At 48.9% G+C, this 69742-nt stretch overlaps 5 protein-coding genes across 5 annotated transcripts; 1 reads left to right on the top strand and 4 right to left on the bottom strand.

Moving 5' to 3' along the window:
• The first annotated feature begins 7188 nt into the window (after positions 1 to 7188).
• RPS19BP1 (ribosomal protein S19 binding protein 1) lies at positions 7189 to 9651 on the top strand. The gene is made up of 4 exons (XM_082499474.1): positions 7189 to 7278; positions 7370 to 7510; positions 7816 to 7913; positions 8887 to 9651. Exons 1-4 carry the CDS (start codon positions 7230 to 7232, stop codon positions 9019 to 9021), a joined length of 423 nt encoding a protein of 140 aa, XP_082355600.1. The 5' UTR covers positions 7189 to 7229; the 3' UTR covers positions 9022 to 9651.
• Positions 9652 to 18971: 9320 nt separating this feature from the next.
• ATF4 (activating transcription factor 4) lies at positions 18972 to 22144 on the bottom strand. Its single transcript, XM_082498592.1, has 3 exons — positions 21954 to 22144; positions 20471 to 20785; positions 18972 to 19906 (listed from the first exon to the last, which is right to left on the bottom strand). The coding sequence occupies exons 2-3, from the start codon at positions 20685 to 20687 to the stop codon at positions 19056 to 19058; spliced, it is 1068 nt and encodes a 355-aa protein (XP_082354718.1). The 5' UTR covers positions 20688 to 20785; positions 21954 to 22144; the 3' UTR covers positions 18972 to 19055.
• A 13234-nt stretch (positions 22145 to 35378) lies between these two features.
• Positions 35379 to 41313, bottom strand: MIEF1 (mitochondrial elongation factor 1; the record flags this gene model as incomplete). Its single annotated transcript, XM_082496702.1, has 5 exons — positions 41198 to 41313; positions 39884 to 40032; positions 39547 to 39727; positions 37300 to 37562; positions 35379 to 36185 (listed from the first exon to the last, which is right to left on the bottom strand). The coding sequence occupies exons 2-5, from the start codon at positions 40025 to 40027 to the stop codon at positions 35379 to 35381; spliced, it is 1395 nt and encodes a 464-aa protein (XP_082352828.1). The 5' UTR covers positions 40028 to 40032; positions 41198 to 41313.
• Positions 41314 to 41332: 19 nt separating this feature from the next.
• On the bottom strand, positions 41333 to 42018 carry MIURF (mitochondrial elongation factor 1 upstream open reading frame). Its single transcript, XM_082496709.1, has 2 exons — positions 41923 to 42018; positions 41333 to 41617 (listed from the first exon to the last, which is right to left on the bottom strand). The coding sequence occupies exon 2, from the start codon at positions 41589 to 41591 to the stop codon at positions 41379 to 41381; it is 213 nt and encodes a 70-aa protein (XP_082352835.1). The 5' UTR covers positions 41592 to 41617; positions 41923 to 42018; the 3' UTR covers positions 41333 to 41378.
• A 13644-nt stretch (positions 42019 to 55662) lies between these two features.
• MGAT3 (beta-1,4-mannosyl-glycoprotein 4-beta-N-acetylglucosaminyltransferase) lies at positions 55663 to 57304 on the bottom strand (the record flags this gene model as incomplete). The annotated part of the gene is made up of 1 exon (XM_082496480.1): positions 55663 to 57304. The coding sequence occupies one exon, from the start codon at positions 57302 to 57304 to the stop codon at positions 55796 to 55798; it is 1509 nt and encodes a 502-aa protein (XP_082352606.1). The 3' UTR covers positions 55663 to 55795.
• Positions 57305 to 69742: the final 12438 nt, after the last annotated feature.

The following is a 69742-nucleotide window of genomic DNA, read 5'->3' on the forward strand; positions in this document are numbered from 1 at the left end:
AGGGAAGAAAAAGAACCCTAAAGTCAACAGGTAACAGTCCAGCTGCTTGAAGCTGATTGGAAAGGAAAGCAAAGCTCCTGGTAAGCTTGGAGGCTCAGATGCTGATAACTGAGGTCCATCTCTCATCAAGGCCATGACTAACTGTAAGCTTCCGAAGTAACATGAAAAGATATCCTGGAAGACTCTTCAAGGTCTTCCACCAAACAGCTCGTCACTCCTGGAAGCTGTGCTGATCCAGCACTGCCAGTGACACAAACCCACAAAAAAATTAACAAGTCGGATCCCCAAAAAGCAAGATACGGGCCCAAAGCTCTCAAGTTTTTCAATAACCCCCAGTATATACATAGGGCAGTAGGTGCTGTCCACGCTTTACTCCCTTTCCTGCAATGCATTTCATTCAGACTGACAGTCTATAAAGCAAACTTGTGCTCGCTCCTGTCCCTGTATCAGTCCTGCCTTCGCCTCCTGCCTGTGTCCGCCACCTGTTACCCCTGTTCTCCGGCATTTACCAGTTCATGGTCCACAGCTCCCCTACATTTTGTTCACTCAGGCCCATCCCTGTTCCACAAAAGGATCTTTATCCTCTTTCCCCAGGTTTTTAAGGAACAGAAAAGCAGCCACAGCAGCAAAGCTTTTGGCCTTCTAGACTGGGGGAAACAGTGGCAGTAAGCTCTGCCGCTTTCTCCCAGAGCTGATGCTGCAGGAATGATGTAGGGTGGGGAGGGCAGGAGGAAGACCCAGGAACCATTTTCATGACTCACAGAAGGAACAGAGAAAAGTCAGTCACCCTGAACCCTGGGATCCTTCTACTACTTCTTCTGTCTCATGACACTTAAGGATAGTGGTAGGAAACGGAGAGGGAAATCGTTGCTCTCCAGCTGCAGACCCATTTGCCTGCTCCACTCTAGGAGCCATGCAAGAGCTGCAGATGCCCCTCTGAAGAGATTTTTCCCTTCAGGCAAAGATAGAAAGTATGAGGATACTGGAAGTTCAGGCATTTTTGTGAGTCTGGATGCAAACCCCCAATATTTACAACCACAAAAAGCTTGTGACAACAACTCTGTATTATGTGCAAAATATTACTAGCAAAATGCTTTCTTCTGGTATTCTAAGTCCTGAATAAAGACTTGTTTGGTTTTTTTTCCAAATGTAACATTTATGTTCTTAAAAATATTACCCCTCTCTACAAAGCGGGCTCTTACAGCAAAAATACTGATACTTGCTCTCTTCCCATTTGGAGCAAAAAAAAAACAAGTGGAAAACAAGTATACGTTTTGGGCTGAGCCTCCACATTGTCATTCAGAAGATCCAGTTTGAGCATTCATCCTGTCTCAGCTACTTTGCGACTTGCTTAATCTTTGTGCCTCCTTATCTCACCTGTACAGGAGGACAATAACTCTTGTCTTGTTCAGGGCCGGAGTTCATTGCTTACTACAGCATCTAGTACGGTGGGAAGCCGATTTAATCTTAACTTGTGCCAACACTATCTGTAGAAGCTGTGCAAGGCAGAGACAGCTTCTTGGTGACCTGGAACAGGCTGAAAAGTGCATGGAAGAGGTAGGTATCTGCACTGGATTAAAAAAAAAAAAAAATCAGAATAAAAGACTTTCTGTCAGTCTAAAGTAACTAGACACTTACCCCTGCAAGTGTATGAATCAAAGCGTTGCCCAGCCTTTGTTCAAATTCAGTAGGCCAGAAAGTCAAATTGCTTTTCAAAGGCATGTCACCCAGTCAAAGGACAAAGGTTCCTATGTACTTGAGGTACAGGGCAGGCAGTGATCCATGGCTCTTTGTAGGAACAGTGACCACAACACAAGCAGCTTCAAGTTGGCAAAACCAGCTAAATATTAATGACAGCAGCTTTGAATACTGCCCATCAAGGGAAAATACAGAATACGGGATGTGGTGAAACTGGGCAGATGTCTAAAGCAAAACACATTCCATAATCCGCATGTGAATAAATATGCAGAAGTGAAAATCTGTTATAAACCAGCTTGAAAATCGGTCTGATTCATTTTGGAAGAGAAAATAAGATATATATGTCAGTGTGGACAATACCAAGTGTTCAAACATCAGGATCCCATTTCCCAAAATCATAAGACTGTTTTTAAAAAAAGCCCTGAACTAACTAAATAAATGTGATTTTGTATTTTACTTCTAATGCTGCCCTCATCTTCCGTTTTCTTATATTCTTCAAAATATTCCTTCAGACCAAGACTCCCACGTAACCCCCTGAATCCAGAAGCTGGAACATGAAGCAAGAGCAAACAAACAGCTATTATGAACCGCCACAGACAGCAATATGATTAACCATGAATATCAATAACATCTTTGTTAGCATGTGGTACAGAATAATTAGGTGGAATAGACCGAATGTACAATAATCTCAGACATCTTCCAAAGCCTAGAATTATTATTCTAGGAGAATAATTCTAGGAGAAGAATAGTCACTCTAAGATGAACCAGAAACTTTATCAACATATTCAAACAGGGAAAATTTCCATTTTTCAATGCCAAAAGAAAGCAAGCAGAAAGTGAACTGATAATATTCACATATGGAAGTTACTTAAAACTTAAACTGATCTGTATTCTGGGTTATTTGTAATTGAAAAGCCAGCTAGCTCATGGGTACCCACTGAGGCGTGAGATTTAAAGAAAGCTATAAAACATGAACATTAGCGTCAGAAAGCTTTCTAAGATAGCTTAACTCTCAGAAACAAAGACATTCTCAATCTGAAATGCAGCGTCTGTGGTTTTTGCCATCCAAAGTTAGATTATTCAGGCTCTAAGACAGCAATTTATTTGGATGTTATACATTTAAATGAACACTATTTGACATTCATTCTGTCCCCAAAGTGCTTCAAAGAGCTAACTGCACTGATTTTTGAAGGATTACAAAGTGATGAAGTTTTCTTGGATGAAATTTTAATTTGAGCAGAGGCCTTAAAACAGTACAATGAAATACTGATAATTTTTTTACTGGCACAGACACAAAGTCCCCTAACATGAAATTTTTAGTAGTACATACTAGTCTGGAAAATGCTATTTGTATGGTCTGCTCAGCTGCTTTCAACAGTGACTCAGGTAAAAAAAAGTGATAGTTAAATGGATATATCATGATGAAATAAGGAGCATAGCATCACTGTGAGAGCAATAAAGCCACAGAAGCTCCTGCAAAGAGAAATACAGCATTTTATATGCCATGCTCAGCATAAAACAGATTTATCAAAGACAGGGTAGTTGACTTAATCTAAGGTCAGCAGAGGCTATTTTATGGTTTATGACATGTAGGAGAAGAGATGATGTGTTCCAAATCACAAATTCTCTCTATATATACAGATTTAAAGTAAAATATGTACATGTAGATGAAAAGAAGGTTATCGGGAGTGGTTGACATGGATCCACCAAGGGGAAATCATGCTTGATAGCCTTCTATGATGTCATAACTGGCTTGGTAGATGAGGGGAGAGCAGTGGACGTTGTCTGCCTTGACTTCAGCAAGGCTTTTGACACTGTCTCCCATAACATCCTCATAGGTAAGATCAGGGAGTGTGGGTTAGATGAGTTGACAGTGAGGTGGATTGAGACCTGGCTGAATGGCAGAGCTCAGAGGGTTGTGATCAGCAGTGCAGAGTCCAGTTGGACACCTGTAACTAGCAGTGTTCCCTAGGGGTCAGTACTGGGTCCAGTCTTGTTCAACATATTCATCAACAACCTCGATGAGGGGACAGAGCGTACTCTCAGCAAGTTTGCTGATGACACAAAACTGGGGGGGGTGGCTAACACACCAGAAGGCCGTGCTGCCATTGAGACCTGGGCAGGCTGGAGAGTTGGGCGGAGAGGAACTCAATGCAGTTCAACAAGGGCAAGTGTAGGGCCCTGCACTTGGGACGGAATAACCCCATGCATGAGTACAGGTCAGAGGCTGAGCTGCTGTAAAGCAGCTCTTCAGAGAGGGACCTGGGAGTCCTGGTGGACAAGTTGACCGTGAGCCAGCAATGTGTCCTTGTGGCCAAGAAGGCCAATGGTATCCTGCGGTGCATTAAAAAGAGCGTTGCCAGCAGGTCAAGGGAGGTCATCTTCTCCCTGTACTCTGCCCTGGTGAGGCCACGTCTGGAGTATTATGTCCAGTTCTGGGCTCTCCAGTTCAAGAAAGACAAGGAACTACTGGAGGGAGTCCAGCAGAGGGCTACGAAAACGATCAAGGGACTGGAGCATCTCTCTTATGAGGAGAGGCTAATACACCCAGGTCTGTTTAGCGTGAAGGGAAGACTGAGAGGGGATCTCATCAATGCTTATAAATATCTAAAGGGTGGGTGTCAAGAGGATGGGGCCAGACTCTTTTCAGTTGTGCCCAACAACAGGACAAGGGGCAACGGGCACAAACTGGAACACAGGAAATTCTGTCTGAACATAACAAAAAGCTTCTTTACTTTGAGGATGACAAAGCACTGAAACAGGCTCTCCAGAGAGGTTGTAGAGTCTCCTTCTTCGGAGATCTTCAAAACCCGTCTGGATGCATTCCTGTCCAACCTGCTCTGGGTGAACCTGCTTTGGCGGGGGGATGGACTAGATGATCTCCAGAGGTCCCTTCCAATCCCCACCATTCTGTGATCCTGTGCCACACAGACAAAATCCAGTTCATATTAAGAGATGATCGTACATTCCTAGTGTGGCAATAAACTGATCTTGTTTAGCACTGCAGAGAAAAGATGTAATGATGTAAGCATAATGCGCTATTAAAGTCAAAGAGCAAGGGAAGACCCTGCACCTGTGTCTGCAGGAGTATGACAGGTATTAGTTGTACCAAACTCACCTGGACAGAGACATGACAGACGCTATTATCACCACGTCTGGCAAGACCAAGACAGCTGAAGCCAGAATGCAGTTAGGAGAAACATTAATGATCATGCCCTGAGAAAAGCTGCCAGATCCTGTTAAAATGAGCTAAAGAAATACAATGTATTAACAATAGGCACACGATTTCACAAAGTGTTAAAAAATCCAGGGCCCGTGTTGGACCGTGACCTTTGGTAACAGATCCAAACCTGGGGAATGCATCACACCACGAAGCCGCATCCATTTAACTTCTTCGTGCACTAACTAGCTCCAAGAGCCTGACCAGGCTCTGAGGCAGGAGACCGTGAATGCGGTTAAAGCAAGTGCCTTGCCTTCCCTCTTCAGTAAAGTGACCCCTCTGTGCTCGTTAAATTTCATTCTGCGGGTAATTGCTGACTAAAATCATAACGCATCTGCACTCAACCTTGCTGGTCAAAGGAGGCGTTGCCTGTATTACGGTTTCTTGCTACTGAAGGTATTTAATAAGAAGGGAGTCAGATCTTTTGAGAGACCTCCATAATTGAGAGCTTTATTAATTGGCACAACAGAAATAGAAATAGGATAGTATTGGTAATGGTTTACTTTTGAGGTAGAAAAGGGCATTTATTTTCCATCAACAGGATAATAAATCAGTGTAGCTTGTACCACACTAATTTGTTAAACGTGTTTTGCAGTGTTGGTAACGAAGATGTTTTTGCATGAGATGCCTTCATGAGACATTTATGAGGTTACACTATTTTGACACTAAGCATATGTAACAATGTATTAGGTGAGCCTAATAAAGTTAAATGATGCAAATGTAGTGTTTAACCAGTAGAATAAGCTATCTTGAATGTACTATGCAATGTGTAACCATGAACAGCTTACAAAGAGCCTGTAAATTGTATTTTAGGGGCTAAAAGAAAGTGTTTGACTGATGAGGTATTTTTGGAGACGCTTTCCCCATGGTAAGATCACTGGCAGCTATCATTTATCTCACTCTGACCAAGATAAAGATAATCTGCGTATACGAGTAATAACAAATCTTCTGCTGACTAAAATGCTCTCTAGTGCTCTCTTCAATTTCAGCAACAGGCTCTTAACTCATTGCTTGTTCAGTTTCTGCTTTGCAAAACTACAATAACCTCCTTGTGACTTCATTAGCTTTCAGACAACTGGAGGGACAAACCTGGCAGGGAACTAAGAGCTGAGCAAGCTCTATCTTCCATGAGCTACTAACAGAAAACAAGAAAATGAAGAAGTACTCTGCATTACACACCCAGTGACTGTCCCTCCAAATCAATCAAAAAAATAGTTCAGATTACTGTAAAAGGAAAACTAAGAGTGAGAAGCAACATGCTGAACAAGCAGTAAATGGTTAACATTCACCAGCCCTGAAGCCAGGAATGAGCACTGAGTAGCTCCTGTCCAGAAAAATGTATTAGCACCATTGTACCAGCAGATACTGACACAGGATGCTGGGAACCATCCAGGGAGGGATTCGGAAGAGAACAAACAATAAAAAGACAGGCATTGAGGTGACATCTGCAGAGGCAGGAGAATAATTTCCAGACGATGAATGTCTTTTAATGAACCGAGGTTTAACTGTTATCAGTCCCCACTAGAGATCATTACTATGAGAAACAATGAGAGCAGCTTGTATCGCTTTCTCCCTGCAGGACATGTCTGAGGGAGAATAAACCTCTCTCCTCCTTCTCCAGTGTCAGCTTGTTACTGCCAGCACTGGCTATAATTGAATAAGCTTTATTCAGACGGTAGCTAAATTTAGCAGGTATTAGCATCAAGTCTCTAGAGGGGCAAAAACGGGGGAGAAAAGCTTTAAATAAATAGACTAAAGTAACACTGAATAATAGATGAAATTTATGGCGGAGTGAACCCCTGCGCCAGAGGAATCTCGCACGGTGTTAAAACCGGATTTTGGGGCCTCGCCGAGACAAAACATAACACCGCTGCCACCATCCCCTTTCCTCCTGGCCTGTTATTATTATGATCCCTGCAATGGCGGTGCCCCCTCAGAGCCCTGGCCCCATTGCAGTGGCTCCATGAGGGTGTAACACAGAGGGCCAGCGTGCCGGCTGCCAGACCATGTGCCGCAGAGGCAGGAGAAAGGGGCGATAAGGAAAGGCCACCATCACGAACGCGCCGCACCCGCTGTGGGCGACGCTAGCTCAGGAAGCCTCTGAGGCGATCCCCACTCAACATGGCTCCCACAACATGGCGCCACAGCCTTTCCCGCCCAAACTCCCCCCCCCTCCCCCCAGCAGCCGCAGCTCCCTCTGCGCTTGCGCGCCAGGCCGCGCACAGCGCCGGAAGTGTGGCGCTGCGGAGACGGAAGTGGCGTCACGGGCGGGCAGAAGTGTGGCGACGAGACGGAAGTGGGTTACGTGGTCATGTCGGCCTCCCTGTTGCGGCGCGGTCTGGAGCTGCTGGAGGCGCCGGGTGGGCCCGCGGGGACCGGGGGCTGTAGGGGTGGGGAGAGGGTTATTCCCGGCGTAGGGCTTGAGTAACTCCGTCTTTCTTGCCGCTGCAGGCCAAGGAAATGCCCCGCCGGGACTCCAGCAGGAGCAGGAAGGCCCCAGGGCGGCGGGCGCTGCGAGGCGGAGGAAGGCGGCGCCGCAGCCCGGGAAGAACAAGGCCACGGTCAAAGGCAGAGTCGTGAAGTCGGCGATAGGTGAGTCCCGGCTCCGAGGAGGGCGGGGGGAAGAAGCTTTGCCGCCCTCCACAACCCTCGCACCGGGTCCCCTCGTGGTGTCCCGCAGACCACTCCCCGGCTGCTTGTGTTCATCCCTTCCCGTCCTCCTGAGTGCCCTTCTGGTATCCCCTGCTTAAACACAGCCTGATCTGTGGAAGCACCCCTATCCCTGAGCTGCAGCAGTGTATCTTTCTCCCGGGTCCTGGCTGATCCCCTTGTGTCTCTCCTTGCATGCTGCCTGGATGAGCATCTGATGTGTTTTGTCCTGCTCTGCTCTGACCTAGAGGAGTATCACAAGAAGAAGCCCGTGAATCACTTGACAGCAAACTTGAAGTACATGTTGAAGGGACGATTTGTTGCAAACAAAGCCATCACAGAACAAGTAAGACTGTCACTTCTTCCTCTGGGGGTCTGCTTCTGCTGAGGAACGTGGGTGAATGGGAATCATCCCCAGGTCTTCCAGCCAAGATCCTGTGCAAAGGAGTTAAGTTTATGTCTGGAAGTGACCTCGAGGAATTTCTGTGTGCACTTGCAAAGCAACTTACTAAGCTTTAAACTCTTGTTGATATATTGCCCCCTATGAATGTTCTCTGATACTAGTTAAAATCTACTAACAACTGTTTGCTTTGCTTAATTACCAAAGATACCTCGTAGCTTCAGCTGGCAAAGAAACCCTGTTCAGACCTTCTCCTTACTGTTTGATTTGTCCTTCTCTGTAGCTGAAGGCTGTTTAGCAAGGAGCCAGATGTGCTGCTGGCTCATGTAATAGGAATTTCATAGCATCTTGAATGGTGTTTCTCATAACCTGAGAATTTAACCAGTGGTCTTCCCCAAAACATAGTCCCATGTCATGATTTGAAGAGGAGAGTAGCTGATACTGCTAAAATCTTGATCTATTTTTGAGATATGAGCTTTTAACTTACATAAGCAAACCAAGTAGTTTAGGCAGTGTTTCTTAGCCTGGAGGTTGTGAAAGGAGGTGATGGTGTATTAGAAAATGCTGTGGGAATCCCACCAACTTGGTGGGTTTTCAGGTGGTCTTGTGGAGAGACAGGATAAAATAAGGTCACAGTTTCAGAAATGTCTGAGTTGAAATCAGTGTTTCTATCTCTGTGACGGTTACCAGAGAGTAGTTTTCGTATTTGACTCCAAATAGTAGGTTGGTATTTGCTGTTGTCCCAGTGACCTCCTTTGGTTAACAGCAGTGATTGCCTCTCACTTTTCTTTGGAGGCATTCCAGTATGTAGCAGGGTACCAGCAGAGTAGTGGGAGTGCTGCAGGTGAGCTTGAAAATCACCATTTTGTGGCTTGGTCTGGATTACCATGACTGTTTTTTCCTTTTTTGTTGTCTGAAGGTTCTTGCTCAGAACAGAGGCAGGAAGTCCAAAGATCAGCCTCCAAAGAAGGTAGTAAAGAAGAAATCTGAGGGCACTGTCTTTACTGAGGAAGATTTCCGTAGATTTGAAAGAGAATACTTTGGGAGACCATAAACAACGTGACAGGGATTCTCACAGCTCCAGCCTTTCTGCAGCTGAGTGTTCTGGACGCAGGACTGGCCGTTTCCTCGGCGTGTTTGAGATGGCACACGGGAGGTGTGCCTCTATCAGCAGGTGATTTAATGTCACACTTCAGAGTAACTCTGCATCTGTGCAGAACTCGTTACTGGCCAGCTGGAGCCATGGAGGTTCTTTTGGCTCTGAGATGCACTGACCTTACAATTATCTCCCTCCAGCCAGCATGTCTTGCATTCTTGATGTAGAAGGGTGGACCAAGCCAAATAGAAGTCTTGTTCCCCTTCCTCAGGATGTAAGGCTTCTGCTACCTGTGTTATTTGGCAGGGAGCATTTAAAGTACTGTATCTGAATGGAGAAATGTTTTAGACCAGCAGTAATGAATCACTGGAAAGGAAGGATGCTTTGAAAGACTGTTCACCCGGAATAGCCCTGCAGTTTTTGTTCTTATTACAGCCTCTGTCAGGTTTTTCAGTCACTGCAAAAACTTTTTGTATGTTGTTTGATTAAATAATTGTGGCAGACGCTGCCTCTCTTTGCCTTTGTAATAGCAATTATTATGACAGGCTGTGATTAGTGAAGACAAACCATGTCACTGTTCTGATCCAAGCATCCTGGTCTTCAGGATGACTCAGTTGTATGAATTCATGCTGACATGTGTATTTAGTCTTCTCTCTGACATGCTCAGGCCTTCAAAGAGTGCAGGTTGGAATGGAGATGACTCCTCTGTTCTGCCTGCTCACGCTCTCCCCTCTCCAAGGAAGAGGCTTTGTGTGGAGAAAGTTGTCCTTTGGATGCTTACACCTAAACCTCCCACTCGGGTTCAGCCACGCCAGGAGGGCACCGTGGCTGGGCGCTGCCAGCTCCTGTAGCCAGGAGGGGTTGTGACCCAGATGTTAGCCTCAGCATGAAGATAAAACCTTCTAAGCCAGCAGTTGTGGTGCTGGGTTGAAGGGAATTTTTTTTTCCTATCAGACTCCTGCTAAATTCCTGGCTGCAACCAATAGAGGGCCCAGCAGGTGGGAGTGTTGTTTCAGACACGGCCTCTAAACCACTGTATGTGTTCTGGGGAGCTCCTGCTACTGCCCTTTCCTGCCCCTTACCTAAGAAGATGGGAAGTGTGTTCCCTTTGGAAAACAAGGGGGTAAGGAGAAGGATTAATGCCAAGCTTTGGTTAAACTCAGGAGCTGATTGCAAGGGGCATGGCTGACCTGAGCTGCTTAGATGTCGGCGCTGATGGGAATTTGGTATCCTTTTCCTGCCCTCTGATGACTATTCCTGGTGCCATCCTCTTTAAATCTGTGCTTCCTCTGTTGTGTTTCTTTCCCTCTTGTCTGCATGGGAGGGAAGGTCACCCAGATGTATGAGGTCCAGACAGGGGAAATAGTGAACATACTGAAGTGTGTGTACTGGAAATTGTGTAATAGCACGGGGGAAGGGATTTCTTGTAATAGGATCAAGTTCAACTATCTGCAGCCAAAAAATGGTAAATATAGAACAGTTCAAAGACCAATTCCCTTCTTTTTCAGTTTGTTCTTACTCCTGAAATTGAGGGAAAAAAAAAAAAAGAGAGAATGACTGTTTGCTTCTTAAAAGAATGGAAACACTATTGTTTGAAAAAGTAGTTGAGCAAACAGTGTATGCAGCACATGCTTCCTTAAAACTTCTGTGCTCTGTGCCTGCTGCAGTGTGTGTGAGCTGGTCTAACACACGCAGCTCTGTGTGGAGGTGTTGTGGAGACAATTAACAATGTGAAGAAGCTGGCTGTGCCACAACTTGAGTTTTGAAAGAGGTAGATTTCCGGTGTGTTATTTTGTTTCAAGCCCTCATCTTCAATATTTGGCAGTTCCTTTACAGAAGTCCTTCATGTCACCCCCTGCGCCTCCTCTACCAGTTCCTCCTACGCACCCTTGTTTCTGTGGTTGTTCACCTTCTGGGCCCTTCTTCTGCAGGGTAAGGAAAGCAAAACCATCCTTTGTTGCCCTGGAAAGGATCACTAGGGTAATGTGGTTCACCCTCTTTGTACAAAACCCAGCTTGTTTGCTTGCAAATATAAGCAAACAGGAAAACTGTTCTCTCAAAGTTAATGAGGAACTTTAAAGTGGGGCCCAGAGCAGTTTTCCCCAAGGATAATAACACCCAGATCTGTGGAGTTTTAAAGTTGGATGGCAGCTCTCATTACTGGCTGGAAAGACTGTTAGGGCCAACACAGGTAATGAACCATGCTTCTTGTGGCTGTATGCAATGAGGGTAAAGCTACCTGACTGGATTTTGACATCTGAAAACAAACTTGGTTATACAGCCAACAGTATCCTTAAATAAATTAAACACTATTTTGCGTGAGGAAGGAAAAGCAAGCAGAAGTGAACGTGTGGCTCCAGATAAACCATCTTCTGCAAGGGCAAAAAGATGCATGTTCTAGCCTTGATTTTCCCCCCTCTCTAGCAGAGCGGGAGCTCCTATGAAAGGACAGCAGTGCCACCTGCACGCTGGGTAGGTAAGGACAGGAGTTGGTGCCCGAGGGCAATGTCTTCAAGCTAGGGGGGTAAATAAACCAGCCTGTTGCACGTCCCTGGTGGTAAGCTAAAGCTAAGCACCTTCTTACACTCCCAACTGTCTATGTTATGGTTTAGTCATGCCTAGAGCATCCCAGCTCCTTGGCTCTGCTGGGACCCCAGAAGGTGGCTATCTTCAAGCAACTTGTACCACCTCTCTGTTCCTCGCAGCCAGACTTTGCTGCTCCACAAAAGAGAGAAGAGTGGGTTAGGGAAGGAGCAGCTGCCATAGTTGCTGTTCCTAGTTGGCCTCCAACCTCTGGTTCCCACGCTGGAAGCTGCAGCCTGCAACCCTCAGACCTCCAGGATGGCATTTCTCTCCTGCGCCGCTGCGAGCAGCGTCACAGAGAGGTGTCCTGCTGCTGCGGGGTGAGGGCCACGTGCTGGCTGAGCTCATTGGGCTGCTGGCTCTCTTCCCAGCTCTGCGACACTGGCTGAGCATCCTGCAGCAAAAAGCAGAGGTAGCCGAGCTAGGGAAGAAGGAGGAGGGTGCCATCTTACAGTGCATCCCCACCCACACACAGCAGGGAGTCAGAAAGGGAGGCGGCAGCAGCGGCTTTAATATAAATGCAAATCAAAGCTCTGGAGTGTCATTAATGTGGTAGAACCTTTCCAGGGAAACTGTTGAGAGGACGCAGAATAGTTCCCAGATGCTCCGTGTTGAGCTAGCTTATTGTGAATAAGATCCATCAGGCCAGTTAATGGCCTATTGCTCCCTCGTTATGTGAATGGAAAGCAAACAGGAAAATTTATTCTTAGGGGTACAAGCTAAGATAAGCCCACGCAGCCTCTGCTGTGTCAGCCAGTCTTTACGTCTTTAGTGTAGAGAGCAGCAACAGCTAATGTCAGTGTTACATGTGTGTCGGGAGAGGGGAGAGCTGCAAATGTAAACCAAGAAAACATGTTTGCTCAGGACGCTAACCAACTTCTTGCCTCTGAAATGACATAGCAGTAACAAACCTGGCTGCTAATGAACAAAGACAAACTGTAAAACCTGCGCAGGCAAACAAGACTTGAAATGCCGAAAAAGCCGTGGTGGGGAACCAGTAGGGGAGGGTCCTCAAAGCCTTTGGGAATCTCAGTCTCCAGTTTCTTTTTCATGACTGATTTCCAGTTCGGTCTTGCTGATGACCAACACAGCATCAGCACCTACAACACTGATGGGCTCCTGAATGCTTTGGGTAAGGGACTGGTTATTGCAGAAAGCCCACACAGCAGCAGTGCCCTGAATAACTCTCAGAAGAAAGGTTACAGCAAAAGGAAGCTTCTCATTTTGAGAGAAGACGACCCATCAATTCAATTAAAAACGAGGAGTGCAAAAGAAGGCAGGCTGCCTAATGCCTGCGTACAGCTCAAAACGTGGAGCTCCAGCCAAGCCAGGCTGAAGGGTTAGTAGGTTTGAGATGGATTAAAGGTTTGCATGTCTATCCATAGTTACATTAAATAGGATTAACAGTGCCAACCACTAACTGGTGGGGGCAGGGGAAATAAAAAGCACGGAGGCTGCTCTGCAGCTGTCTACAGGGTTACGTGCACCTTTTTCTGAACAAATTAGCCGTTGGCAGGGCTAACCAGTAATCTAGCCAAGCTGGTCTGTCCTGAGCTGCACCGTTTGCGTGCCAGCAAGATCATTTATCTCCTTTAATGGGAGGCAAAGACTAGGTCTCTTTCTCCGGCTGTCTGCACGCCGCAATGGAGATGCAGAGGAGTTACAGACCTGGGAGAGTCTCTGCCCGATATAAATTAAGCTGACGCGTCTGCCGCGCTTGGAACTCGCTCCCTGCCACTTTTTAAAAGGGTGTGTACGTGTAAAAGAGAGGAAAAGAACAGCTGAAGGAGAAATGAGAGGCGGCTAGCCATTACTTGGAGAACATGCACCTATGTAATAGGGAAATTGGAGCTTGTGGGTAGAGCCAGCTTCATTCGGTGGCTTGTGACACTGCATGAGCGTGCTGAAAATAATGCAAAGGCGGCATACCTGGGATACCTGAGCAGCCAAAATAGTATTGCCTGGGTCGGGGGACTGAGCTCCTCTGTTAATTCACGAGGGCCAACTTGTGGGCCTGAAGCATTTCAGTGGGAAAGTCAGCAAAGACGAGCATTTTTGGCCCAGCAAGGGGTGCTCGTGGTAAGACCCCAAGACTGCATTTGCACTGGAAATTAAGTGTAACGGGAGTATTTGTGCTGGGCTGTGAATACAGCAGGAGGACGGAGGAAGGTAGGTTGTCTCCAGAAGCTACGTGAACCGTATTAAGAAAAAATGAGTATGCACAAGATGGAAATTATGCATTATAGGAAGGACAATATAGATCCTGTTGTTTCTGAAGGCCTCAGCCTATGGAAAGATAAAACTAGTGCTATCCTGGCCAGAAACGTATAGATTTCCCACCTCAAAAAAAGGCTTTCTGAATTAGAAACAGGTTTAGTAAGCGGAGAAGAAGGGTGGCTGCAGTGAGGGCTGAGAAAGCAAGGGACATCTTAAGACAGAGAAAGTTATATGGACACACGAAGAACAGAAGTTGAACCATACCTAAAAAAAAAAGTGAGGCGATACTTAAGGAGGCTGTGGGAAACACTGGTGAGACAAGGAATGTATTTTTTCAAGAGGCACGTGACTCCTCTCTGGGGACAACATGGCTTTGGAGCGAGGGGAGAGGGGGCTGTGACCGGACTACCGCTGTGTGAAATTGTTTCCATCAGAATAACCCACATTTTCTTTCTACTGGTCCAGCTCGGCAGCACTGGGGGGAGCACGCATCTCCCAGAGGACAGCCTGTCCTTGCAGCTATTTCTGGGCTTTCTGCCAGGGCAAAAGCGATTTGGAAGATTTTTATCATGGCTCTTTCTTCATTCCCCAAAGCTGCAGCTGGGGATTTATTTTTGTAGGCGTGCTGCAAAGGTGCATCTGGTTCTCCACGCGGGCAGGCGAAGAAGTCATCCGGCAGTGGTGGTTTCCTCTCTTCGTTCGCAAAGAGAAGTGCAAGCACCCGGGTCTCTCTAAAGGCGGGGCGAGGAGGAAGGCAGTTATAAATATCGTGATAACAGCAGAAACGAGCTCGTGAGAAGGAGCCGCGTATTGTCAGAGCGGCTTTGCGAGCCGCTTGGGGGTTGTTTGGTTACGTGTGCGAATGTTGCGCTCCCGTTTACCATGATGTACAACACCGGCTAAGGGATGGGCAGCCCCGGGGATCTGTGAAGTCCACTTCACCGCCCTTAATTCAGAGGAAAAATGACCCGAGACAGAAATCCTGTCAGCTGCGCCAGGTTCAGATTCAAATAGCTTTTATATAGCGTGGACTGGGGGAATTCTGCTCTTTCCAAGTAGGCAGAAGAAGTGGGCTCCTCCGGGGGATAGGCGAAGCTTTGCATTTCACGTGCCGCAATCGATTTCTGGACATGGTACCACGCTGTACGCAAGCCGCAAGGATTCAACGGCAACGCATTTGTTTGGAGCGGCTGCGAGGAAAAAAAAAAGAAATAAAATAAAGGTGACAGCTCCTGCAGTTTGCAAGATGTTAAAAACAGTCACCAGGCAGGAGGCTACCAGGCTGCTTCTCCCGCGGGTCTGGGGTCGGTAAGGCGACGGTGCTCTCGGCGTTCCTTGCCTCCTGCGTGCCGCAGGCTGGACAAGCCGCTGGGCTGCAGAGCGCAGCGGCGCACTGCTGGGCTGCGCCGAACGCAAACCCGGAGGGGAAAAAGGCTCAACGAAAAAACGCAGAGGAAGAGTCAGCCCTTAATCTCCAGCCAGCGTAAAATCTTAACTCAGCTTCTAAGTATGGAAACACGGCGTCATTCCAAGCAGGCGTTGCATAAGGTTGCCATGTTGGCTGCCTCTGCGCAGCTGCCAGCTCAGAGCCCCGGCGAAGGGTAACGACACCAACCGCCCTGTTAAGGGCAGGTTTCTGGTTCTCCTGCGAGGACACCTATAAAACACAAACGTGGACGCAGGGCAGAGAGCAAAGCAGCACGGCCGCGTCACGCGCTCCTTGCCTCCTCTTCCAGCTCTGATCTTCCTTCCCTGGAGTGAGCGTCAATTGGAGCTACATATTCTCCGGAGAGCTGTAGAAACCAGAATCATGTATTTACTGGCCAGCACGGACGCTGCCTCGTCTGCCTGCAGAGCGTGGGCTCAAGGAAAGGAATTATTTTAGTCAGGGGTGGCTCAGAGGCGGCCCCGCCATGGGGTGGGCTGGGGGGATACATGTACTGACGTCTCTTCCAGGCTTTGGGTGAGCTGAGTAAGGGCTGCAAAATATACACCCGCTGCCCCCGCAGCCCAGGGTTCCTGATGCCGGGTTTAAGCAGAAGTTGCCATGGCTCTAAGGGAAGCAGAGGTGGTTGCCTCGGGTTTGGAAAGGGGTGGGGGGTCAGTTTGGGGAGGAGAGGAGGGGTTTGCTCTGCCACTTGCTCCTATTATGTTTCCTGTGGCTCAGCTGACACCAAGCACATTAAGAGTCACCTCAGATTTGACCCGTCAAGGGCAGGACTGTCCTGCTCATTGGGCTCTCCTGCCTCAAACCATCCCTATCACCAGCCTTGCAGGTCCAGTTGAGCTGAAAGAAACCTATCCAGTTGCTTTACCTCCCAAAAACGAACAGTCCCTTGTCCCTGCATGCTGTCACCAGTAAGCTCTGGAGAACAAAACAGGAGTGGAATGTGCCTGCCAACTTGCAGCTTTTCCCGTTTGTATAGTAGATAGTGGCCAGAGCTCTTGCCCAGGAGGTGGGAGATGGGGCGTATGTTCTTGTGAAGGTGAGGAGTCCAGGCTAAGACCGCTTAAAGAGCAGGGAACTTGCTGTCTCACAAAACCCAAGGTGAGGGTCAGTTACCCACACTGCTTTCAATGGGGCAGGAGCCCTAACTCCCGACAGGGAGACTTTTCGCTGTAATTTAAATGACATCCACATCACCCAGTCATCAGGTTTAAGCACAGACAGGTCAAGTCACCATGGAGGGACTTCATGCAGCAGGTCCCACGTCACACATCAGCTCATGGCTTGGGCAATGGAGGACTGCAACACTAGCGTGAGGCCACAAGGAGCTTAAGCGGCCGAAACCAGGACCCCCACGAGGCTGCAAATTGGACAATTTTCTATTTTAAATAACGCTAGGGACTGGCTGGAGCCCAGCGCTGGATGAGGCTGGTCCTGAAGCCACTGCACCGGGTGTGCGCACCAGCCAGGCTGGGATGTGCAGGTGCCTGGGCTGGGCAGCTGACCAGGTCGTGTCGGTGCAAGTGAGAAGGAACCTTAACTCCTCGGGGAAGGATGTGCACGTCCACATGCCAAAGCTGGCTCCAGCAGGCCAAGCAGGGATTAGGTGCTGCTAAATCTGGGTATTGGTGGCCAAAAAATAAAAATATCACACACAAACTATTAAAAATGGCACGTCCCAAATCTTGAAGCTTCTATTAGGAGAGTACAACCACACTGGATGTGGAACTCCTCTGATCCTTCAAGTGCACCCTCGGTAAGTTTGCAGATGACACCAAGTTGGTCAGGAGTGATCATCTGCTTGAGGGTAGGATGGCCCTACTGGGGGATCTGGACAGGCTGGATCGATGGGCCAAGGCCAATGGTATGAGGCTCAACAAAGCCAAGTGCTGGGTCCTACCCTTGGGTCACAACAACCCCATGCAGCCCTACAGGCTTGGGGAAGAGTGGCTGGAAAGCTGTCCAGCAGAGTAGGACGTGGGGGTGTTGGTTTTCTGGCTGAATATGAGCCACGGGTGTACCCAGGTGGCCAAGAAGGCCAACAGCATCCTGGCCTGTATCAGCAATAGTGTGGCCAGCAGGACTAGGGAAGTGATTGTCCCCCTGTACTCAACACTGGTGAGGCCATACCTCAAGTATTGTGTTCAGTTTTGGGCCCCTCACTACGAGAAAGACATTGAGGTGCTGGAGCATGTCCAGAGAAGGGCAATGGAGCTGGTGAGGGGTCTGGAGCACAAGTCCTATAAGGAGCGGCTGAGGGAACTGGGGTTGTTCAGCCTGGAGAAAAGGAGGCTGAGGGGAAGACCTTATCGCTCTTAACAACTACCTGAAAGGAGGTTGTAGTGAGGTAGGGGTCAGTCTCTTCTCCCAAGTAAGAGATGATAGGACAAGAGGAAATGGCCTCAAGTTGCACCAGGGGAAGTTTAGATTGGGTATTAGGAAAAATTTTGTCACCAAAAAGGTTATTGGAACAGCCTGCCCAGGGAAGTGGTGGAATTACCATCCCTGGAGATATTTAAAGACGGGTAGACGTGGTGCTTAGGAACATGGTTTAGTGGTGGTTTTGGCAGTGTTAGGTTGATGGTTGGACTTGATGATCTTAAAGGTCCCTTCCAATCTAGACGATTCTACAATGTTCAGAACCTCATAGAACTAGAACCAACCACAATAGATTTCCTTCCATTGAGTTGCTAGACTATAAACTTACCCACTAACAGGGAGGCACTAATTATCTACAGGCAGGAACCACCATGCTGCAGAGACTCCTGCCTGCCATCTTTGTGTCAGTTCTCTGCAGCACCTCATAGACAGACACCATTGCAGCAGGGCTGGGTTTTCCTTTCCCTGTTACATCTTTCCTGTTGCCAGGCTCCAGCACCAGCTTGTTACCTCACCAAGCACGGCCCCAATGAGAAGCGCTGGTCCCTGGAGCCAAGCTGCAGCTCCATGTCAACAACCCCCACCCACGTCCCCCACACACACACAGGCTGCTTCAGCACCTCGCTGGCCACAGGCCTGCCTCAGGACTTGACATTCTATGATTCTACTATTGGAGCTGAACCAGCTTTATGGACTAACTCACCTGTTCCCTCAAGTAAAAGTCCAATTATGTCTATACCTTAATATTTGACTCTTCAGCAGCTGTCTGAATTAACCTTTTATCACACTTCTGTAGATGAGTGCCTTCCATAAATAAGAGCACAAAGACTAACCCCACCCCATGAGGGCAACCCCTGTCCCAAGCCCACCAGCCTGGGCTAGGAAACATCTACTCCAAATGCACAGGGAGATGAGAAACCAGAGCCAGTTTAACACTGCTGTTACTTCCTCTGGAGCCATCTCCTAGCAAGCTACCAATTTCTTCCAACTTACATTCACAACGAAATTCCCCCCCCCCCCCCCCCTACATTTTGTACTCTGGACCATTTACCTCCTTCAGAAATTACATCCATTCTGCCAAGTCTAAATACTTAAAACCCTCTCAACATCTAGTCTTTGTTGGTCGGTGTGCAAAGATCTTCAGCACACGGCAACACTGCATTCTCCTCTGAAGACATGAGCAGCAAACTCAACAGCTTACAGCGTTTGTATTCGCACCTAGGTATGGTGCAAGTTATGCTTATTTTACAGGTACCCAGTTATCACACACCAGAATTGCAAGTTTACTATAAAATAATTTATTAGACAGCAATACACAGCTTTAGCAGCAAGCTTATATACATGCACATAAAAACTGCTGACTACCCTACTCAGGGACTCTAGCTCTTTTGCCCTTGGCCTTGCGGACCTCTTCAATCAGATCTTTTAAGTACTGAATCTCCTTACTAAGGGAATCTGCTTTCTCCTTCAGGGCCTGATTCTTCTGCTCCAACTCTCTGCACTCCCCAGACAGCGCCTCCTGTTCTGCCCTTTTCTTCTGCCGGTAACGCGTGGCAGCAGTCTTATTCTGCTCCATCTTTTTCAATTTCTTATCTATCTTCTTCTCTCCTTTCACCTTTGGTGACACTGCCTTCTCTGCAGGATGATCATAGGGTTTGGACCGCACAGAGCCACAGTTGGCATCTGTAGGGAACTGGTTGCCATTGGGGGATCCAACTGAATTGGTGGGACTATGTTGGGGTGTTCCCAGGTAGGAGTCTGGGCTCATGCATATTCCACTATCATCGGAATGGTTCTCCTCCTCTTTTTCAGACTTGGTGATCACTACCACAAAGGTGGGGCCCTCCTGTTTTCTTTCTCCTTCCAGAACATCCACTTCACTACCTAGTTCTAAACTAAATGAATGGTCTGGAGTGGAAGTCAGAGACCCTGGGGAAAGGGGAAAAGACCAAAGGGAAGCCAATGGGGCCATTGGATCTGCTCCAATTGGAGTTTCAGGGAGATGGGTGATTAGGTCAGTTATCAGTGGAGGTTCTTTGTTGTGAAATTCCTGGATGGTAGGGTTAAATAGGAGATCACACGTGTCTTCCAACGTGGCCATCAGCTCGTCTGGTGAGACGGTGGCTTCCAGGTGTTCCATACCTAACAGGGCATCAAAATCAAATTCCTTCAGATCCATCTTCTCCACCATCCACTCCATGCCAGAGAAGGCATCCTCTGCACAATAAAAAACAAAACAAAAAAAAACACAAAACCCACCATTTCAATATACCAGCAACCAATGCAACTCAAGTTTCCAAGAACAATCTAGAAATTCATGTTTTTAACGTCTTCTCTCTCTCATACACTGGTATGAAAAAATTCAACAATCAGGAAAAAACTCCCTGCCGTTTAGCTGCATGAGACTGTGGGTTACATGTTAAGCCATCAGCTGTTCCAACATTCCATCCCTCTTACTCAAACACCAGAAGAATTCAGGGCCATTTGAAATATACAGCCATGCTTTTTTCTTGTGACCTCTGCCAGGGGGTAGTACAATAATAAGTGGTATGTTATTAAAAGGACAACACAAATGTCACTTTACCATAGGCCAGTCCGGTAACCAGCAATTCTGTATTGTGCAAGCAGAGTGGTACGCACACTTTCCAGGCAGAAGTATGCATGTGAGGTTGCCTTCACATTTATGAAAACCCAGCAATTTAATTCTTTAATTGGAATGTTACTAAATATATTATGTGCCCTTGTAACTGATGTACTTTATGCAAATAAATAATACCTTACCCTGGCTGCTATCTATGGTGTTGCCTAAACTGTCCACAGCAAGCCAATTGGAGGAGACTGCCTTAGCCTTGTCGCTGGAGAACCCATGCGAACCGAGGGGCTCGGCCACCTCCAGGTAGTCATCTAGGAGTCCCAGACTTTCCTCAGCCACCGAACACGGCTGGCTGAAGGGGGATAAAGAATCCCCCAACAGCATCTCGTTGTTCAAGAGGCTCATCTTCGTCAGTTTTTAATGCTTTGATGTCGAAGGATGTAGACAAGTAGAGGGTCTTTTTGTCGACTACAGCAATGCTGCTGTGCGGTGCCTTGAAAAACCTGCAAAAAGAACTTTAGTTCATCAGTACTTGTTCGCCCAGCACAGTAGCCTTCTAAAAGCAATGCCCTTTTAAGAAGCATGGTGGTACTCTTTATAGACTCGTACGACCTCTCCGTTTTCGGGGCTGCTGTTAGCCTGCAGCCCAGCATCTCTACAAAGCCTTTGAGTTTCCTGCTGAAGGCTGGCCAGGGCCAGCCGCCGGCTCCAGCTGCCCGGTCTCCCACCGAGGGCCGCCCGCCTTCCTCATGCCCAAATATGGGCCGCGCCGCCGCCCGGCCCCGCCCACCCGCCGCCCTGACTCACGCCCGCAGCCGCAGCCATTTCGCGATCCTGCCGCGTCCCTCTCCCCACCCCCACCCCCCTCTCCCTCCCCGGCCGCCATTTTGTATCTTGCCACGTTTCCACCGGGGCTTCAGCACCCGGCGCCTGCGGAGCTTCACCGGGCTGCGCCCTGCCAAGTACCGAGGGTACCGCGATAAAAACGGGGTGGGGAAAGGACAACGGACCTCTCCGATATGAGCCCACTTACAAAACTGGGCGTTTGGGCGAGGAACCGAACCCAGTGTCACACAGGCCACCTTTTACGCCCGTTTCCAGAGAGTTATGAAACCCCTCCCGATGATCAGGGCAGACTTAACGCTACAGTATTAAAGGATTAGACTACTGCCACCAGCTTATAAACAGCCCTCGTTTACCTCCTCGGCACGATGCATTAAGTGGTATTTACACCCTCGGAGCCCTGATGAATCCAACGCCCCATTTGCCCCCAGCTAGAGCAGCACTCGCCCGGGCGGGGTTAAGAAGCCTCCCCTCACCACCACCCCAGGAATCTACTACTCTTGCTACTACGAAAAGCCCATAAAATGGAAAAGCCCTCAGCTTTTGGGAACCGAGTTCTCTTGAACGATGTAGGATACAAGAATTTCTCTTTGTTTCTTCCAAAATGGCATTTCCTGCCATTTCTGAAACCCGCCGCCCCTAGAGAGGTTAAGCCCACACAAGGATGCCCGCTCCATTCAGTCTTATTACCCGGGTGCTTTTTTCCCCCGGAGATATCCATCACCGTACAGGTGAAAAACCCACCCCCGAAGCTCACTAAAAGGGAAGAAGAGGGCGACGAGAAACAGACAGGAGAGGGAATACCCGTCCCTCACACACAATACTCACGCCATGGTTGCAGATGCCGGGGATGTGCTGAGGCCGCCGCCGCTGCTGCTGCGCCTGCTGCACTGGCCGATGCCGCCGCTGGCCCTGCCGCCCTTAAAGAGCCATGGCGGCCAGGGGAGGGGAGGCTGCTCCGGTCCGCGCCACGCGGGAAGTTGCTGCGCCCACAGACACTCACACTACCCCTTGTCTCAGCAACAGACACACAATGAGGTGGCAGCGCCCACGCGACGTCTTTATATATGAGCCGCCTTAAGCAAAACAAGATCCGGCTGTGATGTGTCCTTCCGCTAAGCGTCACCTCCCTCTTGCCAGCGCCCGCCGGCCTGTAGCCTCTCTCTCTGGGCTTCCTTCCTGCCATTCTGCTAATGGTTAATCACAGGAGCCACGGACAAAAGCTACAACTCCACCACGGAGCAGCGGCGGAGGGACTATATGGTGTACGTCCGCGCCGCCCGCCTTCTCCGCCAGGCGAGGCCACGTCACGTGATCGGAGCAGCTGAGGACGCCCTCCCCCCTCTTCCGTGGGGAGCGGAGTCGGGAGGGGCGGGTTAACCGCCAACAAAGACGGGGCGCTCGCATAGGCGGCATCACGCTGACCGCCACGTGGGAAGGGGGGCGTTCATTGGCTAGAGGGGAGTTGTTCACGTGCCCTGTGAGATGTCATTGGCCGGGGCCCGAAGGAGGCCAGATGCTGAGGGGAAGGGAGAGGGGGGCGAGAAGGAGCAGCTGAGCAGGGAAATGGCGGCTGGGGGGTTGGGGGGGGGGCAGGAGGAAGGGAGCGGTGGCTGGGCTTGTCACCGCAGCCCTGCGCCTTTGCTGACCTGTCCCTCTGGAAGCAGCTTGTGTTCCGCCCCGCTTTAATTTCCAGCGGCCCTTTTTGTTCTCTACGCAAAGTCTGGTTGAGGTCAGGCCGAGGCGCTGGCATGGCTTCCCCCGCAGCGCTGAGGTGGTGGGCCACCGTGGCCTGCTGCTCCCTCAGATAACGTGTCAGCCCAGGGCAGTGTCGCCTTCCCTCCCTGCCTGCCTCACACCTGCAGAGCTCAGATTATGGCTGCTTCGTGGCACGGGCTGTGTGTGCATAATGGTGCCTGCGTCTCTGACCTGAGCCTGCCGGCTTCGCAGTGGCCACGGCGCAGTATCGCCCTGGAGTGGTTCATGTGGAGCTTCGCTGGACACCCATGCTGCTGAGCAGCTGACAGTATGAGTCTAATGAGTGACTTGAAACTATGCAAGAGCTGAATATGAAGTTGGTTATTCCCCAGCTGAGAATGAGAACTTCCTCCCATGCAGTTTCACACTGACACAGTTGCTTCTCTGTGCAGACATTACTCAGACTGATGTGAGCGTTAAGAGATCACCTATATAGCCTGGCAGCTGTAAAGGGCAACGTCACCTTGGAAAGTTTTTAAAGTGCAGTTTTACATTATGTTTTATCTGATCTAAATCAACTTGCTACTAGGAAATAAAGCGGCCCTCTTCCCCACCCTAATCCCAGCAATACAGTTCCACCAGCTGGTCTGGCCCCCAGTGAGCCAGCTTAGCTGGCTAACCCAGCAGGAAACTCACGGGTCAACAGTTTTCTGCTGGTTACAGTCCCTTCATCCTTTCACTCGGGTCAGACAAGCATCAGCCAGCTCCAGTGAGCTGGGAGGACCTGTACCTGTGTGTTTTCCTCACCGTGTCAGAGTTACCCAGCTTCAAAAGGCTGCATTTTCACATTGCCAGCCTCGCAATGCGCCATCAGCTCCGAGAGCTATAGCGGGTCCTTGCCTGTTCAAACATAATCGTCCTGCAGGTCAAATTGCTCTTGGCTACTGCTGCAAAAGGCTTCACTATTTTCCAGTTAGGGCCTCAGTAGTATTTGTGTAAAGCCACGGCCTTCACTGAGTTTGCTCAGGTGTAACTGCCTGGAACTTATTAAACAACTTGACTGCTAATTTGCGAGGATGGGCATGACCCAGTGTCTACTTTTAGCAGTCTGATGTTACCATTATCGCTACAAAGCAGAGTGTGTCACTCCACATCTGTGAACTGAACATTATCTGCTGAATGAAAAAAGCAGTTTTTCCTCCATGTTGTTTTGCCCGGGTTTTTTTGTTTTGCTTTGCTTTTTTTCTAGAAGCAAGCACAGATTTTGGAATGACTCATTAAAATGGAGGAGGCAGAGAAAAATGTCTTCCAATGCCAGAAAACACTACAGGAGCAGCTGAGCAATCTAAGATGACTGTTCTGATAAACACACCGCAGAGCAGGCTTCAAAGCAAAATTTAGAGGATGCGGCAGCTTTTAAAGAAGCCAAGTGGGCGATTGGCTGGGTGGATGGGTGGACAAGCATCTCCACATCCTCACTGGCTAAGGGAGAACTCTCACATCCCCCGCCATGCCTGCTTGCCCCTCCTTTAAGTGAAAAGAAAAGGGTGATTGTACAACTGTAATCATAGCTAAATAAACAGAAATGCTATACACACCCAATCCTTCATCTTGAAAAGATAATTATAGATTTCTCTGAAAGGACTCTGGGTATATGCGAGTAAGAATCACACAAGCAAAAATGAAATATGCAATGAGGAACTTAACCCAGATCTGCCTGTTCCCTAGCTGCTTGGTTTCCATTTTGTGTGGAAATTTGTCTGCATTACAAGCAGCAGCTAGAAATTTTTTAACAATCCCCAATCCAAAAAGAGAAATCAAGTAACCAAAAGCCAGCCATTTAGTGAACAGCGTATTTTTCCCTGTTTCCTAAAAGACTGCAGAATTACTGCTGTTACATAATTTCGTGAGCTACATCCCCAGTTCTTTTATAAATCATCTCTCTGCATTTGCACATATTACGTCAGAGGTTTCTCCTTTGTGGCTAGAGTTTTTCATCAAGGTAGAAGACACTTCTTTAAGCCCAAGTAACAATTCCTTGAGAATTTTTGTACAGGAGACATGACAAGTATTTTCTAAGATAAGAACTACGAGCTACCCGCTACTAACTCAAAAGTGCCTAAAAAGCATTCCTTTCTAGTACTACAGAATATATTTGTCGCTCAGAGATTAAGAGGTCTGGCAGCTCTGAAGAAAATTGAATTTACAGCGCAAAAAGGTGGCTTCTGAATGAAGATTAATTGGTGTGCATGGTCAATGAACTCCTGCTGACACGTTAACAGCTTTAGCACCATGGATGTTATTTTTCTGCCCAGGGTACCAGTACTTCAGCAGAGAGAGCTCCTGTGATAAGTGAGATCCATCCTGACCCAGAAGCGAGGGGGCAGCCGCAGGCGAAAGGAGCTGCTCGTGCAGCACTCGCTGCAGGATTGAGGCCAAAGTGACCTTGCTGGGGAGTGATGAACTGCCCTGATAAATACAGCACTGCAGAAAGCCACCTCCGGCCAAACAGCAGCACCAGGAGGAGGTGGAAAACGAATAGTCCTTTATTCACCCTCCTCCTTCATTAAGATAGAAGGTCAATGTCTGTGCTTGCTTTTTTTTTTATTCTTTTTTTTATTTAAGTTAATGTTGCAAAGGAAAAGAGGTTTTCTTCTTCCACGAGCAAGTACACAGGAGATAAACACACTGAATGCTATGTTATTAAGTACACAAAAGACAGGGAGGACGTAAATGTTTCCATAGTAACATCTCCTCACACAGTCTAGACCGTCTGTATAGGATGTTCTCAGGGACTGGTGGTGGGGGAGGAAATACTCATGGGCCTCTAACAGGGGAGTGAGGCGGGGGGAGGGGGGAGTACCTGGTGTTGGGGCCAGGAGGGTAACCAGAGACAGTAACGGAGATGGAGATGTTTGCTCTTTCCTGGAGTGCTGGGAAAGCCGCAGTCAGGGTGAAGGGCTGGCAGACGCTGCATCATGACCCCTACGGTGGCAGTGGGCAGGCAGCTTTGGGTCCCCACTGAGTGTCAGTGCCCCAGGGAAGGGGCAGATGGGCTTTTGGCTGGCCCTGGGCCCTACTGGGGTGCCTGGGGAGGAGGGGGCATTGCCTCCTTTGCAGAAGGATGAGTGTGAGGGCAAGTCCCCGAGGGGATTCTTGTGATAGTTTCTGTCCTTTGAACCTTCCTTTCATCATAAGGGACAGGAAGCCTTACTCAGCACTTCAATGAGCAAAGCATTTCCAGAGAACAGCAGGAATTTTTCCTGGAGATAGAATGCCGAGGGAAACACAACGAGGAATGAGGCGAAGCAGCTATACATTTTGAGCAATTTTGAGGGAGAATTATCTACAACCTCTATGGCACAGGCTAATTTGCAGTGCTCGATTGCTTCTCTCCTCATGCGGCACAAACAGATAGCTGAAGGATCTTTTCTGCCAGATTCTCATCGTAAGCTCTTTAGGGATTGCTTTATAGACGTTCCATTCTAAAACTAGATTGAAAAGCAAATATATGTGATTAAAGATCAGGCTGGGAGGTATTAGCGTCCATCTTTTATTACATACAAACAGAAAATAAGCTAGCCATATGCTCTGCCTCGTTTGTTTTGGACACTAGTACACCAAATGGAATCTCTAATAAATCATTCATTGCTTACCCACCCCCTCACTGTCTTCTGTTTCCGTCCTGTTATGTAAATATCACTGACATTTGAAATGGGACTAATAAAAAAAAAAAAAAGATTAAATCTGCAATTTACATTTGCAACTTACAATTCAATTATTTTAGGCAGATATGGAAACAATCCTGGTTGTCCACCTACATTTTCCTTACTGAACAAACATGGGCATGCCAAGCACATGCTGATAGCTCGCAAAATATGGCTCTCCAGAGACTTGGTTACTCAGAATCAGCCAGGCTGTGGCCAGCTGCCACACTTAAAAACATTGTGCAAATCTGGTAAGAAGGAGGTAAGTTTTAACTTGTAACTTGCCCAAGCATGAATTTCCTGAGCAAAGCTACAACTGGTTGAAAATGATGTTTAGCAAAAAATATGTGTGAAGGGAGGGAGGAGGGGGTGCTGGCTTTTGTTCGGACCATCAGGGGATTTTTTTTGTTTTCTCATTGTTCAGCTTTGTTTTATTATGATGAAAGTACTTGGGGGTCAAGAATAATCCCTCATGTGTGTTAGCACATGTGGGAGCAGTTTAGCACACAAACAAAAGCCTTCCAGTTGTCCAAGCAATAAAAGAACAGAAACATATCTCATAGCAACTGTTGTTCTTCACGGGGCTGTAGTTAATGTGGTCCCCGCTGCAGACTGTGAATTCAGTGCCTATCAAAATGTACGTATCTGTACGTTATCAGCATCCGCCTGGAGTCACACGTGTCAGGTACCTTGTGCCTTCCTGTGCAAAAGGATGAAGATGAGAGTGATAACACACATTCCTTCTTTTTCTAGCAGTGCAGAGTCAGCCAGAATTGAGGCCTGAAGAGCAGGTATGGATTATGAGACTGCAGCATCTCAGACAGCCACAGACACCAGTGGGTGAGTTAACGGCCTGTCGCCATTTCAGTGGATTTGTCTGTGACTGTCTCAGTGCCCCTTCGACTTGTCAGAACGAGGACTCCCTGCTGCATCAGTCCAACAGCAATTACACTGCTCTCCTGAACCTGGAATCTAAACTAGCAGCTGTGACTGAAACATGGAAAAGTTACTTGAGCTTGAGTTATTTCATCCTCTCTGTCCAGTGAGGGAGGATGCACGATGAAAGGCTGATAATACCAGACTATGCTCTGTGTGCTCCATCTGGGGATTTGTTTTTAACTTCACATGTCTTCAGAGTGTCTTGATAAGGACAGGAAGAGAGACTGTGAATGGGTATACCCTATTAATGAAATAAAACAGGATGCTGGGGATATCTCATGTGCGTGTGAGATCTCTTTGTCTCTGATGCTGGCAGGCAGCTTCAGCAGGAACACTGACAAACCAGGTAGTTCAGATGAAATTCTGGAAGTCATCTGAGAATAAATCACTTTTGAGGCTGCAGCTCCCCAGGTCCCTGGGGAAGAACACTGCAGACATTATTCAGTAATATTTCTCAGCTCTTCGCAAGCAGCAGCTGCTCAGTGGCTGGAATTTACAAGCAGACTTCAATCTGTTTTAATATATACTTGTTTACAGAGGAGGAGGGAGAAATTCCTGGTGGATGTTGACATGGTTGTGATATTCATTTTATAGCTTTTTCCTGAATGACTGTCACTTTCCCTCCTAAGGTCTCAGTGTTAGGAGATTTGGCAAAGGATGTCGGAAAGAAGATGCTTTCAGAAGACTTTGAGACTGCTCTGCTCCCTGCACTTGTGCATAGGCTTGTGGGTGGCCTCAGCAGAGCCTCCTCAAATGTGTTACAGGGGTACCAGCCATGGGCAAGCCGGATAATAGTCCCCAAAGAAGACTTTGTGGCCACAGTATCTTATTGAGTAGGTACTGTGGCTTCTCCATCCACTGCCCCTCTTACTGATATCACTGTGGCTCTTGGTGAGGGAGGTTTGCAGTTCTCTTAACAGGAGGAGGTTTCTGTGCTTGACTGCTGAGACAGCTGGTTGGAGCTAAAGCCCGGTCTGTCTGAGGAGCCACTCACGGCAGCCCACCTCTGTTGGGGAGGTACTGCTGGCTTGCTCTTTTGGCACTCAGAGAGTGAGACTTTGTTGATGCCTTGTCCTGTGATTGCGATCACAGTAGACATCTCCTCTGGGTCGGAGGCAACGTAGGCGCTGTTCAGGAAGGTAACATTTGAACCATTCACCTTAGTCATGCTAAGCACTTATCAGAAATAGAGGTCTCCCCTGGGCAGGGCAGGCTCTGTCTGACCACACAAGGACAAAGTCTGACCCAGGCCACAAGGCTTGGGAGTCCAGTCTGCCGGTGACACCAAGCATCTTCCTTTGCAGTGCAAAGTGATGGACAGAAGATGGATCACTCTTCATTTTATTAACTTTCCCTTCTTACATAAGAAGGAAATTACAAAATTTAAAAAAAAAAAAAAAGGACGAGAAAGGTTCCTAATCCAAATCACTAGCTCATTGTTCAAGAAAAGACACTGGACTACATGCTTTCTACTGTCTCTCTCACGGCCACAGGCAGTGATTTGGAAAAGAGAAGGTTTGTGCCTTGGTCACGCACTTGCCTCAGCAAAAAACAACCTCTACTTGAATGCCAGGAAGCTGGGCCCCCTGCCAACATGCTCTCTAACAAGCAACGTGGGAGCTGCAGCTCTGTGGCCTGTGGGATTGTCTTGTAGTACCTTTGCGTCAGCGTATCTTGGGCCCTCTGACAGCATATCACCACTGCTATAAACAACCAGGAGTTGAACATTATTCAGATTATATTATCTATATAAGTGGTGGTAGTTATTATATCCAAGGCCATAACTATCCTCCGTGCTAAATAAATTCAAGAATTTGAAGGCAAAAATGTTCCTCTGCCATACTGCTTCCAGGAACGATTGCTTCTTGCCTTTCAAAGGGGGTAAGGAGCCTGCCAGGGCATTACGAGTTTTGAAGTAATGTCGTGGGACAGGTAAAAAGCCAACGCAGTTCATCATTTGCCATCTATGCCCTTCTGTCTGTTGCCTGTTAGGTCTCTGTCCTTTGCAACACTGAGCAGAAGGAGACGAGAGAGTCTTACAGGACTGGGATCATTCTAGTGAGGCATCTGATGGGACAGTGTATCACCCCTGTGCCCCTGTGGAACAGTGACAATTCTACCACAGTGACAGGCAGGGGAAGGGGTGGGCTTGCACTGAACCGAGGGAACTGTTACCTAAAAAAAGAAAATCCAAAACAAACCCAAAACCCCAAGCAAGCAACTTTTGCCCATTATTTGTATGGAGAAGGCTTTTCATGGAGAATGTGGTTAGAATTGATATATATACATTTCCCCTGAGAAGCTTAGCACTGAGTGTTAATAGACAGATCAAAGAGCTACTTAGCCACTGGAGCCAGGGAAATTGAACCAGGGCAGCAAAATAAAAATCAATCTGACATTTAGTGTGTTTAAAGTGATTTTGTTCAGAACTGACTTCTGCGTGAGTACTTAGGAAAGCTTAAGATCGTGAAAAGTTTGAGTTCTGTGAGCCAAACTCTGTCTCCCACTCTCCTGCTATTCATAAAATGACAAGAATGCTTTCAGAATGATTTCAGATCTTCCCCGCCTTACCCATTGGTCTGACTGCTCTCTTTTGCCTTACCATTTGCAAGATTATTCCACAGGATGACATACTATAAAGATATTATTAGCCTGCTCACCACCACATTTCTGGCTCTGTGACTTGTGAATAATGCTGCCCTTCTCAGAGTATGCTAGTAAAACTTTTATTCTGTGCTACCCCTGATTGTTTAGGGGACACACTTGTTACATGAGAGCTATTTTAAGAAGTTGTTGAATCTCAAAAAAAAAAAAAGAAAGAAGAAAGAAGAAAAAAAGAAAAAAGGGAGGGGGAGGACATTTCTTGAATCCCTCAGATCATACATTCAGATCATAACTCAGCCTGACAAGGATAAAGAAGATAAAATCCAGGCGCCTCAAACAGTTTCTCAACTGCAGCAGTCCTCCTAGGGCTGGAAGTCAATACGGGGTTTCATTGGGAGGAGGGGGAATCTCTCATTTCTTGCTTGCTGCATCTGTGAGTAAAGCCCAATATGTCAAGATCCAGTCCCAGATTCAGTGAGCCATGCTGGAATCATTGAATCATACCTAGTGCGGACAGTGGGCCAACATATTTTATCTTATCTATGTGGAAGAGAAACTCCTCTTTTGGAAGAGGCTCCTCTTTTTCCCCTGAGACTAAATTTAAAAAGCAGCAGCTGCTTGCAGCTTTTCTAGAGTTTATTAAAATAAACCTTAAAAAACTCCACAGAGGTGATTAGGTATTTGGGGAAAAAAAGAAACATTCGTCATGCAGTTCAACACTTTAGCATGATAATCTCAAATTTGGGGTACAGTCACCCTCTCTCCCCCAGCCTAAGAACAGCTACGGAATAGTCAGGCTGGAATTTATTTATTTATTTTTAAAATGAAGAGATGCAAAACCAAGTAACATGTAAGCTCAGCTACATTCATTTCCAGGACAGGACTGTGTTTATATAACAAAGCACGCAAAATATTTAGCTTTTTCCAAAATTCACCTTCCTCCTAAGCTGTTTGTTCCTTAGGCTAAGAACAAAAGACATGCCGAGTCTTTGCAGCCTGGAGAACCATTTATGCTCTTCGTCTTTGTAGCAACCTTTTCCATACTTGAAATAATTATCATGGCTCCCCTCAATTATTTCTTCTCTACATTAAACAAACTCGTATCTTATGATCTTTCCTCCCTATTCATGCCAGGACAGCTTTTACGCAAAGGTGCAAACCGCTGCATACATTAAACATGTATTGCAATCTCTAGGCTTTCCAGGGGCTCTACTGTGGAAGAGCTTCAATACACCAGACACGGGCATCTGGCGCAGCTGCTTCTTCACTGCCTCAAGGCCGATGTTCGGATAAAAAAAGGAGCACATTTGGCAGAGGAAAAGGATTGGCACATAGAAACCAACGTGTGACTAAGCAAGGGCGGGGGAGTCCGCGCAGGAAAGTTTAATATTAAAGAGAGGCACGGAAGCCTGTGAAGTCTGGGGACCCACATGAAAGGCAGGTGCCTGTCCGGGCACGCGGGCTATCAGAGAAAAGATGGGAGGCACAGCACCATAATTACGCATCATCTTGTGACTGCTGCGAACGCTGCCAGGAGCCAGCACGCTGCAGCACCGAGCTGATTGCTCTCTCAAGACGAGTTGCAGAGCGCTGAGCGCCCAGAGCCACAAAGGCAAAGCACGTGAATCAGCAAGGGGCATGTCAGTCCCCAAGCACCGGTGTGGTGCAGAATTATGTCAGCCTGAGACAAAAGCAGAGAGACACTCCTTTATTTACAAACACACCAGAGACAAGCAGGTTACTGTGGAAAGTCATTTTATTTCAGAATTTCACACACTCCGTCACAGACCATGCACGTAAGACTTTCCCCTTTGCAAATCCACAGCCTCCAGGCCTGGGAGAGATGGGGCACCATCTCTTCTCTTCTCACTGTGACTACCCACATGCTAAGAGTGAGGGCCCTGATGGCAGCTTGCCAGGAGGCAGAAAGCAGCCTCTTGTTTCCATAATTGCTCTTAAAACACGAGAAAAGAAGTCCATCTGGCTTGAAGGATTAGCGGTGGAGCTCAGCAGCAGCAAAACCCCACAGCTGAGCAAGTTGGTCCTCACCCTGTGGTTACAGGGAACAAGACTACAATCTCGTGGGAAGCTTGCGTGAGCTAAGCTACAGCGGAACACACTGAGGCATTCTTGGAGCCCAGGCAGCAAACCAAACAAATGCACACTCTGGGCCTCTTACAATCAATTTGTCTCTGAGCCGCTCTGCCAGGAAGGTGGCCGGGAGCTGCCCTTTTCACATTCAGCTTTAAGTCCTCCTGCTCTGTGCTACAGCTTCGACTAGGAAGGAGCTGACCTATAGGTAAGACAGCCCTCCAGGCTGTACATCAACACATGTACTGCATTTAATACTGAAAGGTGCCAGTTCAAAAGACTCTGCAACTGTCTGACCCACAGGCTGGGTACAGCGTTAGTGTAAGTTTCCCGCATACTTACCCTACTCCTTCTCCCCTTCCTCTGTTGCCCCTTATGCCTGACCCTGCTCTTGAAATACTCCTAGTTGCAGTGTCCCTGTGACCCATTACATCTTTGGCCTTTGCTGAGACTGCCACTGCCAGGGTAGCTATTGCCTGCTCTGGTGGCTGCCTGTAGGAAGTGAGCATTTGCCTCCCGAGAACGGGCTTGTGGCTAGCTCAGAGGAGGGCAAAACTGACAGGAAGAAATGATGAAGTGATTCAAGTGAAGTGGAGCGAAGTCTACAGAAAAGGCAAAAAGGCAGCTTCAGTCTCCATTTGATACACAAATTGAACTCAATAGCAGCAATAAATGGCCATAAAATATTAATTCATTAGGTTGCCAGGAAGAAGTAAAAGCATTCATGTCAAAAATTCTCTATAGATATGTGGCAACTGTTCTCAAGCCAGCTCAGACAGTGGCTTCCTCCTGTTTATGTCTCCCCTTTGTTTTATCTATAGTTTTGATCATTCCAAACCATGTTGCTGCTCAATTCTGCATGAAAACCATGGTATTGGAGTCAGCACCAAGTGAGGGGTGAGATCACACTGAAGAAATGAACTTATGGGGAACTCCTGACAACCCAGATATTTTAATATTATTGTTGACCTTCAAGTAATTAAAAGAAAGTCTCCAAGTCTCATCTGTCTGCTTTTAGGGTAGGAAGGCTGACATCAGAAAGGCAGTGGAGGGCAGGGAAAAAAATCTGGGAACCAGAGTGAAGAGCAATCAACAGCTGACCAACACTGACTGCTGCAAAACTTACAAAACACAAAATCATACAAACGGGATTTCTGCTAACCTTTTATAGACTACAGACTTTATATACACACACAAACTTCAAAGTACGCACCTGGCAGTCTAGAAAATACCAGTACCCTAAGGATTAAATAATTTAAAATGCAATGTTGCGTTATCACTGTATACAGAATACTATCTGACACATTGGCTAAAATGGACGGATTGTCCGAGAAAGATGCTCCCTCCCTCATCTCACCAGCACTGCCTCTAAAAAGAAAACAAGGGCTGAAGACTCCCCTCGGTGGTTCCACTCCTGAAACTCACCTTGAAACTTCTCTGTCAAAAAGGGAGGGGGAGAGGAGGGGAAGGAAGTCCTGAGAGGAAGGGAAGGGAAAAGGATTCCTGCTTCCTCCAAACCCTGCTGCTGCAGTACCCCTCTCCGTTGGCCAGGGAGGCTGGAACAGCAAGTGGTAAAAAGGTGCTAAAGCTGGTAAAAGGCAACTATGTTTCTGTAACAATAGCTGCGCTGGTCTTTTGAGAGACACAGCCCCAGACTCACTGTCCCTCCAGGTTTTTGAAGACAGGAGACCAAAAGGCTTAATGCAGAGTATAGAGTCTACGTGGCTAGTTTAGGAGATACCAACAGTGCAACAGCTGCCCCCAAAGCCCATACTGCAGTCCAGCAGCAGACGGGAGGGCAGCCAAGGGAGAACAGCCCGACAGCAGCCATAAACAAGAGTGGGCAGAACTGTATTTCCAACAGGTCCAAACAGACAGAATGGGAAGGTGTGCCCTCACCAGCTTTCTAAGAGTAATTGTAAACTGGGGAGCACTGGAAAGTCAGCGCATGAGAACGAGGAAGGGAATGGACAGACTCGGTTTTGAGGTGGTTGGGGAGGGGACTAAAGCACACACAGAGAGCAGATGGCAAAGCCAACATATCTCTAAATGCCAGCTCTGCATATGTACCCTAATAGGAGTGTGTGGGACAGAACCTTGCTGATGACACCAGTTCAGTCCTATCACCTTCATGGATCTGTAGCTGGTGAGAATCTGGCTTACATGTGCTCATTACAAAGCCCTTTGAGGCATGCAGTCTTGCTTCCACCTCCTATAAACTAGAACAGCCATAAGCTCTTGGGGAAAAGATGAAAAAAAAGTAATCCCTGTTCCCATGTGTGTCTCCCACCCTTCCCCCATCATCAGCCTCTCTTCCTTTAGGCCAAACATCTAAGGAGCCGCCCGGTTCTCCATTCCCAGGGCCATTCCCACCAGCAACACCCAGCAGATCTGGCTAGGCAGGAATGGCAAGCCCTGCTCCTTTGGCCTCATCAAATAGTCAGACCACAAAGGTTTCTTGCTCCCCTAGGACAGCTTCAGTAAGAATTGCCCATCCTGGAGGTTGTGTTGCAGCAGACTGGACAAGCCTCAGCCCTTACTGCTGAACCCAGCTTGCAAAGGATAAGAAGGCTCCGCAGGAGCAGGACCCATGGGCATTCTCCAAGCTCTACAGCCCTAAATACTGCTAGTGTAATCATTATCCACTCAAATACAAAAAACAACCCTATCCAAAATATCTCACTCAGTCTGCCCTGCATGACTGGGTCAAAGGGACCAAAAAAAAAAAAAAAAAAAAAGAAAAGTGAGACAGTGTGGTACAGCAGAGAAAGAGAAACATGGGGCAAAGACAGACTGGAGGAAAGGAAAAAACCTCAATGCAAGTCTGCTAAAATTGACACTGGATTTACCAGCCCAGTTCCACCTTCTCCAGACCAAAATGGACTCAACTGCACTAAGTGTACTACAGGAGAAAGAAGTGCATAGTTTAATTTTTTTTTTGGTAGACACTTAAACATCAGCAGAATTTATGCAAAGATCTTAGAGCTGCAGTTTTAGCCTCTTTTCCCTAGCCAATGGGTACCTGTGGGGGCAGAGATGGTGGAAATGGACCAGTAGCACCAAGAAATTCCTTGGGAGCACCAACTCCACAGCAGGAAATAATAATGAACCAAAAGGAGACAGAGAGAGAGAGAAAAGTGGAGGAGACATATTTTGCAATAATCAAAGTCCACCTTGGCTAAACCCTATCAACGCTTCCCTAGGTAAGGCCCCATTACGTCTGCAGCAAGACCTCTGGCTCTGACAGAGAGCTGTAGAGGGTATAGCCCAACTCATCCACTTCTTCAGGGGTGAGCTCTGAAAACAAGTTCACCTTGGGGTTCAGAGCACTAGGGAGGACACCTGACTCCAAGTAGCGAATCAACCCCTTCAGCGCCTGCAAGAAACGATCAGCCAGCATGTCCTGGGACCAGTCAGACTCTTCTTGGGATAGGTGCAGGATGACATTGGTGAGCTGGCTGGCAGTGAGGTGACCCAGGGCTGGGTTTGACTTGCATACTGCTTTGAAGATCTTCAGGCACAAGCAACGACAGCCGGAATCACACTGGTCCAGGGCCCGGAGGCGAGCCGTTTCTGCTGGCCGCAGGCTCAGTCGCCACAAATTGTCATTCTGGGCCAGTCGATGGGGTTTGGCCACAAGGATGATGTCACCCAGTGTCAGGGATGGTAGGAAGTCAATAAAAAGACGCCGTTCTGGATCATACTGGACTTCTAGTGTCAAATCTGCTGGGGGAGCTGCTGGACGGATCACATAATCCAAAAGGGACCCAATTGCTGGCCAGTTGATGGAGCCAGCTACAACTTTCTCAAAGGTGTCTGCTACAGCTTTGGGGGAAAGGTAACCTCCCACCACACAGCGGTCCCAGTAGCTGCTCCCACGGGGAAAGTACTCTGGGTTTTCCCGACGCACCAAGTAGAAGCCAGGAATGTTCATGATGGTGTCCTCTCCGGGGATGCAGGACCACAAGTTCTGCTCCAGCATCAGAGGCACAATGAGCTGGATGTGGTCAGCTGTGACTACCTTTCACAAGAGAGAAAAGTCAGTAAGAACAAGCTTTCTCTCTCCATGCTGTTTTATTCACCACCTTTAGATAGCATTCTGTTCAAAGGAACTTGGAATTAGAATTTGGCTGTCTCACTCTCCTCTCTGCATGGGATTCACAGCCTCCCTTTGTCAAAAGATGTTCTGAAGGACTATTTCCCATAGTTAGTGGGATAACGCCAAGGTATAACCCAAGCTAGTGCTTATACAGTATGTGCTATTTAGAGATCTTTAAATACTTTGGGACCTGACATGGACTGCACATAGATGAATCATTCTGCCTCCTGTCGCTCCAAGTCAATTCCTTGGACCTGAAATGCAGCTGGCCCAGGGCACAGCAACACCACATGATAATTTAAAACAGGAGGCAGAGTATTAAGTTTCTAGACAAGCTTAAGTTGCCATGGTTTAATTATCCCATGCTACAACTAGGTACTGCCCTCACCCAGTCTGCCACATTGTTTGGAAAAAGGTCACTAAAGATCCCTTTTCACCAATGCGATTAAGACCCCAGATCTAAATTTCACTGGACACTCAACACTCCATTCCAGACCTCTGACTCAAAAAAAGAAGTGTGCCTCTGAATCACTCACTATAGCCATGGGCATCTTGCCATCAGGGAGACATGCAGCAGGGACTGCTGTCCAATCCAGGTCAGTCATGCAGTAAAAAAAAAAAAAAGTAGGGAAGACCTACATGAATACATAGGAGTTCTAAGGGAATATCATGTATTTGGAAGGAGATAGAAGGGACAGAGAGAAAACAGAGTCTACTGGAGAAACAGCAAGAAAAACACAGGTAAAAACACAGGTAAAGGGAAAGACAGAGGGGAAGGAAAGAAGGGCCAAGATAATCTGGAGAAATAAAACAGCAAAAAGAAATGCTTTGCAGACAATGCCAGAGCAGCCTGGTCATGCCTGTTCAAACAGTACTGCAGAAATCAACGCCTGGCTCCACAGTGGGAAAGGCGACACCAGGAACCTTATTACAGAGGAATGTTGTGCTGAGCCAGCACTGCCAACAGGGAAGCCTGAAATGCCCCTGCCTAGTCAGCCTTCTGAATAATGACCCATCACGCGGCCCCAGGAATTACCTGCAGATCATCATACAGGCTGCCACTGAGGTACATGTCACGCAGGGGCATGTCCGGCAGCTTGGCACGTAGGAAGCTGCGCAGCTCAGCACATATATCCACAGCAGCTTGCTTGGCCCGGGCCTGCTCATCCGCTGGGATAGCTACAGTCCTCCGATAATAAGCAAAGAGCTTTTCTTGCAGAGACAGACGAAGGCGGGATTTTTTCAGCTCCACTTGACTCCTCTTGGCAGATGGCTTGGGCTTTGTGGGTCGGAAAAAGTCTGCAAGACAGAAGGAAAACTGTTGATCATCTGCAGTGTTTCACTGTGAACTGATCCGCAGAAGAAAATCTGCAGCACCTAAGTGCAGCCTCCTAGGTCTCAAAAAGCTTTCAGCAGACATTTTGCATGCTTCACACAGGTACCAGTCAAAAGGGAGGTACTGAGAAACTTCAAAAGATACTACGAGAATCAAAATGGATGAAAACTAATTTAGCCAGAACAAGACTAACATCATGTACAAGGAAGTAATTTTAATGGCTACATGGGCAGTACCTCAGTTCAATTTCATCAAAAATTCAGCACCGTTACCAGTTCAGAAGCTTTCAACATGATGCCAGACCAGTGAATAAAACACTCGAACAATCATCACGATCTCATTAAGTTTTTAACATTATAATGGATTTTTACAAATTATCAGCAAAACCCAGCCCTGACTAGGCTGTAAGATCAGAGATCACGCCACCTGGAAATGAAATAGTTGTTAGGAGTCTGATCAACACTTATCAGGGTGGTGAGCTGACATCTCGGGGCCAGCAGAACTCAGGCAATCATAGCCCCAATGAAAACCTCCCTCAAACTTTCACTGGGTGAAGAACAGAGAGCACACTCAGGCACAATACAGCAATACAATGCTTTACACTGCCATCTGCGTTATTAAGCAATGTCTAACCTTCACAGATTCTCTTAGCCCCTTTTTTTCTGACTAGTTTCCTAAAGAAATAAGTCAATGCTTCCCATCTATCTTTCAGACTTCTTTTAACAGGGACCAAGAGTTTCAGAAGTTATCAATGAGGATTAAGGAAGAATTACAGATCTAAGATCTTTGGAAGGGTTGTGGTACTTAATGGGTGCAGGTGAAACTCCCAAGTCAGTGGCCCTATTCAGGCAATCAGCTGTTGCACATTTGTTTGGCAATAGGCATTTGGCAATGAAGAATGTGCAAAATGGCTGACCAGGCTGCACACAGATGCATCTCACCCAACCTCAGCACCTGCTGTCTCTTGTCCCACTGGGGTCTTTTGGACAGATTGAGGTTTTGTGTAAAAAGGAAGTGGCCCTCAAAACCATAGGGAACCAGACTTCATTGCCTGTTCATGAAAAAAAAAGTTATTTTTCCATATTAAGTTTTAAGTTGTTTTTAAGTCAAGAATGCAAGACGCCATGATCAATAGTTTTATTCCTCAAGCCTCATCTTTGGAGACTCCAATCAAATGATCTAGACCCCATTTAACACAGCTGTCTAGTTATTTAGCATTTCCTCAGCAGAAAATCCATTGCCATTCTGAAGCTGACTTTCTTGCAGAGAATCTGGGAATCAAGTTAAAAGTTCGATCCTGATTTTTATTTTAAATCTCCAAGTGTAAATATCCTGAAGTGACCAGGGATAGAAAGTAAAACTGGTGAGAAAAACCAACCAAAACACATATAACAAACAATGACAGACTCTAAATTACTTATCCCACTCAGAAAGAAGACTGCAGGTCACTTTTTATAGTCTGCTGAAGACTAACTCAGCGATAAGCAGCACTAAACAGGCAAGTAGCATTACAGAAACTATTAGGAAAACGGTAGAAATAATACAAGAAATACTGTTACAAATTGCTAGTACGTTCACAATTTGAATATTCCCCTCGTAAAAAGGCACAAACTAGAATGGTCCAAAGAGAGGCAACGAAGAGCTTGAAGGGAATGGAATAGCTTTTTATCAGGAAAGATTGCACAGATAAGTGTTCAGCTCAAAAGAGAAAAGGCTGAGGGAGAATAAAGCTTAAGACCATGAAGTCACGAGAGGAATTAAGAATGCAGATGACTATTATTCACTAGTTCCCAATCTGACTTCTAATTTTTGAAGTTACCAGCAGACCTACTTAAAAGAAAAACATCAAAATCCTGGGTTAGACAGACTATTCTTTTTCCTGCATTCCTTTAAATGAATACAGGGTTTATGGGCCTAGGTGATTCTGTATTGCAAGAGTATTCTTACCTGTGTCTGCAGCCGAAGGATCAGTGGGAAGGGTCTGCAGGGAGCGGCTGAGGTTAGTCTTCATGTCCTGGGTCAATACGCGTGAGGAGGAGCCCAGCCAGTTTGGCTCTTCCCAACTTCTCTTTCCTGACTGGCTCAAGCGAGTGGGGCTGCTGGGAGCACTGATTGCCCGGTCATACATCTAAAGCAACATCACCAGGCACAGTTTGAGTTATCAAGAGCCCAAGACTTGGATTTTACCCAGCCTACTGCCAGCATTCCAAGTCTTTTTGTTTCCTACTCTTTTCCAGAGCCCTCATGCTCAGGTCCCACCCCACTGTCCCAGATGCTCACTCACCCTTTTGACGGCCAGTGTGGCGATGCCCAGCATAGCAGCTCCACCCACGCCCAGCACAAGCCGGGCATTGGACAACACAAAGTCGATGGCTGTGCCAATGCCATTGTCATCTTTTTTGCCTTTGCGCTGCCCGGCCCCTGCCATCTCACCTGGAAGGAGTTTGATCATTAAACAAATGGGTCAAAACACGCAACCCTAGCAGTTCCCTCCCTTCTCCACCCCATGCTCATGGCTCTTGGGGTCTTTGCACAGAGCCATAGGAAGGGACTGCCTAACCCTGCAGCCTCTTTAGCTATCTTCCCTTGAGGAGCAGCTTATTCCCAGACATGCCAGAACAGTACTGACCAAGGTCTGCAATCACAGCATTTCTTTGCTTCCAGCTCTGTTTATCACCTGATGAAAAACATCCCGAATTTGACATGGGGCTTCTAATCATTGAAGCAGGTTTAATTGTGCAACCACCTAAATACTTTTTTTAAAAAGGGTAAGATTTACTTAAGCAATATTTTGCAATAAAATTCTGTATATGACGTAAAACTCCATGACCATTCAGGTATTTTCCTTTTAATTTGTTTCTCAATCAAAGCACACCTTTTTTTTATATGCCAATTTATTTTCTTAATTCTCAATCTTATGTGTGTAATTTTGCTCACAGACAAGGCGATACAGGGATGGTCAACTGTTTGTCCATAACAAATCAGAATCTTCCCAAGAATTGACAGGCAGTCTCAGAGCCTCCACGCCCAGACTAATTTTTGGACAACGGCTGGTCCCAGACACTTCAAAGACACCCAAGAACCAACAGTAGAGACCACAACACAGCACAAAGAGAACAACTCCCTTGCTTTCACCAGACATTTATTCCTGCCCTCAAGGCTGGTGGGTTCAACTCTCATACAAGTCATGTATAACATTAGTATTTTCTTACACACATACTTTTGTTTCCTCCAATTCCCATTTAACCTGATCTTGATATTATGGCCAACTACACGTGTAAAACACACTTTGCCACTGCTGTACCTATAGGTGCATCCTCCGTGAACCTACACGAAAATACAAGGAAAGTCTTCCAACCTGACTGGAGATCTGTTTTTTAAGTCAGTTTCAAAGGTTCTGAGCCTGCCTGACTTGGGTGTTTTAAAACCACCCTTAGGTTTTTCTAAGGCCAAGCTACAAACTCAGGAGAAATGTTCCTGCCTTGATGAACCACGAATCCAGTCGCTCTTCTTCCCTACACAGAAAAAAATGCACTTTCACAAAGCTAACTGTAATAGTAGTGTGAAGAACACGGTTATATCATTGTAAATGACCTACCTGTGATCTAATGCATTTGTGAAGAGAACAGGAGAGCTCTCCTGGTGTGCCTGTGGAAGCACCTTCTGGCTTTCTTCAAGACAGTGGTGGGGAGGGAATCTTAAACATCTCTTTTTGTTGGTATGGGGATTTTGGACAGAAGAGGGAAATAAGCGGGGCCAAAAGAAGCTACAGGAAACTTTTAAACTAGGCCCCCAAGTTTGCTCTGCAGGAAAGCTTGCCCCTTCTCCAACTGTCTTTCCTTGTCCTCCAGCTGCTGCAGCCCCCGGTTCTTGCGGAACTCACGGCGGATGAAAGCGAGATAGAAATCCCGGTCGGTGTAGCGCAGCCCGCGGCCCTGGCGCAGCAGAGCCCGATAGAGGGTCAGGACAGCCTCCCGGGACCACGCTGCCATGGGGGACAGATGCGTGGACAGGCGACCTAGACAGAGGTGACGAAGTGCGGGATACGAGTCAGCTTTCCCCTCCCCGCGGGACGCACCGGCCGCCGCCTCCCCCTCCATGCCTGGCCTCACAGGCCGCCGGGAAGGAACAGGACAGCCTCTCTAACGGCGCACCGGGGATAACGGGCACTCCAAGGGCGCAACACTGTTGCGCGGCAACTGGCGGGCCCCGCGGCCTGGACGCTTCCCATGGGGGCCGCCCCAGCGCCGCTCGCAGCGCCCGCTCTCCGCCGGGGTCCCGGGCTGGGGTCGACCCCGCGGGGACCAGCCGCATCGAACTCACCGGGGAGAGGGAAGGGCAGGCGCTCCAGGTCCCTCACGGCAACCACTTCCCTTCGGCAGACACCACCGCCGCCACCACCTCCCTCCCGGCACCGCTCCCGGGGTCACCCGGCAACATGGCCGATGTACTTCCGGGTCGTGACCCCGGCCCCTCCAATCATAGAGCTCGCTCGGCGGGGTCCAACCCGTCCCTTCGCCGGAGGACTTCCGGCCGGCGCGCGCCCGCGGCAGGGGTGGGGGTGCGGAGGAGGGCGGTGGCAGCGCGGCGCTGTCTCCCCCTGCCGGCGGGGCGCCGCGCGCGCCGACCTACAGCGAGTGGGAGGGGACGGTCCGCGCCGCCCGCCCGCTGCGCGACGCTGCCCCCTGCCGGCGGGGAGGGGGACTGCCGCCCCCAGTTGGGGCTGGGAGGGGCAAGCTGGGCCCGGCGCTGGGCTGGTTTCAGGCGGCCGTGCTCCCTCAAGGGGTGACGAGTTTGGTGATGGGGCGGCTTCTTCAGCGTGGATGGCTTTGGGGAAGAGTCTGGGGACACTCTGGAAGGCTGTGGGGGAGGGCTGAGGGGAGCAAGGGGGGAGTGGGACCCCCACGGTGTGGCCTGAAGGGACCCAGCCTGCACCTGGGCAGCCCAGGGTGGAGCAGATGTTTCCCACCTCGGCTTGAGCCATCAGCATGGCAGAGACAGAAGTCTCCCCTTCCCCCTGAGGCCTGCAGCTGCCCTTGAGGCCTAGGTGGGCCCTTGCACTGAACCCCCCTCAGGACACCGGGCTTGTTCCACCATGGAAGGTCTCGTTAGCAGCCTGGGCTTTGTTTGCTGTGGCGAAATGGGCTGGGCTGTCGTCCTCAGCGGCTCCATGTGCCTGTTACGCCAAGGGAGGTTTAGATTGGATATTAGGAAAAATTTCTCCACAGAAAGGGTTATCAAACATAGGAACAGGCTGCCCACATAAGTGGTGGAATCACCATCCCTGGAGGTATTTAAAAGACAGGTAGACATGGTGCTGAGGGACATGGTTTAGTGGTGGTTTTGGCAGTGTTAGGTTGATGGTTGGACTCGATGATCTTAAAGGTCCCTTCCAACCTAGACGATTCCATGATTCTAAATGTGCTCCCCACAGCCAGGAGCACATTTAGCACTAACAGGTATTTCCTTTTGTTGTTCTAACTTTGACGGGCCTGAATGCCATCAGATGGCTTTGTGTGAGAATGGGGAGAGTTCAGCACGCTGCAGCGAGTTGACATGCACAGCACAGGCGGTCATGGTTGTCTCCGGCTGTGTGTGCTGGCTGCCAAGGGTAATGCAGGATAAATAGAGAAGGTTTCTTTGGTGCTTCAGGGGAGGCAGAGAGCAGTGGGTTAATGCTGTGTGTCCGAAGGTACCCCTGACTACCCTGATGCTTTTTACAGAATAACTTATCAAATTCAAGCTCCTTATCTTTATCTTCAAGGAACCCCAGGGCCTGGTCTGGATGTCTCAAGTGCTCTGGGAGAAGGGCAGTAGCTGGCAGCCTCTCTGGGCTCTGCCTGAGGAGATGCTCAATGCTCCTTGCCTCCTGATGCCAGGACCTTCTGGCCCTCTGTCCAGGTGCAAATTCCTCTCTTCCATTCTCACCTTCTCTGCTATATGCCTACTGTGGGGAGTAATTATTCCTCCATAGCCACCTTCTCCTCCCCAGATCCTAACAAAATATAAAATATAACCCGCATGTGCTGTGCCTCCCATGGGAAAGAGGGTGAGAGAAAGAGCAAACTGTGTGTGACAGAGGAGAGCCACATCACTTCACACACTTCTCAGCGACACCAGATAGGACAGCGATAGAATTGAGCAGGAAGAAAACCAGAAGCTCCGGACTGGCTTGCTCCATGCCAATCTCCTCTTGTTCATTTCCTTTCTGAGATAAACAACCCCAATCATTTTGATCTCTCTTTGTGAGCGAGTTTGCCATGCCCCTAATCAGCCCTTTCTGAGAAAGGCTTACTTGAACTGCAGACAGTATTCCCAGAGAGGCCACGCTACTGATTTACATAATAGCATTATCATATTTTCCATATTATTCTCCCCTCTTCCTTCTGCATGCTAATATTTTGCGTGTGCTTTTTTTTTAACCTGCAGCTACTCACAGAGCCAGGGTTTGTGTGACATCCAGATCATTTCCTCAGTTGCTAGAGACTGTCTGGAGCTTTGTGGTTCTTATGTGCTATTTGTTTTCTCTTTTCTGACCTGCATGTGCCCAGATAAGCCTTGGCAAATGCATGTTGTTGCCCACTTGCCACATTTGCGTTTTACTTACAGTCCTTTCTGACTTCCTCAAGAGTCAATAGCTTCGAGTCATCTCTTAAAAATGTTTGGTATATTGCTCATCTTTGTTTCCAGATCTTCAGTTCATATACTGAGTTATCCGGGACCTCAGAGGCAGCATTCATATTCCCTACCCTTAACCTTCTGCCAGAATGAAAATTGATCTTTGAACCTTCTTCCCGGCTTTCTGCCTCCTCCTCAGGTTGTTGATCCACAGAAATACTTCACTCTTCACAGCAGGGCTCTGGCACTTCTGGGCAGGTGCACTGATGAGCCCAGGCCATGAAACTCTCAAGTCTGGATCGAAACTTGCGCAGCTGCGTGCAGCAAACCCCTGAAACGTTGTGAACAAGATCTGCCGGATCAGGCTGCGCAACGACAGGCTTTCCTTGCTGCCCTTCCGCCATGGCAGCCAAGGACTGTGGCTTTCCATAAACGCCCCCTCCCCAGCCGGGCCCCCTTGCATTTTGGCTGTTTTAGTGTTTCTTTCTGTTGTTTTTTTTTTTTTCCCCCCAGGCTTGAAGCCAGCTCCTGGGCCCATCGCCAGCAGCTGCATGTGCGTGTTGTGAACTCCTCTGGCCACGCCACACAGGGCGCCTCCAAAGTGCCTTGGCCCCTACAGGGAGGCCACTTGCTGGCTTGCCATGCCCACTGCTTGCCACAGGCTCCCCATGCCCACTCCATGTGGCCACAGGTGTTCAACCTGCCACTTCTGTCTTGCGAAGAGAAGGGCGAGCACAACGACAGAGTGACTAGTGATCTGTCGTCGTCCCAGCTGCCGTGCGAGTGATGGACCTCTGGTGACGTGCCAGGGGTTGTAAACTTGAACTCTGCCTTGAGACAGTGAAGCAACATCCCCCCTGTCTTCCCAGTGTTTCCCAACCCAGCTGGCTTTTCTGCTGACCCCACACACGCAGCCACCCCGGCAGGGAGCCACCCAGCAGCCCCAAAGACTTGTGCTGCCCTGATGGGATGCTGGCCCCGGTGCCCTGCCGCCTGCAAAGCCCTTTTGCCTGGTGGCTTCTTTCCCTGTGGACCCACAGGGAATGGGATGCCCCTCCCTGCCTCCAGCCTGCGTCCCTGCAAGAAAGGGAATTTACTTGCTCCAACAGTGTGAGGTGCAGGCGGAAAGGAGGGAGCACACGTTAGCTGTGCGCCTGGAGAACAATAACGGCGTTTGTTTCCCCAAATGACTAAGTGAGCTTGTGAAATATCAAAGGCAGCATGGGTGATGGGGCACAATAACCCATGCTGTTACCCAGGATAAGGCACAGATCTCGCCCTGTTCCCCGCCCTGGGAGTCTCCTGAGCAGCCACTCCTCTGCTGGGCTTCTCATGCTTGCAGCTGGTCCTCCCACTCAAGCAGCCACTGCCACGGGCTCTGATAGCCACCAAAAGCAGTAAACTGCTGCGCCTGAGCCCAGCTTGCAGCTTCTGCTCCTGGGAGTCAAGTGCCACCCCCAGGGCTTCCTGTCACCCATTTTGCAAGGGCAGGACCATTCCCAGCCGGGGAAACATCCCAGTGCTGCCCACCACCAGCCAGAAAACCCTCCCTGGACAGGAGGGAGGTGAATGTGATCTGCAGAGCTGCAAATGAGCAGCTTGGAGGGGTTCTGCAAGGTCAGGAAAAAACCTGCGCTCGGAAACAGAAGGCTGGCCAGAAAACAATTCCAAAACGCGAGAGGGAATATGGGTAGTGACCCACCAATGCCATCTGAGCTTGGGCTTAATGTCGTTAATGTCTTCTCGTAAATGTACCTTGCAAGAAGCCTTTTGGCAGTCTAACTCCATTCAGCAGCTCTCTTTTTCATTGCAGCCCTATTTCTTTACTTTTCTTGAGCAATCACAAGGAATAATGGCACTTGGGCTCCTGCTCTCCAGCTGCCATGAGCCAGGAGGGGCAGAGGGCCAAGGGTGGCGCAGGTGGCTTCTTTCCATGGACCCTCAGCAGCTTTGATGTTGAGCACATGTGGGAAGGAAGATGGGTGCTGAGGGAGGAGAGACCACTGGTATGCAGCCGCTTTTCAAGGGACATTCCTGATTTACAGCCGAGACCCAGATTTTAGTAACAGTAAGTAACCAGCCACTCTGGGGAGCCACACTCAGGGTATGTTTGTGCCAGGGGGGAAGAAAGGAAAAGTTCTCAGCCCAGCTGCTGCTGAAGCGGGGCTTTTCAGCTCCCCAACTTCCAGCCCTGCAGCCCTGGGGGGCTGCAAACACTGGCAGCGGCAAGCAGTCTCCTGTGCGATGGCAGAGCTGCCACCACGGCGAGGGTCTGCACCGACGGTCACTGAGAAAGCTCAGTTTTATTACCTAACAAATTGTAAACGCTGCTGTAGTATTTTTGCAGTTGGTCCATACACACCTTCATTCTCAGCACGACTCATGTTTCTTCAACCAAATTTCCCTGTGGCTGGGTTTGTTGGGGACTTTTTTTTTTTTTTTCCATTCCCTGGCTATTAAGATTACACACACACACACCCCACCCCACCCTCATTTTTCACTTTGCACCAGCTGCATGCTGCAGAAGGTTTCCAGAGCCATTCAGAGACCCTGCTTTTGTGAGCGCTGTTATCCTTGCGATTTTGCATCACTCCTGACAGCCCCGTGGGCTTTCTGTGGTAGAACTGCCTGTGGAGAGCTGAGAGCTTGCAGCTGGTGGCACCAGCCCCCCGAGCAGGGCTGCACATGCTGACCCCAGGGTTTTTGTACCCCCGCCGCCTGCCTGCTGCATGCTGTGGTAAGGTCCTCCCAGCATCACCATGGGATTTTGGTTTGTGTAAGGGGCATCTGAGCTCCCAGCACTGTGTGGGGTTTGGTCCCATGTACCTATATATAACCTGAGAAGGGCAGAGCTGCTACATCCTCCTGCTTCTCTTTTTTTTTTTCTTTTCTAGGTGAAGGCACCTATTACACATCTTGTCCCATTAAGTCACAGGTCCTTAGATAGATTTATTTCTGTCCCATTTTGGGAAATCTGGCTGGTTTTGTTTTTGCAGTAGCTTGACGTTCACTTCTGGGTAACAGTTTGAGTCAAATGCTTTAAAAACACTGGGAACCAAACAGAAGTGGGTAGATGTTTTCTACATTCTTTTATTTTTGTGTGTGTGCCTGGTTCTTAGTAAGTGTCTGAGGGTAAAAAAAAGATATGACTGATGATTTGTTGCTCTCTCTTTGGAAAAGGTCCAGACTGTAGAACAGGGCTAAAATGCCAGGAAAGAGATTGCTGCATAGAGGCAGGCTTATAATACTTGATTTTATACATTCTCTGGGTAACATATTTTCTTTAATTTGAGATCCTGGAGAAGTCATTTTAGATCTTTATTCAGCACAGCTTAGTTGCTCTTCTTCTCAGTTTTCCTTATTTTTAGAAAGGTGAAGCGCGGCTCCCAAATTAAATCATTACTGGGATGGACTTCAGCCAAGAGGATCCATGGTTCAAGCCGTAAGGCACAGGAAACATAAGAGTAAAACAATGGAGTTTTATTTTGTATTTCATTTGGCAGCGTGAGGAGAGATATGGCCTTGAAAGATTTCTTACATAGCTGTAATGTATTTCAAAAGACAGTAAAGACTATTTTCTCTTCTCACTTTGCTTAAAAAAAAAAAAAAAAGCACACCCAGAAATGCTGGAAATGCCAGGATTGCCAAATTTTCCCTAGTTCCAAGTAAGGGTTTGTGTTTGGGGTTTTCGGGAGATGCTTACAGTAACGTCCCAAACACTAGGTGAAGTGGGCTGGTCCCAGCTGTAGCTACAGAGGCAAAGCCTCTTGCAGCCTGGCCCCAAGCCGTGCTCCTCTCCCAAACATCCGTGGGTTATACCCCTTACGTCAGCCTCTCACTTCAGTGACCCGGAGCTCTTTCTCCGGATGGGACAGTTTTGCACAGCTCTTCTGAGGCCATTTTGCAGCAATAGAGTGCAGCCTGAAGGTGTGACACAGCCGGGCTACAAGCGTGTCTGTGAGCCACAGAAATGCGTGCCACTGCCGGGAGCAAGAATATGCCTTCCTTCTGTCATGGCTGCGGCCAAATCCTCTCCGTGGCGGTGCTCTGGAAAGCAGGGCAGCCAGCGCCTGCAGCTGGGGGCATGTGAGCATGAAGCCATTTGCTGGTGATGCTCTCCAGGGCTGGGGCGACTCTGTCCCTGGCGGCTCCACAGGCTGCCTGCCGGCCAGCTGAGACCTCACCGCTTCCCCAGCTGAGCTGCTAAAGCAGTGAGATTTAAAAATAAATAAATATATTTTTTTTAAAAATTGGGCTCATAATTAAAAGTTTAACTGTCCTGGCTAAACAGCATATTAAGCTGTGCCCTTACACAGGGAACAAATGTATCCCAGCAACAAAAACAAACAGCCAGCAAGCTGTGCTCTTGGTATCCTCCTTCCAGCTTTCTAAATGGTGCTCTAAGTTTATATCAAAGTCACTTTGTTTCCAAGCACCTCGGTGTTTGGAAACAGCATGTCCATCCCCCCCCCAGCAAACCTGCTGCAGGCATCGGTCAGGAACCAGCTGGAGACAGCCCCTCCATGAGCCAGAGACGGAGGGTCTGCCGCAGCCTCGGTCTCCACCGAAGGACAGTGTTGCATGGTGCCCAAGATGAGCACTGTGCATCCCTGACATACAGTGAGAGCTTGGGGCAAACAGCCGATTTCCAGGTAGGTCATGCCAGAGCCCCTCCATAGTACATCTCCCCATATAACACCTGTTGGGGTCCTGAAATTCTGCAAAATACATGGGATTTACTTGACAGCAGATGGTTTGCACGATCCTGGTTCAAGACATTGCTTAAGGCTCCATATCCAGGATGCACACTGCATGTACTGAGATCACTTCCCATATGTCTTGAGGGATGCAGGAGGTTGACTCTGAAAGAGGGCGTACAAGGCTTGTGGTGGAGCCATGTGCCCCCCACATTGGGCTGATTGTCAGTGCTGCTCCTGCAAATGAGGGTCTCCACCAGGGACCAGTTTGCAGAAGAGTCAACCCCTCCCTCACAGAGGCACTTTGAGCTCCTGCAGCAGAAGCTTGTGCTTTCTGGGGAAAAAGGTTCTGGGTTCTGTCAATGCCTTCTTTTAAAACCTTATAAGAAACTGAAGAAATGCCATTTACATTACTTCTTAAAATAATATAAATGTCAGTGAAAGATTTCGTGTTGGAGGCAAGAAAAATAACATGGGAGAACCTTTGACCTAGTCAACTCTCATTTCTTAAACTGTCTCGCTAAATTGCCATTGGCCTAAGCTTATATACTTATCTTCCCCTCTTGAAAAACTGAAAGTTCAGGCATTCTAGCGATCATCTATTTTTAGACTGTCCCCTGTTCAGGCACAAAAAATATGGCGATCACTAAGAATGCAAAAAATTCTTAATAGAAAACTTTAATAGTTAATTGTGAGTGGCATGTTTATTCCAGGCCCTTTGTTCCAGAGACAGAAGCAGCAGAAAGGCATTAAGCAATGCACAACGCAAGTGTCTAATTTGATGGAGACCCTTCCACAGGGGGAAAATTGAAAACATCAGACTGATGTGTAAGAGAGGAAGAAGAGAGAAACTAAGCTATAATGTTTACAGTCGCTATCTCTAAAGGGGATCAGGAACGAACCTGAAGCGTAAGACCCTTAAAAAGGTAAAAGGTGAAATAGCTGTAGATGGCACACGAGCTTGCGAAAGGCCCTTGCCAAAGGCGCTGCTGAGGCCAGATGCTTAGGAGGATTCAGAGCAGGACCGAGCTTTGATACCGAGTAATGGGAACAGCCAAAATTACATGAGACAGGTTTAAAAATAAGCTAAAAACAAAGAGGTCATGTTCTCTCACACAGCACGCCAAAAGAGACAGAGACATTTCTGCAGTGGGGAGGTTTAATTTGCGGCTCTAAGGTTTCCGTAGCTTTACTTGAAAAAGTGGATGCATCCAAGGGAGGGGAGATGGTGACAAGGGACCATTTCATGAGCAGTGATGCTGGTTCCGACATCCACCAGCTTTTCTGAGAGCTGCTTGGCAGCTATCGCTCCCTGCTCCTGTGCCTGTATGTGCTCATACTCACCTAACATGCAGAACATTAGGTCTGAACTGGGCCCACAAAGTCAGGAATCATTCCCCAAAACAGCCAAATCTCCCTTCTCGAGTGCACGGTCCCGCCAACGTGGGAAGCAACTCCCCTCTATCTGTTTTCCAGCAGCCCCTCTGCTAGATCAGAAATAAAAGCTGCCACACACACACCTTGGTTTCCTTTCATATTTTGTAAATTTTTTTTTTATTTTTATTATCTCATCCTTTTAAGCATCCCTTTAAGGGTGAAATGAAATCCAACCATTTACAGAGAAAATGATTTCAGAATGTACATTTGATTTATCCTTACAAAAAGTTCGTTATTACTTGCTGCTTATAAATTACAGAGTGGAAAGGAGCTTTGCAGATGCTCTTATTTTTCTTTTTTTTTTTTTTTCTTCTTCTTTTATTTTATTTTTGGCAAGTCCACGCATTCTTTTGCCAAAGCAGGGTGTTCTAGGGCCACCCCAGGGGCAACACCACCAGCAGGTTCAGGTGGACCCCAGGCTTGGAAGTGCTGCTGGACCACTTCCAGGATGAGACTGCATCATCATCCGCACAGGAAGGAAAAAACAGTGGTTTGAATTCTTAGTCTCAGAGTATTTCAGATCCCTTCTTAATCCATTATCTGTAGTCCCCAAAGCTTTAAATGTCAGTGTATTGCATTAGAAACAGCTCTCCTTTTTTGGTGCTAGATCCGAGCACCTCCTGCCACCCCCTTACCTCCAGCTCCCCCCCACCTCTTTCCATAATAAGAGTGAGTTTGTCCAATGTCTCAGAAATCAGAAAGGAGGTGTGGGGTTTTTTTGCGGGAGGGGGAGAACACAACAATGGAGGGATTCAGGATCCATTCTCCCACTCACTTCCCTCCTTTCTCACCAAGGTTTGTGGCCAGTGAAGCCATGATGAGCCATCCCTTCCCTCTTCACCACCAGTGTTCACTAATCGGACCAGGAGTGACCCCGGATGCGTGTCTTCACAGTGCAGAGGCATAGCAGCCGCAGGGATTGCTGGCAGGAGCTGGGAGACAGGGACAGAGCCCAGGGGATGTTTGGGAGGGGAAAAGACACTATCATCCCACAAAGATACACCAAGGGGGGCAGAGGGGAACAAATACCCGTTCTTCTCTGACACTCTCCCTCCATCCCAACTCAGACGTTACCTGGAGGCCATAAGGTCCCCTTGTTTACCTGCCACAGGGACATGAAGGGCAGGCTGGCCTGAGCTGCACAACAGCAAACACCTCAGCAGGACACAAGGATCAGAGAAAGCAAGAGCGAGAGTGGACTTGAGCGTGTCGTCCTTCATAACAACCACACAGGCACAAAACCACCCCATCTTTTCTGTCCATCACTTGGGTACAGCATTACCCCCAGCCCTCCGGAGGGGCAAAGATGGCCGACCTGCCCTGTTCCCTCTGCTTTAGCAAGCTCACCTGCTGCAGGTCTGCCAAAGCCCACACCCTTCCCTTCACCTGGGGCAAAGGACAAAGATGAGTTCCCCACTCCAAAGCTACGCCAGGGCACACAATCCCTTTTTTTTTTATGTGGAAAGCACAGAGAAAGGCAAGAACAGAGATGGGCAGAGAGAACAAAGTGCGGGGCTTGGGGATGCCACACACTGCTTCACCTACTACCTGGCCCTCCCTCTGCACCACTTAATTTGAAGGTGGAAAGGTTCTGGGCAAGAAAAAGCACAGAGCATGAAGAGGGCTGCAGGGAAAGGCTGGTGATGCTGCTTCTCCCTCCACCGGACAGCTTCACTCCCAGAGAGGCAGTGGGCACGTGGCTTCGCTACTCATGGCTGCAACAACTAACGGACATTGGGCTCTGGTGGTCTGATCCCAGTTTCAGCCCAGGAGCAGGATGGGGTTTTTTTCAGTCCTTCCCTTCCCGAACCTCAGGACCTGGTTCAGACAAGATCAAGCAGCCTCAACGCTCACCTCAGAGTTCAGCACTGGGAAATGAGGATCTGATACAAACCTGCCTCTTCCTTTGCCTCTCTCACCACCCCGCACGCTTTTGGGTTCCCTCTGGCGGAGGTTGTTGGGGAGGGTGGCTGTCCCCGCTGTGTGCTGTCCACAGAGGTCCCGGCCCAGCAGTACAGGCAAGACTAGACAGAGGGCAAGCCACCACCTTGGGAAACCACCATGCAAAAGTCAGCTTGCTAGTCCCCGTCCCCTCCAGGGACAAGAGGGAAGATTTTTAATGACAAGCACTCTAGCTCCCTAAGGATAACAAACACAGGGTTAGCCAGCCAAATTAGACAGAAACATTGACTGGTTTGGCCTTAAATCAAAAAATGCTTAAGTGATTCTTGAGAAACAAAAAAGAATGCATTTCGTCTGTAAAACCCCTTCCTCCCACCACAACAGAAGTCTGTTTTAAATTTAATTTCCTAAGAATAAGGAAGTGAGTAAGTCCAGGAGGAGGACAGGGCCAGAGTCCTGCAGAAGGGCCCCAGTACTGCTATTACAGCAGAACCTTCTCCCCCTGCCCAAGGGGGCAGAAGAGAGAGGCGATTCGGAGGGAGTGGTGGAGAATGATGGAGCAAATAACAGGAGAGGGGAGAGAAGGCAACAGGCTACACTTCAGGAATAGGAGATCCAGATGTTGCAGCTGTGGGCTCATCTGAAACTCCCAAGAGATAAGGGCCATACCTCAGTGATGAAAACGTGACTTGCAGTGCACTAAAAATCCCCAAGGATGCCCATGCACAGGAAGGGCTGCCCCACTGTTGAAGATAAAGAGGTGCAGCCCCAGCACATGTGCACTTTAGCCCTTGCTTCACGGGGCTCTGGTGCTACCAAAGCACCCATGCAAAGACAGACTTCTCTTTCTCTCCTGTCTTCAGCAAGGCCTGGCACTGGGCTTGTGGTGTTATCACTGAGATAAGACAAAGCCAAAGGTCTGAGAGTAGATCTCAGGCTCCCTTCCAAGAGTAAACATGAGAAATAGCTTCTTCCTTCCATACTTTGCTGCTGCTGAATCCCACGAGCTAACTCACCTGCTCTCCTCCAGCTGCCCCCAGGGAAAGCACGTTCCCTTCATGCTGCAGCCTCAGTGCTACTGCTCTCATCTTGCTCAACGCAGGCTCCTCCTTTCTCAGCTGGGTCCCCATTTCTCTATAACCTCTCTATGCCCAAAGACCTTCATGCAGCCACGTGGCACAAGGACCCTGTGACTGTGACAAGACTCCCTCCTGCTGCATCAAGTCTTGACTTAGAAGAGCCACAGATTCCCTTTAGGGGGGAAGAGCATTCTGCCTACCAAAGCTTCTCTCTCCACTCAGTTCCCAAAGGGGCTTTTCTTCCTGTGGGGAAAACACAGCAGAAGGGAGAACAGTGATTTTAAAAAACAAAGAAAAACAACAACAACAACAAAAAAAAGAGTCCTTCAATTCTTCTAAGTAGGCCTTATGGCACATGAGATGTGGAAGGAGCTAAGATGAACTCCATCTCAGTTTTATGAGAAAAAGGTGTTCATCTTCATTCTGTTCCAGTCTCAGTCTTATTAAGCAATGAAGTTATTTTTGTTGATGTTTTTTCACTCCTCTAGAGAGAGGAATAGGAGGGAAAAAGAGATACAGGGAGAGGAATGAGGCACAAGGATGGCAATGGGCAGGACAACACAGGAATATGGAGCCCTGGTGGAGTGAAGTTAACAGCAATGGAAACCCTCCTGCTTCAGCACAGCTGGCCTGATGTCAGGGTCGCTCTTCCTTATGCCAACATTTTCCTTCTCCTCCTCCATATGATCCTCACTTCTCTGCTTGGAACATGAGCCAGTCTTTCCACTGCAAGGCTAATAGGGCAAGTTTGTCATGCTTTTCACCCTCTGCCCACTACAGCCCAGGCTCCCGGCACCTTGTCAAGCCATCTGCTAAGGAAGGGTGGTAAGGGTGGAGATGCGGATCTGCCTCCTCAATGAGCTGAATCAATCCAATACAACGACAGGCCAGATCTTGACTACCCATCACTGGAAAACTGAGCAGACACTGGCCCAACCAGCTGCAACTAGATCCTCCTAGATCCCCTCTTCTCTGCATGGTCTTGTCTGCATGGCCCAGGCTGCACGTGTGGGCTGCATGATGGTCCCAAAACAGCCTCTTGGCCACGGGGGAAGTCTACCCATGGCCCATTTCTCAGTGAGCTCCCTCATACCCCTCAGAGCAGACAGATGGATGCTGTGCCTTGACAGGCTTTGTTTCCCCATAACGACTCAGAGCTTTGCCCTTCTTTCCCTTTTACCCCACTGCAAGAAGGAATAGCCAGCATGTGTAAGCAGCAGCGCTGCAACAGGCAGCGTCTGCAGGGTTGCAGAGGCAGCTAGAGAGGCACACAACTGTCCCATGTGTGTAGCACTGCTATGGAGGGCCAATGCTCTCACTGGCCCTCTGAATTACCTGAAAAGTCATCCATGCCAAGATACAGATCACAGCTTCTGGACCCCACCATTTCCTGAAAGCAGACACACCCAAACCCAGCAATGTCCCCTTCCCCCCAATACTGGTAACGAACGCCCACGTGCATACCAAAACCATGCATGTTAGCACTCATGCACATAGGAAACCATGCACTTGTAAACATACACTCCCGTCATCTGATTAAGTCCCCTGCAGCTTATCCCAGCCCCAACAGAAGCATGTACTGCAGGGAAGATGCTTCAGCTTCTGTGGGCCAAGCCAGTGCAGTGTTGTGGGGCCAGGGGTGACAAAGGAGTTAAAAAAACCAAAAACAAACCCAAAAACAAACCCTACAATTAAAAAAAAAAAAAAACAAAAACAAAAAACCCAAGAAACAAATCCACCACTTTCTCCTCCGCTTCCCATCTGCCTGCTCCAGGACTGGTAGAGCATCAGGCTAAGACACAGCCCAGGACAGATGCATTAAGCCTGTGAGAAGAAGCTGTATCTTGGGGAAAAAACCTTGGAGCAAAGGATTTCCCTTCCCCCAAATACTCTTTGAATATAGAGGTATACAAAAAAAATAAACGCATACTGAGATGCTTTTGCACATTCACTCATCCAAAAAATGCCTGTGACACACATCTGCACACATGACCACTCGCATCGGTTTGTGCCTGCTGACTCACATGCTCACTGAATAGCCCAGGCTCACATCTGTGCTTGCTCCGATCCACAAAGGATGAGGGTGGACGGGAACAGCTGCCCTCTCTCCCCATGGGGCCCTCCCAGCCTCCCCCGGAGGAAAATCTGCCAGCTGGCTGCAGAGATTCTCTCCAGCCAGCAGGAGAGGTCTGGGAGATGCAGGAAAGTCTTTACGCTACTGCCAGAGTAGGTCCCCAACATCTCTCCTCCTCCTGCCCTTCACACAACTGAGGAATTCATGTCCCCAGGGTCACCCTGGGATGAAGGGAAGAAGAGAAGGAAGGGAGGGAGGGCAGAGACCCTGGAGAAATGGCACACCCCACCCAGAACCAAACGAAACAAAAAAAGAAAGGAACAGATGAAAACATCCGGTTCTTTCCCTTTGTTGTGAAGTCCTGATTTCCCAGGTGAACCCTGGTGGCCTCACCCAGCACCCTCCACTTTTCGGTAGGGGTTCTCCAACAAGTAGCGGAACCGCTGGTAGTTCTTGAGCAGGTACTTGGGAGCGTACATCTGCTCCTTGGGGTCGGCAGGGGGATACTCCTGCGTTGTACCATCAAACCAGCCACCAGTCCGGATCAGCTCCCGGATATAATTGAGGTCTCGTTTATCCTCATAATCACCCCAGCGGGGGAAGTCCCCATTCTGAGCTGACACCAGTTTGAAGTAGATCCCCTCTGGGGTGAAACACCAGGAGCAGTGCCAGCCAGCAAAGTGGAGGGGGCTGCCCAGCGACCACTGCACCAGGATGTGTCCTGTGCTGTTCTCATACTGCCGAAAGCCAGGCATGGTGTAGTACTCACGGCGCCGCAGACGGATCCCATCAGTAGCATAGACAGCCTGGAGCATCCCCATGGTGCAGCCTGAGACCACCTCCAAGGTGCCTGGTTGCTTCCAGAAGAAGCCATAGAGCGACTTGCGCATGTGAAAGGCGAAGGGCTCCGTCCAGCCGTCGTAGAGCTTGAGGAAGAGCACGCCATCACGGGCTGGGATCTCATCAGCATCATCGATAATGAAGACATCGTCTGGGCGCAGGTTGCGGAGGCGGGAGATGCCATCCCGGGTGAGAAAGGTGCGCAGGTAATCGTCAGCGATCCAGCCGTCCTGGCGGCCGCCGGGGGGAAAGTGGTCCAGGAAGACGTAGAGCAACTTGTGGCGGATGTAGTCGAAGGAGCCATTGAGGAGCATCTCACGGAATTTGAGGGGCCGCGGCTCTCCATAGGCCGTGAAGTTCGACTCGCACACCACGAAGGCATCCACCACGTCTCCCAGCTCGTGGAAGCGGACATCCAGCAGGTCAAACTCATGGTTCACGTTGATAGCATTGATGACCCGCCGGGGGATCTCCCGTGGCATGAGGCGGTCCTTGGTGGGCAGGTTGGAGTACTGGACCACAGTGGGGACCCCGCAGCTGGGGCCGTGCCAGCCCGGCAAGCACACACACTCCACCCACTTGCGCCGTTTGGTCCCACTGGCGCTCAGGGGCTTGCGAGCTGGCCGCCCCGAGGCTGCACCATCCACTCGCTCCTCTGGCCGCCCTCCCACAGGTGGCTTCTCCAACACCTTGGTGCCTGGTTTAAAGCAAATGCCGCCGGCTTTGGTACGGACGAAATATTCTGTTGTGTCTTCCGGCAGCACAAACTCAACTTTGTGCAGCTCTTCGCTGGCTCTGCTGGGAGGCAGGGGCTGGAGCAAGGGGGAGTGGGAGTACAGGGGTGTGCGGAGGAACTCGGTACCCCCAGGCTCAGGGCTGACCTGAGGTGTGACGGGGGCATTGTTCCAGAAGAAGCTCGAGACGAGGTTGGGACTAAGTGAAGCCAGCTCCCGGGGGAAGGTGACATAGGAAAGGGCCTTGAGGAAGTGCAAGAAGGAGATGAGGCAGAGACCAGCCATGCAGAGAGTCAGAAAGAGCTTATGGCGTCTCATCTTCATCCTGTGGAAAGGCCATGAAAAGGAAAGTCACATTCAATAGTTACTGAGGTGCAAAAAGTTTACAACTGGTAGGAAGACAGGTTGGGAATAGCAGAAGGCTGGTCCAAATTCAGCATGCATCTTTTCAGACTTGAATCCAAGAACTATTCCCTCCACCCCCTGCAGTCTTCAGTGGGTCTTTTGCCTCAGCTGGGTGACACCAAGCTGAACCTCTTCTAGACCACTCATAAACTCAGAGAGGCGCTGGTGACAGGGTAGAGAGATGGGAAACAGAATAACAGGAATTCACGATCTAGTGAACTCACTGCACCTGGCAGATTTGTCCCTATTCGTTGATGGAAACAAAATGAACATAGACCTCCTCAGGCCCTGCCTCACCAGAGGGTTGGGGGAAGATGAAGAGAGAGCAGAAGGGACGAGACAGAGTAGGGGGTACACAGTTGAAACATGACTGGCGTAAGAAGCAGTTCTAAAGGACTGATATCATTAGCCAGGCTGCCAGAACCAGGAAAATATCTACACTCCCCAGATCTTTTCAGTGTTTGCTCAACACACACTCTAAAACCCACCCTTGTTCCTAATAAACACTACCCAAGTTCACGTGGGGAACAGGAGAAAAAAAAAAATTCTGCCACCCTTCTCCCATGCTTCTTAAGTCTGCTGTACCTCCAAACGTTGCCCTTCACGTTTCATTTTCTGTGGACCAGATGCTGAGGGCTTTTAGCATCTGGATACTGATAATACTGTGCCATCGTGATGGATCCATGTCAGGCCAGCAAGAAGCCAGCAGTGCAGACCCCTTCCCTCCAAACAACATGAAATATTGCCTTCATCCTCTCTCTCCCTACGCCACCTCCCCTCCTCCAGCCCAGGCAGGGAGTGCAGAGCTGCTGCCAGGCAGAGAAGTAATTGAAGAGCACAATGCAGAAAAAGGACCAAAGAAAAAAAACAAAAACAAAAACAAAACCAATAAAACAACAACCAAGCTCACCCAACGCTTTGCCAAGGAAAAGGAGAAGAGGTGTTCGTCTTCGGCTGTTTGGGGAAGGGAAGGCTGGGGTGAGGGTGGGCAGGGGAATAAGGTCACCCCAAAGCCCTTTGCAACACAGAGGCTGCCCTCTTCTCCCTGGAGCATGAAACCTTCCATGCAGTGGCAGGCGAAAAGGTAGAGACCCCCTCCGAATCCCACACCCCCACCGCTGTGCCCCTTCAACAACACGTTCCCCCACGGCGGCTCTCCACCCCGGCACCCTCCTCCTCCCAGGGCCAAAGTTCCCGATATGCACCACACACCCCTTTGCCATCACTTATAAACCATCTGCACAGCGCGCAGTGGTGCCAGAGACGCCGTCGCAGGAGGCAGTCCCCCCTCCCTGCAGGGCACAGGGGGGGAGCCGCCCCATGCCACCGGCCCCCACACAGGGGCTGTCCCACTCCCCTGCCCTGGGGCTCTTCACGGCTGACACATGTCCCCCTGTGGGAGCAGAGGGAAGAAGCTGCCAGCCCGCTCCCACCGCTTCAGAGGGTATTAAGTAAAATACAGCAAAGCATGTTTACTTATTAACTTGGAGAGAATTTAATACTAAAGTGAAAAGCCATAAAGCATTTAGACAGATGGCAACTGCCCAAAGGAAAACATATCTGGCGCTCTACAGATGGTTCCGATACGGACTTGGTAGAGAGGCTGTCTGCGGTTATACCTTACAGCTCAGTGACAAGCACTTCTGGACACTTTGCAGTCACCTTTTTAGTGAGAACCACGTCCACCAACGCCGTCCCCCATGCTTGGGTGGCATGCAGGCTGAGAAGTCCCATGTGAAGCTCTGAAGGGGGGGACTGCAAGCCTGAAGCTGGTGAAAAAGTTACAGCATTGCCATGGGAGGGAGAAAAAAAATTAAGGAGGAAGTGGCAGCCCTCCTCCTGGGACCACACCAGGGCAGGCCCTTGCCTCCTGCACCCACCTGCCACAGCCCCACAGCCTGGCCTCACATGGTCATGGCCCCGCTGGTGGGAGGCCATCTGTGTGGTGGCCCAGTCACGAAAGGGCTGGATGCCCTCCTGTTTAAAGCCATAGAGGACCATCCTGGGGCTCACTGTCAAGCTTTCAGGGGGGCAAAACAAGAGTCCCCTGAGAAGCATCTCATCATGTCCAGGTTTGGGGTTTTTTGTGTGTTTTTTTTTTTGTGTGTTTTTGTGGTTTTTTGTTTTGGGGTTTGTTTTTTTTGTTTTGTTTTTTGTTTTTTGTTTTTTTAAGGCTCCATTAATGTCTTGCTGGAACAGTGAGATCACTTGCTAGATAGAGCGGTATCCAGTGCCTTTTCCTTGCACGTCACCAGTTTTTGCTCTGTCTTGAACTGTGGAGAAGAGAAGGGCACAAGGAAGCTGAAAGCACTAAATTAGCAGCAACTGGCTGTCTGGAGATGATGTCCCTTGCTGGTAAATTAGTACAGCTTTCTCCAGTTGGGTGTCCTGTGCTTTCTCCGAGGCGTTACTTCTAGACATCAGGTTGCTCTCTCAGATGCTGAAACCCAGGTGAGATGAACGGCTGCCTTGCTCCAATAAGGCAATCCCAATGGCTGCCAAGTAATGCTGGTTTCACTCCAGTTCCTACAGGACACACAAATGCAGGGCAGCCAGCTTCCTCTGGGCCAGCCCAGGACAGAGGACAGGTGCTGGAGGAGTCACACAAGGCACATCTCCATCTTCTTCCCAGATGGCGCAATGCTCTGCATGCCACGGTAGATTCCCAGACAAAAGGTCGTAACTCTTGACATTCAAACTGCTTCGCTTTCTGGGATGTGGTGTGCCGTGTCAACATAGCAGGACACACGGTTCTAGGAAGTAAAGCATGTTTTCCTCACTTGACATTTGCATACATCAGTATCTGTCAGGTTCAGCGCAGGGCTCTGCAGCTCTTTGCCCACCGGCAGAACTCAGCCCGGGCACGGCGGCGTTGCCTCCCTGTTACTGCAGCCCGTGCCTGGGAGAGCCCTCCCGGCAGCTCTGCCAAAGCAAGCTGGCCCTGCAGTACCCTCTGCTGTTTTGCTGCTGACATGTCCCAGGAGGCAATTTTCACCACTCGGTTGTCTTTGTTAGGGAACGGGAACGTGAACCCATTTCCTATCCCCTCCCAAAAGGGAGGAAAGCAAAGCAGCAAGCTGTGTCCTCTTCAAAACCTCTTCCCTGGGAACCACCTCCATTCTCACACACCAGGGATTCCTCTGCCGGGGAGCGGAGAGAGCTCCTGCACCCTTGGGTGGGCTGAGATGCTAAAAACCACCACATACCACTTCCCATATGCTCTGATCAGGGCCGCAGTGAAAGATGTGTCTTTGAGTGGTAGCTAATTGGAGACAAAGGCCAGCAGGGGAGGAAGATGTTATTACCCACCTTCCCCATCCAGAACATTTATGTGTGGTGGAAATGAGAGAGGAGGTACCAGTCAGGGAGACATCTCAGCTTGTCATAAAAGAGCCCAGCTGCTCTGTCACAAAGCAGCCATCAGTTACCAGGAACACAGAAAACAGCAAGAAGAGATATTTCCCTTCTGACAATTTTGAGTGAGGAGGGGGAAAAAAAAAAAAGTCAACTTGATCTCAGGGAGAGTGATCAAGTTGCTGTCAGGTTAAAAACAACAGCAAGAAAAGCTTTAATGTTCAAGTAGAAGAAAAAGCCAGGAGTATGGACAGTCAGCTCCATTAAAACAAAGCTCTTTAGGGAACATGCAGTTATAAACCACTTCAGCAACATTCAGTCTCAGCAAGAGGAGCTGAAAGCTTCTTTTTGTAAGGGAACCCTTTGATACTTCCTTGCTTGAAGAAGTTACGTCTTTGCCATGCAGGGGAAGGGCTTTCAGAGGAGGAAAGCTACAAGTGGTATGCATCCAAATTATCCCCAGGCACCTGTTACCATTTTACTTTGCCATTATATCAAGTGACCAGTTGATTTATACCATTCTGAAATCATATCCTGATTTTCAAGGAGCTGGAAAGATATGCACCGCTAAGAGCTGGCAATTCACCAGTCCTAATGTTCTCTTCTGGAGGACACTGGCAAGAGGCCATACAGGAGGCCGCTGGATGCATGATACCCCACATTCCATCCTGTTAGGGCATGGGACTCAAGACTCCATAGAGCTCTCCTGTGGTTAAAGGAGAAAAGCTACTGTGGAGGACAAGTCAGAAGCTTCTGGTTTTCCTCTGATACAGAAATGCTCATCTTCTCTGTCTAAAGTTATCCCATAACACCCATGCAGTAACATATTTGCCCATCACTCAGACAATTCAACACAAAGCAACAATTCAAATTAGAATCACTTTCACACAGCAGATTAAAATCCAGCATGACTTCCATCCCCCACTCCTTATCGAGGGCCAAAGTCTCCCTCTCTCTCTCTGCTTCAGCTAGAGACGAATGAACAGGCTCCACGCTTCTGAAGTCATCCACGGGGCACAGGCATCACAACACACACTGGGGTCACAGTACGCTCCAAGATCTCAAGTTACTTTTGTCCTGGAAAAATCCAGGAAAGTAAGGAGTAACTATAAAACCTACTATTTGTCTACAACTGAAACATGACTAGCTCAGGGACAGCGCGACCGTGCTTTGCTTAAAAATAGGAAGAGAAGATTATCCTACAAAGCTGGACAGTGGGGAAAGTGGAGAGAAGTGGGATGTACCAGAAGGTAGCTAGGGCTCAGCATTTCTCTCACGTGAAGGATGCCGTGGTGTTTTCAGCGACCGCAAGCTAGGAGGATGTCAGCAGGAAGTTCTGGCAGAGTCACACCACAAGGTGGTTTGAATACAAGCCGGTCCATAATCAGCTTCCGTTCAAGCTTCAAGGACAGAATACAACGTTCTTCCACGACCTTCATCAAGAGCTGCTGCCCACAGCACCAATGCAAAACAGCAATACCTCATGCTACGTGTTTCCTTTGCGGCATCAAGGCAGCTGACCACAAGATGCCACTGACTTGCTGCCACCACAACCAGGTGGAGCAAGCCACCCAGCACAGTTACTCTCCAAGTAAGGTCAGGCTAAGGGACAGCCAAGGCTTTGTCCTAAGCATCTTCCCTCCCTTTCAACAGGGAGGTGAGCAGAGATATAGGGGGACCACTCTCGAACAGGGTGCCACCATAGCATCCATTTGACTTCCAGAGCTGCCATCCACATCATTAATGGGTGTTATCAAGCCAGTAAGAAAACTGGGTGGAGGGAAAAAAAAGAAAAAAAAGACAGCTAAAGGATGAATCTACACAAGGTTGAGGTGAGGTTGGCCAGGGAAGGGTGAGAGCACAGCTGAGAAACCAAGGCATTGCCTTCCCCCTCCAGCTGAAGGCAGACACATGATGTACAGCATATCAACCACAAACCTCAGGATTGTGTGCAAGGCCTTGCTAGGCCTCAACTGACCAGAAGCATCTGTGGTCAAAAAGAAAACAGCTGTCTTCTCCTACGCGTTCTTGGAGGAAACCAAAGTGCTCCATGCAAGTACCTACAATCTGCTGCGTACAGAAACTAAAATGGACACAATACAAAGCCTCCAGCTTTTTAAGTACTGTGGCTGCTCACATCTTCAACTCCTGGAAGCACAGTACCTTTGGACTCCACACTTCCCATGGGCTTTCGCCGTGTCAACTGTTCTCTCAAGTGTCTTGTCCTGCTCTTTGGTGGACTACGCCTTTGTTATTTTAGGTGCCACAACTCCAGCCACAGTGAGATAGCGGTACACTCCGAGACAAAGCAGCTCTTAACCCTCCCTACACAGCACACGGGACCTGGAGATAAAGTGGTCTTTGTAGACAGGATTTTGGCTCAAGACTGATCTTCCAGAAGTCAGCAGAAGAGACCAGCGTCTGAACACCTTCAGAGTCCATTATAAAACCCTCCACTCGAACAGATTGTTCTTACTGTAACTACCATAATACTAATAGCAGCATCATTATATAATTCTCCAGCCCCCGGTTTAAAAGAAGATCTGCTCAGAAAAGACTAGAAAACTCTACTGAAATCCAATAATGGCCTATGAGACACCAACTTAATTTTATCCAAGAAGTACTTGGACATCACAAGAGTACAGCATGCTAAAGAAAACTTTAAGCTGGATTTCCAACTTCACTGGATTCTATCAAATATTCCTCTCAGCATCCTTCAGCTGTATTGGGCTCCCTTGTTACTCATGTCCTCTCTCCAGATAAAGCCAGTCTCACCATAGGAATTTCCATGGTTCTCAAGATGCCTCAGCACACTCTGATCCTTCAGACACCCTCAGAAGCCAGTTTTAATTTCTCAGCACCATTAGCCTAAACGCTGTTTCCTGCTGAAGGAAAGGCAGCACTTCTCCTATCCTCTTCTCGCCTTCACTTATGCCTGATATCCTGGAAAGTCTCTTCCTCAACCCTGCTTACTGCCTCCTCAAAACATCTGGTTCCACGAAGACTGCTGTGATGGCCCTGGAGATTGCATCACCACTTGGCTCCAAGACCACGTCTCTCAGGACATCAGAGGGTGAGCTGAGGCATTGCTCATTACACTCTGCAGGACACACATACCGAGGATGCAAAGCCTTTCTACCAGCCAAATACAGTTCTCCTGCTGCTCACTGCTTCAAGTGTGTGACGGTTACAGCAGTGCAGAGTGGAGCTGGCCAGTTCTTTTGCTTCTTGACTTTGGTGCCTTACAGGAAAGGAGTGCTCCATCATGAGACAAGGAATAGGAAAGGAAAAAAGGGACAAAACTACACAAAAAAAAACCCTACTTATGTCCTCAGACAGGCCATGGGGTAATCAGAGAAGTATGCAAGAACTCCCAGCTAGTCTCGGTGTCTTGCAGAGAGGGACAGGACAAAACCATTTAGTCTGAGGATAAAAGAAAATGACGCTTTCAGAGACCTCAAGTGAGGCATGTGGTAACACAGGCTGTTGTTTCCTAGGCTCTCTCCCCTCAGTCACCACCTTCACAGCTCACCACCCCTCAGTGGTACGAATTCAAGTTGTCAATGGTATGAAAGTCTGCTTTGTAAAGCCAAATCAGCAGCGGATCTAACTGGGTTAAAAAAAAAAAAAAACCAACACAACAAAACTTCAAGAAAAGTACCTAGGCATGGGAACAGGCAGCTGACCAGCAGAAACTTTCTGAATTATTTCACCAGTTCACTTCTCACCAAAACTGTAGTATCATGTAGATAGATCCCCAGACACTCATAATTACAGAACTTTAAGCACTGTTCAACTACCATGAGCTTGCTAAGTCCTCCTGGCAGTATCAGGGAAGAAGCACATCTCAAGAAGGGATCTGGAAGAAGCACCAGAAGGTAACCGCTTTCAAAGCAGACCCTGGCAGGCAGTCCATGTATGCCAAGCAAGTGGAGCACAAATCACAAACCCCGAGAAAAGCATCAAAATGGGCCATCAAGATTGCCCTCGGAGCTGAGGGCCCATGGGTGACCAGCACATGGCTGACACGTGCCAGACCATGCACATAAACCCTGTGCAAAGGGCAGCAGGAACGTTCCTGGGGACCAGGTGACAGCCCAAGCAACTGGGAGATGCAGGTTGAACAACCCAGAAGGTGGTGAGGTGGGTTCCCCGTGGGCCCAGCATGAGGCAGTTAGAGAAGGAAGGAGGCAAGAAGTGCTTGATGCCATGGTGATGGGTTGAGTGCACAGACCCACGCAGGCAGGGAGAAACCACGTTGCCTCCAGCTATTTTTGAAGCGGGTGGCAGTTGTTTGTGCATCCACGGGATAAAAGCTCTGCGAGTCAGATCGAGGAGGGGAGTAATTAAACCCCAGGACGACAATAAATAAAGAGAGGCCATGGAACAGCAGCAAGATCCTCACGGCCACGGAGAAGAGCTGGCCCTCCATCCCCGCCCTCTTTCCTCCCCCATCCATCACCAACCACTTGGGGTTTGGCAGTGCACTCACTTTCCCACAGTAGCCGATCTATTACTGTTTGGAAGAGCCTTCCCAGCCTCTTCCTTCCCCTCCTCCCCTCCTTTCAGGCCACAGGGGTCCCGTTTGGCAGCCCCTGGATCCCCCTCTTCTCCGAATGTCTGGTGACCAGCCAATCCCATGCAAAGAGCATTAACCCCTCTTCACCGGGAACAGCCGGAGAAACCTGACTCCATGCTGAGAGGTTTCTCTAGGGTGTCTCTCCCTCCTTCTCTCCTCCCCATCCTTGACACCCCCTCCCCTCCTCGCTCTCTCGCCTCTTTCCCCTTTCCTTTTATTTCTCAAAAAACTAACTCCAGCCCTGGGAGTGTCACGTCTTCCCGAGAATGTTACACGAACCCATGGGAATTTTTCTTGGATCAAGAACAGACCCTTATTTATTTGTCTCTTCTGCCTTTGTTCTTCATTTCCTCTTTCAAGACTTAGGCAAGACCTCAACACAGTGCCGCCTGGATCCCCCGCTGCCACTTCACTTTGTTATTATTTTCGGAAAGAAAGCGCTGATAGGCAGAGCGCTCTTCAATGCCTTGCCCCAAGGCAGCAGTGAATCAGGCTGGACTCCCACCTCTGGGGTGGACAAAGAGCTCAGGGGCTCTGCAGAGCACCTCGGGCTCCAGCTCGCAGAGACAACCCCCCTGTTTATGTAATCCTTCTGATTGCAGCATCACAGCCCCTCGGATTAAATCCACACGAATCAAATCTTCAGTAGCGGCTCTATGCCGGTAACAGGCATATGGTACCACGAAAAGGGGCAGTTTCCCAGAATGAAATCAAAAGCCTCCTAATGCACTTAACTCAGGGTCACATAAATCTCTCTTCTGCCTCCCACAGACGGCTGGATCTTGTTTACAGGCGATGCAGCAGCCCTGGGTCTCAACAATATGTTTACTTCTGTACAAACATTCCCTTTCACTAAGCAAAGCAGTATCCCGATCTCCAGATTAAACCAAGCGGAAAGGACCAGGCACAGGTCTATGGAGAAAGAGGGAGAGAACTAGTCTTCATCAAATGCCATCCTGGACACCAGACAGGTTTTGGGACCATTTGTCTTTGCATTTTTCCCTTAGATCGCCTTATTTCTTGAGAAGTATGAGGAGGAATTTTGCATTTAGCCAGCTGCCCACATCCCTGACAAGAGGTAAAACCACTCAATGAAAGAACGGGTTTTGTTTCAGGCTGAAGAACCCAAGAACCAGGCCAGGACCAGGTAGGACAGCATAGCTTGTCCAAGGGACATCTGGCAATTGTCTGACCAACTCCTCCCCCAAATGCAAAAGCCACAAACTGCCATGGTGCAGATAAAACTGGGGAAGTTGTGCATTTCTGCTCAACAGTACAGTAGATAGAGCCATTTACTGCCACAATCACTTGATTACAGGCCAAGTTCCTTTCCCTCGCCACCCTCAGCCCTCTCCCTCTCCTTTAAGGTCTTCAGTAACACATTTATATTGAACTCTAACTGTTTCTGAGAAGTCAGTTGCCACAGCCAGGTCAGAAAGGAAGGAGAGAAAGAAGACAAAACTAATGGCTTACATGCACACCATGAAAATCGGTGGTGACGGAGAAGTATGTGCAATGCCACGTGGGGAGCCACAGTCACGTTGAAGTCACCAGGACACGCAGGGCAGAAGCGGGACAGCCCATCTGCACGGTACAGCAATCTGCCACAGCAAGGCAGAGGTCCAAAGGGCTCATAAGTAACTGGGGTGGATGCTCAGCCTGCCCAGCTCATCTTCTCGATGCCCCTCTGCTGCAAGAACCTATAAAAAAAAATGCCCCAGCCTCCCTCCTGCCCTCAACTGCTTGCTCTTCAGGGTTTAATCACTGAGAAATAATGGGAATTTCAGCTGCACAGTTTGCTGCTCAACCACCTGATCTCGCAAGTCTTCAGGTCCTGATGATCTCTTGTAAAATCCAATGGACCGTGTCATGCCAGAGCTAAAAAACACTTTGGCAGGACAAGATGGGCCTTCAAAAGAAAAAAAAAGAACGCTCTCAAGCATCTGAATATCTTAGAGAGCAGTCCCCATGATCCCTGCCCCAAATCCACAGCACATCACCGTAATTGAGTCAGGGACCAAATCCAAGCACCAGATGCACTGTCTCCAGCTTGACACCATCTCTTTACTGCAAAGACAAGGCTCTGAACTCAGGAACCTCTTGGACAGTCCCAAGCCATGAAGATGCACCGCAGTACCACACACCTGAGCAATGCGGAAACCAGAACTGGGATTTCAGGGGCATGTGCTAACAAACATGGGCAGAAAGGAAACCCACAGCACTTCCTCATCATTAAGTGATAGACTCTGAATGCCAGACAAACTCCCCTTCCCTCCCCCCTCCAGCACTCACGGGAAGCGAGAAGACTCTGTTCCAGAGCACAACGGCACTGTAAATTATTTAAGAGACTGCTAAATTATGCAAAAGCAATCCCGTCGTCCCCTTGGCCAAGCTGAATGCAGGTGTGGTCAACCCTTGCTCCAAAAGTTGCTGCTCGATCGGGATTTTGAGGCCGCAGAGGCTCTGTGCCAACAGCACATATCTGCGAACACAAATGGCCACTCGCTAACAGTCAGGCCGGCAACAAACAACAGCACGACAGGAGGTGTTTGGGGACACAGGGCTGACGGGGAAACAGCAGTTCCTTTAACCCACCTCTCCTCCAGGGACCTCACATGGCCCCAGGAGAAAAAGCAGCAAATGTCATGTCCCCTTCCAGCGAGGCTGCTGGGTACATCTTGCCTCCATCAGTGGTGGTCAGCTGGGGAGAGCTGCAGCCCTGACACGGCAGGAGGACTGCTGGGGCAGGTGGGAAGGAGAAAAAAGGGAACTGGAAACACTCCGGAGGCAGTAAAGGAGGAACAGTTTTGCGAGCACAAATAATGCAGGGGGAAGTCTGAGCTGAAAGCAGAGAGAATCACGGTCCGCTTTTTCTGCCCCGCTCCTTTGCCCTGGGGAGGCATTGCCTCCCTGAACGTCGGGGCCACCGAGGTTTCCCCTCAGCAATGGGGTCATTAAACAACAGCGCGCAGCTCGCACTGATCACTCCAGAGCACCGCTCTCCCCATTTACTCTGCCCTTTGCTCTGCCTCAGAGCCGTCCCTCGCGCTACAAGCTCCGGGAAAACAGGACTTCCCCGCGCACCACAAGCGCCATCCGCTCTCAGCCCCTGCGCAGGCAAACCCTTCTTCCAAAGCCCCACCTTTCTCGGATCCCGCAGCCTCCGAGATGTGTCCATGCCCAACATGCTCAGTCTGCAAAGGCCTCCATCCTCCTCCTCCTCCTCCTCCTCCTCCTCCCTGCTGCCCAGCTAGAAGCATTTGTGCCAGCGGAAGGAGGAATTGAAAGCGCTACCATAGCCCTCTCTTCAGCCTCAGCACACCCAGCTGAAAATCTCAGGGCTGGAGCTTACCTTCCCCTTCTCTCTTAAAGGGCTCCGCATCTAGGAGAGAGATTCCCTTTCATGTCTCTTTGCCATGCTGTCTCTCCTGCTTTCCATTCCAGTATCTGCATGCGGGAACAGGGGATCCGAAGGCAGATAAAGTCAGCGTAGCAGATACCTGCCTTTAGATCACAGGTTTCACAGCTGCTGAAGCCGTTATGCAGCAGGTCTAATTTGCATTACTCTTTCGGTATGCTTCAAGTCTGCTTGCTGCAGCTTCGGTACCACACAAGACACATGCGGCAATATCCCAAAATAAGAAATTACCCTAAAGAGATGACAGGGTCTGATTCTGCTCACTAACCCTGCCCCAACCTGTAAGGATTTACCCACCGAGGGGAAGACAGCGCTCCAAGGGGAAAGGCAGCAGGGAGCTGGGATTATAGATTAGGCAGCAAATCAAGAAGGAGGCGATACCTGCGGTGAGAAGGGCTGCAGGATCCGAGCAGCGAGCAGAAAGTTATTGATAACCCCTGGCTCGGCACCCGCACCCGGACGTTCTCCGGGATTTCCGAGATGGGCCGCAGCAAAGCAAGCATGGAGAGTGTTGTGCTTGAGTCACCGCTGTCCTGCTGAGCCCCGGCACGCGCCGCTGGGCACATTGCAGCCTTGCTCCATGCCTCAGTTTCCCCAGGTAGGGTAGGAGAGACGCTCTTCTACTCCAGTTAAGGGGCTTGCCTAATTAAAAGCAGCTTAAAGGGTTGCTTCAAGGCCCTTGGAGAGAAACCTTGTCATAAAACGCAAGGCAGATAATGCTCAGAAAGGGGAGTTGCCCTCACTGCCACTGTCTGATGAGCCTTAACTGGGCTCACCGAGCTGCCTATTCGACGGGGCAGAGGAGGTTATCTCGGTGTGAAAGGCCAAGGCCCCCACAGCTCAGGTAACTCCTGCTATCCTAAAGCAGGGAATAATCACTTCCTAAATCACAGCTCAAGAACAAGCCCTTGCTTTTTGTAAGGTAGGCGGTTCCCTTCATGCTTCTTCCCTCAGCCCGCCCGATGGAAGCTCAGAGCACAGTGCTGCACTCCCTCTCACCCGTCAG

Source organism: Vanellus vanellus (genome assembly GCF_965231255.1).
Source record: "Vanellus vanellus genome assembly, chromosome: 1".
NCBI classification, from domain to species: Eukaryota; Metazoa; Chordata; class Aves; order Charadriiformes; family Charadriidae; genus Vanellus; species Vanellus vanellus.

Bases quoted from the DNA above. Each gene is read 5' to 3' on its own strand.
- RPS19BP1 (XM_082499474.1), top strand. From the start codon at position 7,230: ATGTCGGCCTCCCTGTTGCGGCGCGGTCTGGAGCTGCTGGAGGCGCCG. The intron at 7,511-7,815 runs GTGAGTCCCGGC...GCTCTGACCTAG, and splicing joins AGTCGTGAAGTCGGCGATAG to AGGAGTATCACAAGAAGAAG. The intron at 7,914-8,886 runs GTAAGACTGTCA...TGTTGTCTGAAG, and splicing joins ACAAAGCCATCACAGAACAA to GTTCTTGCTCAGAACAGAGG.
- MIURF (XM_082496709.1), bottom strand. From the start codon at position 41,591: ATGGCAGCGTGGTCCCGGGAGGCTGTCCTGACCCTCTATCGGGCTCTG.
- ATF4 (XM_082498592.1), bottom strand. From the start codon at position 20,687: ATGAGCCTCTTGAACAACGAGATGCTGTTGGGGGATTCTTTATCCCCC. The intron at 19,907-20,470 runs GTAAGGTATTAT...TTTATTGTGCAG, and splicing joins CACCATAGATAGCAGCCAGG to AGGATGCCTTCTCTGGCATG.